The 59,278-nt window shown below is 35.3% G+C and overlaps 8 protein-coding genes across 8 annotated transcripts; 1 reads left to right on the top strand and 7 right to left on the bottom strand.

The window, feature by feature from the left end:
• Positions 1-1,828: 1,828 nt before the first annotated feature.
• Positions 1,829-5,484, bottom strand: LOC132276445 (uncharacterized). Its single transcript, XM_059777869.1, has 4 exons — positions 5,379-5,484; positions 4,772-4,890; positions 4,305-4,595; positions 1,829-2,540 (listed from the first exon to the last, which is right to left on the bottom strand). The coding sequence occupies exons 2-4, from the start codon at positions 4,877-4,879 to the stop codon at positions 1,950-1,952; spliced, it is 990 nt and encodes a 329-aa protein (XP_059633852.1). The 5' UTR covers positions 4,880-4,890; positions 5,379-5,484; the 3' UTR covers positions 1,829-1,949.
• Positions 5,215-6,992, bottom strand: LOC132278260 (non-specific lipid-transfer protein 1-like). The gene is made up of 3 exons (XM_059780062.1): positions 6,659-6,992; positions 5,840-5,853; positions 5,215-5,241 (listed from the first exon to the last, which is right to left on the bottom strand). The coding sequence occupies exons 1-3, from the start codon at positions 6,990-6,992 to the stop codon at positions 5,215-5,217; spliced, it is 375 nt and encodes a 124-aa protein (XP_059636045.1).
• A 2,350-nt stretch (positions 6,993-9,342) lies between these two features.
• LOC132278259 (non-specific lipid-transfer protein 1-like) lies at positions 9,343-11,243 on the bottom strand. Its single transcript, XM_059780061.1, has 2 exons — positions 11,234-11,243; positions 9,343-9,689 (listed from the first exon to the last, which is right to left on the bottom strand). Exons 1-2 carry the CDS (start codon positions 11,241-11,243, stop codon positions 9,343-9,345), a joined length of 357 nt encoding a protein of 118 aa, XP_059636044.1.
• Positions 11,244-12,574: 1,331 nt separating this feature from the next.
• LOC132278553 (non-specific lipid-transfer protein 1-like) lies at positions 12,575-12,995 on the bottom strand. Its single transcript, XM_059780367.1, has one exon. The coding sequence runs from the start codon at positions 12,993-12,995 to the stop codon at positions 12,654-12,656; it is 342 nt and encodes a 113-aa protein (XP_059636350.1). The 3' UTR covers positions 12,575-12,653.
• A 2,781-nt stretch (positions 12,996-15,776) lies between these two features.
• Positions 15,777-16,220, bottom strand: LOC132278258 (non-specific lipid-transfer protein 1-like). Its single transcript, XM_059780060.1, has 2 exons — positions 15,883-16,220; positions 15,777-15,786 (listed from the first exon to the last, which is right to left on the bottom strand). Exons 1-2 carry the CDS (start codon positions 16,218-16,220, stop codon positions 15,777-15,779), a joined length of 348 nt encoding a protein of 115 aa, XP_059636043.1.
• Positions 16,221-19,099: 2,879 nt separating this feature from the next.
• On the bottom strand, positions 19,100-19,441 carry LOC132278257 (non-specific lipid-transfer protein 1-like). Its single transcript, XM_059780059.1, has one exon. It carries the CDS (start codon positions 19,439-19,441, stop codon positions 19,100-19,102), a length of 342 nt encoding a protein of 113 aa, XP_059636042.1.
• Positions 19,442-28,117: 8,676 nt separating this feature from the next.
• LOC132278256 (non-specific lipid-transfer protein 1-like) lies at positions 28,118-34,393 on the bottom strand. Its single transcript, XM_059780057.1, has 2 exons — positions 34,080-34,393; positions 28,118-28,307 (listed from the first exon to the last, which is right to left on the bottom strand). Exons 1-2 carry the CDS (start codon positions 34,391-34,393, stop codon positions 28,118-28,120), a joined length of 504 nt encoding a protein of 167 aa, XP_059636040.1.
• Positions 34,394-42,996: 8,603 nt separating this feature from the next.
• On the top strand, positions 42,997-43,808 carry LOC132279500 (ethylene-responsive transcription factor 13-like). Its single transcript, XM_059781486.1, has one exon. It carries the CDS (start codon positions 43,044-43,046, stop codon positions 43,632-43,634), a length of 591 nt encoding a protein of 196 aa, XP_059637469.1. The 5' UTR covers positions 42,997-43,043; the 3' UTR covers positions 43,635-43,808.
• Positions 43,809-59,278: the final 15,470 nt, after the last annotated feature.

Here is a 59,278-nt window from a genome sequence, read left to right as displayed (position 1 = left end):
TGCGCAATCGAAATACATTGAGAAATATTTAAGAAATTCAAGTCTATGTTATTGTAGTAAATTAAGAATCGCTCTATCATTGTTATTTTATCCTTACAATCTACACAGCAAAATGATTTTTTCCCGCCTTAGTTGTGTTTTTTTGTAAGCATATTTATAGTTGTATTTTGAATCAAAATTCTCTTTAGAACACCTTCTATTTTTTTTTTTTTTTTTTTTTTTTAAGTATTTCGTAAAACTTGGTGAAATTTTATCATTATAAAATTCAAAATACAAAATAACAGACGCATTGCATTCGCACATCATAGTATACAGCGCTGGAAAATTTTTAAGTCTATGTTTAAAACCCTACTCTAATTTAAGTTCATATATATATATATATAGATATATATAGTGTTTTTAGGAAAAGAGTGCTTGTGAGAGACAGTGTGCCTTGATAGGTCATCTGTAAGCTTTTGAACATGCCGGCCAAATTGTTGACTTTGTACGGTTGTACCAACACTTTCCTCACATGCCTTTCCACATGTCTTCTACCAATTTGCTAGTATTTTGCACTGGTAGTCCTAGCTCCATTGATTAGTTGACTGAGATCAACTTAATTAAAGTCTGTTGGGGTTATTTTCTTTACTTTTTTTGTTTTTTTTAAATTTATTTTTATTTGCTTAACCAACCAAATGATGACCATTTGTACTTTCCAAATGGACTTTTTGTTAAAGAAAGTTTAAGACTTTGTTTAATTACATTGGAATATAAAATAAAACAATGTTAAGACCTTGTTCAATTAACATGAATATAAAATATTCAAAAAAATACAAGTCTACTGTTGTCTTCGTGCTAATAATCATTGGGCAGTCACACATTGAACCTAACCTGGGTACTGCTAAATGAATTTTAGCTGTTTTTTTTTTTTTTTATTTCCTTTTTTAATACACCATTTTCTTTCTTTTTTTTATTAGCTTAAATAACGATAATTAATAATCCTGTCATGGAATTAGTCAAACTGATTTATAAAATTAGCCTTCACATTAGTGGCCCTATTAATTAAAAAATAACTTAGCTGTTGCCTGTTGCTAAATGCTAAACAAGGAGTGTCTCGGAAAAATAAAACAAAACAATAAAATAAAGAATTTCCACCAAATTTTTACAAACATAAAATTAGGTACGAGTTGAGCCAAATGAAGTTAAAGCTTTGGATCTATTTTTTGTTCGCTTTGGAATTTATGATTAAATTGTCAAAGGCTACTCAAAATTTACAAAAGAATATCTATGGAATAACCCTTTGTTTCACAAATAATTAAATAAATTTTAAAAATTAAAAATTAAAAATTCTATCCATAATTTGTCTTTTCTGTTTATATTTGGTCCAAGTACAGAAGAATTTGAGTCCACCGTTAAGAATTTGGACATGTATACTTGATTTATATCTCATGACTGCCAAAAAAACAAAAATGGGAGATTCCAAATCCATAAAACCAATCAGAATGGTGTCAACATTCTAAATTTTATATAAATAAATAATAAAAAAAAATCAAGAAATCATTAATATTTTTATTCCAAATCCATTCTTGTTCCATTTTGTAAGCCATGATGATTTGTCTGTCTTAATCTACATTTTCATAAAGCTCAATACCATTATTAATTTTAGAAAGGACAGCTTAGTACGGCTTGCGAAGTACTAGCATTTTTTTTATGTGATTATTGTCAAAGCAGTTATCAAAGCATGTGTTTCTATGAATAATTGTTACCCAAATTTTTACAAGAAAATAGCAACAGCAATTTATATTGCCATTCTAAGGTTAAAGTAGATTTATGATTATGTAACAATTAATTAACAAAATTATTAACAATCCACAAAATTGAATAACTCATGTACACAACAATAGCTACAACTGTGAAAATATCACAGTGTTTTCCTTTTAATTCTCTTATTTACATCAGAATTAAAGCACTCAATGCACATTTAAATTTTCAATAATTTCGAAGTGCATTTGCAGACTAGGAGGCTTATCAGCAAAGTAGAATCTCTCACAAACGTGTAATTTCCCCCCACTCCTCTGAGCTCCCGATTCAAGCAGCTGAACCAGTTTGTCCTTCTCATTTCGAATCAAAACCCGCCTGCTGTCACACCATTGTCTAGGAGTCCCATGAAGGACAACACGTATTCCACCCTCTCCTTCCATGAGGCGCTTGGAGATCCTCTCAATCACATCACTGTCAGTGAGATATGCTCCAGTGGAGTTCAAGCCAACATCCACGTAATGGATCTCAGCTATGCTGTTTAAGAAGCCGTCAACTGAACTAGGTACTATTGGGTTCTCTTCCTGGCCATTAACAGGACCTCCACTGAATAGCTGTTCACTTGCATTAATTGGATTTTCAGTGGATTTGATTTCAGAAATGCTAAGCTCAGTCATTAGCTGGTTGAGTACAGTGCCACCCTTGCTAAATCCAAAAATGAACGTTTTGGGTGTACACAAACATGACGCAGACACTCCAGTTTGGTATTGTTCTTTCTGACTCCCTGAAATGATTTGTTTCACCTGCCATATTGACAAATATGGAAATCAAATACTATTGTGTGCAAAAAATGCATAAAATTGGCAGCTATTTGGGTTTATACAGCGCGAAAAAAAGAAAGAAAATGAGATTTGGATTCATACATGATTGTTCTAAGCTTTATGATCTATTTATTTGAAGCATTCTCTCTTACATGGAAATCCATATGATTTAATTATGTGAAGCATGTCCCTCTTGTGATAATTGAAACATCGAACAACCCATGACACGTTCAACAAGGAATCCAAATCTCAGCACATGACAACAAGAGAACCAATTTCAATTTATGGAAAATCTGGTAGAGGACTTGAAAGACTTGAAAGAGTAAAGCATGGAAAGTATGAAATAAAATAACACACAACATGGATGAAGAACATGAGAAGATTAAAATCCTAAAGTCCAAGTCCAGCCCTCTCTTCCTCTCACGGCCATAGCTTCTATCTCTTTTTCCTTTCGTCTGGCAGCATGCAACTAAGAAGACAACCCAACAAGTATATGGCTATGGCTTGGACAAACGTGTCTATAATTTTATGACAAACAAGGGAAATAACAGGTGTAAGGCTGGGCATTAAGATGTGTATATGTGGTTGCATGAAGAGGTATATGTGTCACTGAGGCTCCTCTTGTAATTGCCACATGGAATCCACTACAAGAACTTTGATAAAATTCTATTTCCCACCACCACTAACTAAGTATTGTCAAAATATCTCAAATAAAACTCCGACCATTTATATCAAATTCAATTTATAACCCATCTCCAAAATGAATAAAACTCATAAATTAATATAATATAGTCTCTATTAACACAAAACTAACAAATAATCATACTTAAAGCCTAAATAAAAATTCGGGTTATTACATTTAATTTCTCCAAGGAGCTGCAGTGATCCAAATGCTTTCAAATTTTTACCACAGCTTCCTTTATGCATCTAGTATTTCTCCATAAAATTTCTTAATTTTTAGATCAGCAGATATTTTTCTAAAAATTCGAGAGTACCTGCTGTCCATCTTTAAATCGCAGCTGGAAAACAGATTGTGCATGAATTATTTGACCAACTTCTTGAGACCGGATCTTTATCAAAATTTTTAGTTTTATACTTCCCTAAGTCTAGTTTCTAAAAACGAATTTATTGGAATTTTCTTACCTCCGGATATTTTTCAAATGAATGAAGTTTCCGAAGCACTTTATTTTCAGCTCATTCTTTTTTTTTTTTGATAAGTAAAATGTATTAAGAAGCGTTCAAAAGGGGAACGCATCCCAAGAGCTGGATTTTTTCCAAAAACTGATTTTATTGGCAAAGCTTAAGTTGTTGGGAATTGCAGTGTCACATTACCTTTTGAGTCTAGTTTTCAAATCATTTTCGATTTAAAATGAATTTTCTACGAATTTTTAACTAATGGCAGCACATATTTTGTTTTGTAGATGATTGTGATGTGTATAAGTTGATAATTATCGGAGTAGCGCAGCGGGATTTTGTTTGTGGTTATTTGGGTTGAAGTAGGATCAAGAATGGTTTGATAATTTATTTGGACGGTTTCCAAACCTTGTTTTGTCATAGCCCCTAATTTCGGGTCGTTACACAAAATCTTGTCAAAAGTAAACTAACTAGTATATAGGTACTCGGAAATCTAAGAAATAGCAGATACATAAAGTAAGTCAGAGTTCCAGTTCATTTACTTAAATCAATTGGTATAAAAACACAATCAATAGGGAGAAACTGAAAATCCAAACTGCTTGAGGGACATACCTCTTTAAAGCAATTCGACAAGAGTGAGATGGTTGATGTAGAAGCTGGGAATCCAGCTGGGTTGTACACTTTTGGCTCTCCCCAGTGGTTTACAGATGGGATAAAGTCCTTGTAAACAGCAAAAGGCCCATTAAAAGTGGAAGCCTCAATAACCCAAGCATTTATAGAACCACCAAGTTTCGAAACCAGAATTTCAGCAATTCTCTCCAGATTCGATAGCCTCTCAATCACCGGATTTCCAGTCCCTTCCACTCGATCTCCACTGAAGAAGATAGCATTCACTGAAGGTACCTGCTTCCCATATGTAATGTAAATCGTAAAACACAGTTAAATTGAGAAACAAAAGAGTACTAAATCATAAGTTTCGAGTGATGAGAAATTGTTTATTAAAATGAAAATTCAGATTTTGAAGCAAGCCCAATTGCACTGACTGTAAAATGATGCTTTCGGGGTTAAAGAGGACTTACAGTGACGGTTTTGGAAGAAGATGAGAGACAGAGAGATGCTGCAACTCTACAGTGAGGCGTGCTATTAGGGTACAGTGGAGCTTTCAAAATTCCACTCCAACGGTCCATGAAAGAATAGCCTGTCAACGAATGAATGAAGCCTGACTTGTAATTTTTTCAGAAGCAATTACTATCTCATTCACAAACATGCAATTGAGTAAGAAGACTCTAAGGGGACTTTAAGAACATGCCACAACAAGATTGATTGTTATATAGTTTGTGTAATTTTGACACAAATAGTATTATATGCTTTCAAAATACAAGCATTTATTTGTCTTAGTGTAGAAGAACTGCAAAACCGAAGATATATTCAGCTTGACATTTTAACAAACAATTGGTTCTCGTTCATATACAACGACAAATTTATAAAACAGCAAATTCACAAATGCTTCAAAGAGCCAACTTCAGATATTCAGACAGTATGTAATCACCTGCGCAACAAAATTAAACACACTAATGAATATAACCTGAAAATTTTGTGCAACTAAAGGAAAGCCAAAAGACAACAACTGTGACATCAAAATTTGAAACCCAACAAGGCAGCATAAAGAGAGAGATGTTGACTTACCTTAGCTGACGCCAATACGAGGTTTCTTTGTGCGCGAGAGATAAATTGATTGACCTTAGCTAGGGCCAATACGAGGTTTCTTTGCGCGCGCGCAGAGAGAGAGAGAGGAGAGGGGGGGGGGGGGGGGTGTTTAACATAGCGTAAAAATGGTATTTAAGTTGTTTCTCTTAATTTCAGTCATATAAATCAAGTTCTTTAGGATTAAATTACATTAACACCCCTGAGATTTGTAATATTGACAGTAATATATACCCTTGACAATTTTTTGAATAATGACATCATAAAGTTTACCTCACATGAGACTTATGAAAAATTGACCAACTTGTCCTTTGACTTTATAATTACATTTTTAACTTTACAACTCAATTAATTGTGCCAATGTATCTCGTACAACCAAACTGTTAGTTTTGCGCCAAAAATTATTGGAGATGAATTTGCTCTCTCTCTCTCTCTATACATACCTGTCTAACACAACCTGTGAAACACAAAAAAAATGATACAGAAATGGCAGAAGCTTTGTATCATTGCAGCCAATTGAAGCTTTGCACCCAATTTTTTTGTTTAAGTTACTCCCTACTCAGTTTGACAATTGTCTTTATTTTGCATCTTCAATTTCATTTTAAGCAGAATCAATATTTTTGTTTTCTAAATTTAGACCTTCTTCTAAAACAGATGCAATGGAAACATACTTTCCCTGTTTATTTCTATTTTGCACCCATTTGACAACAAAAACACAAAGCAAAACAACAAAGCCAAACAATGAAGCATCAGTTTTTGTTCTTTCAAAAATATACCATAGGTGGTGGGTTGTATTGGACTAAAACAGAAGAAATAATGCACCCAACCATGCTTTTCAGTGTGATTTGTTGCCATATTAGGCGTTTTGCAACAAAACATAATAATGCCAAGCAAAGCCTAATTTATTACTAAAAGTTGGTAGTAATTAATTTGCTCAATATATTTAACTCAATAAGTTGCACACACAACAACAAAAAGATGATAGAGCATTAGAGCTTAAATTTATTACAGAAGTTTTCTCAAAAGAACCATTATTTAACATCATTATGTATCAATCAAGCCATTAGCTGGCACAAAAATTCCCTCTGCTTTATTTCTTCTCCCTTTGCCATGCTCCATCTTAATTAATGCCGACAAGATCAGAAAACAAAATTTCGTAGTCAACAAAGGCACACATCACTAGAGAAAAATTAAATAATTACTACATTAGAAAAGCTAGAAATATTACTTTTATGTTTATATGCCAATAAACAAACACTTACATGTGACGGTGCTTCGAGAGATAGGAATGTCCATTTGAACATTGCACTTTGCAGGGTGGGCTTGGGCTGCATCATCCTTTAAGTTGGAATAGCGATTGGCAGCATCCTTAACGCAATTGCATGTTGTTCGCTTGGCCACAGGGGTTGTAGCCATCCCTTTTATGCTTTTCACTCCATTGCAGCATTCAGTTGTAGGAGTGCCACCATTAGTGAGGTAAGGTACACATGGTGCCAAAGATGCATCCACTTGACCACAAGAGATGGCCTCTCCCGGCTTCATCATGAACTGAACCATGGCTAGCACGAGCATCGCTGATATGACTACTCCTTTCATCTTCTCTTGACAGACACCTGAAACTTCGTTTTAGAATTTGTGATATATTGTGTTTCTATGAACTTTTCTTGGTGGATTTGAGGGAGGCTTTGAATGACAGGTATATAAACTACTTTGGTCATTGTTGATAAATGGATATGTGGGTCATGGCATAAATGGAAGCTGTTACGTTATTTTGGCTGTTTCTTTTGTTTTGGATGTCCCTTGGTTATCTAATATAACAATTAGGTTGTGCATTTTTGAACCACTTTTCTTCTTTTACAGTTCTTCACCATCTTGGTGACGATTATTTTTTCGTTTTCTTTCTGCTCAGTTACAAGTACCATAACTAGATCCAATACTGTTCCTCTTGCTTTTAGAAAGTCATCATATCACTCAAATTCATACCAATCAGGTAATCAGAGAGTATAAAACAGAATGAAGACAGAGAGCAGCATTCTTTTCATGGTTTAATTTATACCACTTCCACTGAATACTAGCTGATCATAAATATTATAATTATTTTAGCCACAATCAACTCTTTTTTTATAGACTTTAGAACTTACTATTGAATCGGGTCAAATGAAGAGTTTGTTGTTCAAAAACTAGATGGTTAGAACTCCAACTTAGATGGTTTCATTTGAAGTTTTCATTGGCTAAATGAAACCGGTTAGATTGTTCTTTGAGTGCTCCAACAGGGTTACGCATTGGGTGTTATGTTGAGCATGGTTCAAATCTAGAAACTGTCATTTGTCATGCTTTCGTTCCAAAAGTAGGAAGAAATGGAATGAAAGGATAAGAAAGTGAGTAATTTTATTTTATTTATTTATTTTTATTTTTATTTTTTTTTCTCTCATCATTCATTCGTAAACATAGAGAAGTGTTACTGCACATTTTCTTTATTTTCCCACCCTAATGAATAATGATCCAACCAAGAGGTAATCACAGTATGAATTTTCATTTCCTTTAGTGTTCCCTTGGATTCCTTCCTAATTAGCCAATCATAGTGTAAAAGTATAAGCTGATAGATAATGCAACATGTTGCATTAGGTAAATGACCAACTTAAAAACTTAAATCACACATTTCATGATTTATAAACAAGGGGGAGCACCAACTTTGTTGAGTTGTGGGGTTGCCAACACTTCAGACTGGATGCGGATTTAGCCAGATTTGGAACTGGATCTGATTTTTACAATTGAGATCAGAGTTTTGAATCTGAATCCATCGGATGTTAAACTGTACTCGAATATGAAGTTGATGGATAATAAATTTGTACTGTCCTAATTCAAACAGAATCAGAATAAATATGATATGTATAGACATTGTTTAATATAAATTAATTTAATAAATTATGTACGAATAAATGAAATGGAGGAAGAGAATATAAAAGGATGAGGGGAATCCAGAACAACTACTAGGCTGTAGGCTTTTAAAAGCAATGTAGTTTACCGAATTCAATCATTCTGTTATTAGTGATTTGGGGATGACATACAACATATATGGCAATTGCATCAATTACAAGATATGAATGCAATGAAACAATTATAACGCAACATTAGTAGTATTTTCAAAAAAATTCAGAATCATCAAGAGCTGATTCTATGGATTGCATTCATTGGATTGCCAACCTCTCTTAAACTCCACAGAAGGGAAAGTGATGAGTTTGCTCCATGTGAGCACTAGCTGAAAGAACATACCTAGAAGAGTCCTTTTTTTTTTTCTTTTTTTTCTTTTTTTTTTTTTTTGTTCCCTTGAATACTGAGCTAGTTTACTTGTGAATTATTATCAGTTCCTCTGGAGTCAAGATTGATCCTGAAAGATGCCTGGCCATTGGAAATGATGGGGTTTTCGTGAAGCTGTCAGCCAATTAATTTAGAGTGATTTGAGACATATTAAACTTGAAACTTGCTTAAGCTCACATAATACAACAGAACTGCACATTATTTATTGAAACCAAATATGTTACTCGCTAGCCATGTAGGTCATAGACTCATAATAGATTGGATAACAGATGAAAGAGAAGAAGGTGGGAAGTAGTACTCTAAATTTCAAGTAATTTTATAAATTTAACCCGATAATCTCACTTCGTACACATGTAACAAGTTTCAAAAGCTCGATAAAGCTTTCTGTATTACAAAGCTAGTCTCCATCAACAAAACCATTATTTTAACAACATAATGTAGTTTGATATAATAAGCTTGACTCTGGCAGCTGAAACCTCCCAATTTCTTTATTTCTTGTTTGATGCCTTCCATCTTAGTTGATGCTGTGAAAATAAGAAACAGAATTAGCATTAAGAAGCTACCTACTTAAGAAAAACAAAAATGTTAGAAAAGCATCTCAAGCACATATGCAAAACAGAAAAAAGCCTTACGCGTCACAGTTTGTGCTTCGAGAGATGGGGATATCCATTTGAACATTGCACTTTGCTGGGAGGGCTTGGGCTGCATCATCCTTTAAGTTGGAATAGCGATTAGCAGCATCCTTAACGCAATTGCATGTTGTTCGCCTGGCCACTGGGGTTGTAGACATTCCTTTTATGCTTTTCACTCCATTACAGCACTCAGTTGTAGGAGTGCCACCATTAGTGAGGTAAGGAACACACGGGGCCAAAGATGCATCCACTTGACCACAACTGATGGCCTCTCCTGGCTTCACCATAAACTGAACCATGGCGAGCACAACTATCACTGAAATGACTACTCCTTTCATCTTTCCTAGAAAGAGACACTAACTTTGTTTTAGAATTTGGGCTTGTATTTCTATGAACTTCTCTTGATGGGTTTGAGTGAGGCTTGGACAGGTATATATAGTACTTTGGTGACTGTTGATGAAGGGATATGTAGGTCATTGCATAAATGGTAGTTGTTACATTATTTTGGCTGCTTCTTTTCTTTTAGATGTCCATAACAAAAAGATAAGCATTTTGAACCATTTATCTTCTTTTATAGTGTTGGATGGTTTTCTGCTAACTTGGTGACGATTTTGTGCTTCCTTTCTGTTGAGCTCCCAGTGGCTTAACCGAATCCAACCCTATCCATATTGTTCTCAGAAAATCATCACATCAGATGAATTCATTCCAGTCACAGAACATGTATTAAACAGAATGAAGACAGACAACAGCATTCCTGTAAAGGCTGTAATGGTTTAAAGCTTAACTGACTACTAGTGGTTGAATGGTATAATAATTTTAACCACAATCAACGTTGTTTTCTGATTTCAGAACTTACAAAATTGTCTCAAACAAAGAGTTCATGTTAAAAAATAACTCCTGCTTAGATGGTTTTTCCTGAAGTTTTCACATTGTTCTTTGAACTGAGCTTGGTTCTGAACTTCTGATATAGAAAGTGAATTTGATTTTTTTTTTTTTTTTTAAGTCTAAGTTCCAGTCAAAGCCTAATCTGGCTTTCAAATCTGATAACTAATACTGTTTGATAACCCAGTGCATGTGGGAAAGAAATATTTGGAATTATATACTAGGGCCTCGCACAGAATATGCAATCCTTTCTTTTATATATCTATGCTTTTTCATTATTATTTCTTTTGTTTCCATTTTCTCCTAATCACCAACACTAAGAATCTAACCTAATTAAAGAAAGAAGTAAGTATTAACAATCTATATCTTGGATTCAGGTGTTTTTTTTTTTTTTTAGATATTTGGATTCAGGTGTTTGGTGGGATAGAAAATAGGGAAATGAAGGGAAAGCTTACATATTGGTTACTGATTAAGAAGTCAAGAGGAATTAGGGAGGGAATGAATAGACTTGTTCCTCAGAAATTTCCAAATTGAGAGGAAATGGAATGAAAGGACAAGAAAGACAATGATTAGCTTTCCTGTTTATATATATTTCTTATCATAAGTAAATTTCTTCTTTTCACTTCTACTCACATAAAATTCTTTTCATTTTTTTTCTCTCATCATTCTTTCCTGAACAAGAGGGGATTATCATATCATTTTCATTCTTTTTTTCTCTCTAATCATCCAAGCAAGAAGCAAGGTTATTGCCATATATACTTCCTTCTTTTTTTCTTCTTCTTCTTCTTCTTTCATAACTGATTAGAGCATTTCCTTACTCTTCCTTTCTAATTATCGAAGCATAATAAAATTTTAAGCCCATAGAAATTACAAGTTGCATTAGCCAGATGACCAAACTTAAAACCAAAGTTCACATCTCATGGTTCATAAACAATGGATAACATCAACTTTACTGACTTTCACAATTGTTCGCATGTCAGATTGGGTGCAGATTTAGCCAGAAACTGGCTGCCATATTAAATCTGAATCCAGCAGATCTTAAATAATTGTATTCGAGTTTGAAATCAATAGCAGATTAGACTCTCCTAATTCAAAGTAAAGGTGAAGCCATAAGGCAGACACTTAATTAAGAAAAAGGGTTTTTGCATCCATTATATATCATTAGTGATGACAGCAAGAGCACAATATTCAGCTTCCGCGCTAGACATGGAAACAAATATTGACACTAGATTAAGAGTAATGGTTTATCAAAGTAGACAGTAAGGAATTTATTAGAGTAGATGGTAAGCTATGTCTTCGATAATCATTTTGTGCAGCCCAACTGGCACCAGAGTAAGCAGTAAACAAGAATATGAGAGCAAGGATGAAAATGGAGGGCAAAGCTAAGTGTGCCCTTGGAAAACCAGAGTGCTTATTTAACAACTTGTTAATAACACTAATTGGAGACAGCAAGAATTGACAAATCACAAATGTGGTTCTGAATGGAGTCAAAACAGATTCATATTTTCTCATACACAGAAAATGATAAATTTGACCAAAGTTTTTATATCAGATTCAGCACATATTTTCTGAAAAAGGTTTGTGATGCCGGCCTATACTTTCTTTGTCTGTAATTATAATGTCATCTATGTAGACAAGAATATTTAGGAAACCAACAATTTGCAAATGAAGATAAATGAACTGGCACGGGTGGTGTTGAAGCATTGAAGTGATACAGCTGCACTAAAATAATTAAATCAAACTCTTAGAACTTGCTTAAGGCAATAAGTATTATATGTAAACAACAAATGAATTTGGCCAATATGGCTCAATCGGTTTGAGAAGCACGGAATGGGCATGCCAAGAATAAGAACATGTCTTTGCGCACTACTGATTCTAACCAAATATGAATCTCAATATCCATTTGGATCACATTAGACGGAATAACAATTGAGAGAAGAAGGTGCTAAGCAGTCTAACTAAATGCGAAGCTTGCTTAAGCTCACATGATACAATGGAATTGCACACTGTTTATTCTAACCTAATATGTTACTCTTTAGCCATTTAGGTCATAATAGATAGGATAACAGTTGGAAGAGAAGATGGTGGGAAGTAATAGAACTTTTAAGTAATTTTATAAATTTAATCCAATGATCTCACTTGGTACAATATAACAAGTTTCAAAAAGCTCGATGAAGCTTTCTGTATTACAAAGCTAGGCTCCATCAACAGAACCATTATTTTTACAACATAATGTAGTTTCATATAATAAGCTTGACTCTGCCACCTGAAACCTCCCATTTCTTTATTTCTAGTGGGATGCCATCCTCCTTAATTGATGCTGTGAAGATAAGAAACAGAATTAGCTTTAACAAAGCTACCTACTTAAGATAAACAACCATGTCAGAAAAGCATCACAAACACACATGGAAAAAAAAAAAAAGGCTTACGCGTCACAGTTGGTGCTTCGAGAGATGGGGATATCCATTTGAACATTGCACTTTGCAGGGAGGGCTTGGGCTGCATCGTCCTTCAAGTTGGAATAGCGATTAGCAGCACCCTTAACGCAATTGCATGTTGTTCTCTTGGCCACTGGGGTTGTAGCCATCCCTTTTATGCTTTTCACTCCATTACAGCATTCAGTTGTAGGAGTGCCGCCATTAGTGAGGTAAGGAACACATGGTGCCAAAGATGCATCCACTTGACCACAAGAGATGGCCTCTCCTGGCTTCACCATGAAGTGAACCATAGCTAGCACAACCATCACTGAAATGACTACTCCTTTCATCTTTCCTTGAAAGAGACACTAACTTTGTTTTTGAATTTAGGCTTGTATATCTATGAACTTTCTTGATGGGTTTGAGGGATGCTTAGACAGTTTTATATAGTCCTTTGGAGATTGTTGATGAAGGGATATGTAGATCATGGCATAAATGGTAGTTGTTACATTATTTTGGCTGCTTCTTTGCTTGTAGATGTTCATAACAATAAGATAAGCATTTTGAATCATTTCTCTTCTTTTACAGTGTTGGATGGTTTTCTGCTAGCTTGGTGACGATTTCACGCTTCCTTTCTGTTGAGTTCCTAGTGGGGTAGCTGAATCCAACCCTATCCATCTTCCTTTTGGAAAATCATCACATCACCTGAATTCATACCAATCACAGAACATGTATTAAACAGATTGAAGACAGGTAACAGCATTCCTGTAATGGTTTAAAGCTTCATTGACTACTAGTGGATGAATAATATAATAATTTTAACCACAATCAATATTTTTTTTCTGACTTTCAGAACTTACTAAATTGTCTCAAACAAAGAGCTTGTGTTAAAAAATAACTGCTGCTTAACAAAGAGTTTGTGTTAAAAAATAACTGCTGCTTAGATGGTTTTTCTTGAAGTTTTAATTGACTAAATGGGACCTATAAGATCCTGGTTCCAAACCCGCCGAGTCAAATTCCTTAAGTGCTCCACAAGGGTTCACATCGTTTTTTGGACTGATGTTGATTCTGATTTAGAAACTGAATTTGATTTTTTTAGCAAGTCTACGCACCTGTCAAAGCCTAAACTGGCTTTTAAATTTGATAACCCGGTGCGTGTGGGAAAGAAGTTTTTGGGATTATATACTAGGGGCCAGGGCCTTGCACAGAATATGCAATCCTTTCTTTTCCAGGGACAAAAATATTGCTACAATTATGTATCTAGGCATCAGATAGACCTTTTTTTTTTTTTTTTTTTTTTTTTCTGTTTTCTCTTTATTTTAAAATCCAACCCTTAAATATAAATTTAAAAAGAAGTATTAACAATCTATCTCTAAAAAGTATGCCTGGATTCAGGTGTTTGGTGGGAAATAAAAAAGGGAAATGAAATGAAAGCTTAAATATTAGATAGTGAAGAGGGAGATAGAGGGAATGAAGAAGCTTGTTCCTCAAAAATTTCCAAAATGAGATGAAATGTAGTGAAAGGATAAAAAAGTTAATGATTATCTTTTCTTTCTATATATTTTTCTTATAATAAGTAAATTTCTTCTTTTATCACTTCCAATCACAGAAAACAACTTTTATTTTTTTCACATCATTCGTTCTTGAACAAGAGAGGGTGTTATCATATCATTCCTTTCTTTTTTCTCTATAATATCATTCAAGCAAGAGGCCAGGTTATTTCCATATATACTTCCCTCTCCTTTCTCTATAATATCATTCAAGCAAGAGGCAGAGATGGAGCCTTTGTCTCTAGCCACTGGAAATTATGGGAAGGCAAGCTTTTCGTAAAGCTATCATTCGATTAAGAGTGACTTGAAACATATGGAACTTGAAGAGGCCCGCAGGCAGGACCTTCAAGCACAAAGTGATAGTCAACTTCGATATGTTAGATTGGATCTGTGAAAAAAAAAACACTAAGTGGTGTAGATATTAGGAATGTGAATGTGAAGCCATAAGGCAGACACTTTATTGTGCTCCTGCATAGACATATAGAAACAATATTGGCACCAGAGTAAAAGTAAAGTTATATCAAAGTAGACAGTAAGGAATTTATCAGAGTAGATGGTAAGGTATATCATTAAACATCTTTTTGTCCATCCTAATTGGCACCAGAGTAATAAGTAAATAAAAATATGGAGCAAAATGAAAATGGAGGCCAAAGCTAAGTGTGCCGTTGAGAACCAGAGTACTTGTTTAACAACTTGTAAATAAACACTGGTTGGAGACAGCAAGAGTTGACAAATCACAAATGTGGTTATGAATGGAGTCAAAACAGCTTTAGCTCCCATCATACTGTCCTTTGCCAATAGGTCGCTTCATACTTTCTCATTCACAGATAATGATAAATTTGACCAAAGATTGCATATCAGATTCAGCACATATTTGCTGAATAAGGTTTGTGATGCCTAATTATAATGTCATCTATGCAGACAAGAATATTTACAAAACAAACAATTGGCAAATGAAGAGAGATGAATTGGCATGGGTGTTGTTGAAGCATTGAAGTGATACAGCTGCACTAAAATAGTTAAATCGGGCTATTAGAGCTCGCTTAAGGCCATAAATATTTTAAGTAAACAACAAATGAATTTGGCCAAGATGTCTCAATCGGTTTGAGAAATATAGAATGGGCATCCCAAGAACAAGCACGTCTTTGCAAACCAAATATGAATCTCAATATCCATTTGGATCGCATTAGAGGGAATGCCAACTGAGAGAATAAGGTGTGAAGCAGTCTAACTAAATGAGTAGCTTGCTTAAGCTCACGTGATACAATGGAATTGCACACTGTTTATTCCAACCAAATATGTTACTCATTAGCCATGTAGGTCATAATAAATAGGAAAACAGTTGAAAGAGAAGATGGTGGAAATAATCTAACTTTCAAGTAATTTTATAAATTTAACTGGATAATCTCACTTGGTACACATAACAAGTCTCAAAAAGCTCGATAAGCTTTCTGTATTACAAAGCTAGGCTTCATCAACAGAACCATTATTTTAACAACATAATACATTTTGATATAATAAACTTGACTCTGACACCTGAAACTTTCCAATTTCTTTATTTCTTGTGTGATGCCTTCCACCTTAGTTGATGCTGTGAAGATAAGAAAAAGAATTAGCATTAACAAGCTACCTACTTAAGGTAAACAATAATGTTTAAAAGGAAAAAAACACAAACCAACAAACTTACAAGTCACAGTTGGTGGTTCGAGAGATGGGAATATCCATTTGAACATTGCACTTTGCAGGGAGGGCTTGGGCTGCATCATCCTTTAAGTTGGAATAGCGATTAGCAGCATCCTTGACGCAAATGCATGTTGTTTTCTTGGCCACTGGGGTTGTAGCCATTCCTTTTATACTTTTCACTCCATTACAGCATTCAGTTGTAGGAGTGCCACCATTGGTGAGGTAAGGAACACATGGGGCCAAAGATGCATCCACTTGACCACAAGAGATGGCCTCTCCTGGCTTCACCATGAAGTGAACCATAGCTAGCACAACCATCACTGAAATGACTACTCCTTTCATCTTTCCTTTAAAGAGAAACTAAATTTGTTTTAGAATTTGGACTTGTATTTCTATATATGAACTTCTCTTGATGGTTTTGAGGATGGCTTAGACAGGTATATATAGTACTTTGGTGACTGTTGATGAAGGGATATCTAGTTCATGGCAAAAATGGTAGTTGTTACATTATTTTGGCTGCTTCTTTGCTTTTAGATGCCCATAACAATAAGATGAGCATTCTGAATCATTTCTCTTCTTTTACAATGTTGGCTGGTTTTCTGCTAGCTTGATGACGATTTCGCGTTTCCTTTCTGTTGAGTTCCCAGTGGCATAACTGAATTAATCCAATCCTATCCATGTAGCTTGCTGAAAATCATCACATATTTTGAATTCGATCATACCAATCACAGAACAAGTATCAAACAGAATGAAAACAGATGACAGTATTCCTATAATGGTTTATAGCTTCATTGAATACTAGTGGATGAATAGTATAATAATTTTAACCACAATTAACTCTATTTTTTTTTTTTTTTTTTACTCTCAGAACTTAATAAATTGTCTCAAACAACGAGTTTGTGTTAAAAAATAACTCCTGCTTAGATAGTTTTTCCTAAAGTTTTGATTGCATAGATGGGACCTATACAATCTAGGTTCCAAAATCCAAAATCCAAAACCCAAGGAGTCAAATCCCCTTCAGTGCTCCATCAGGGGTGCACATTGTTCTTTGGATTGACCTTCTCATTTAGAAACTGAATTTAAAATTTTTTTGTTAGCCTAAGTACCTGTCAAAACCTAAACTGGCTCTCAAATCTGATAACTAATACTATTTTATAACCAAGTGAATGTGGAAAAGAAATATTTGGAATTATTTACTAGGGACTTGCACTGAATATGCCATTCTTTCTCTTTCCCAGGGACATAAATATTAATATAATTATGTACCTATGCATCAGACCTTTCTTATTTTTTTTTATTTTTTATTTTTTCCTTTTCTGTTTTCTCTTTATGGCCAACACTAAGAATCCAACCTCTAAATCTAAATAAATAAAGAAGTTAGTATTAACAATAAATCGCTTGGATTATTTTTTATGTATTTGGATTCAGGTGTGGGGGGAAAGAAAAAAGGGAAATGAAGGAAAAGCTTACATATAAATTACTGATTAGAAAGTGGAGAGGAAGAGGGAGGAAGTGAAGACGCTTGTTCCTCGGAAATTTCCAAAGTGAGAGGAAATGGAATGAAAGGATAAGAAAGTTAATGATATAAACCTTTCTGTCTCTATATTTTTCTTGTAATAAGTAAATTTCTTATTTTCACTTCTACTCACATAAAATTTATTTCATTTATTTTCTCTCATTATTGCCAAATATACATTTTTTTTCCCTTTCTTTTCTGTCTCACATAAAATTTATTTCATTTATTTTCTCTCATTATTGCCAAATATACATTTTTTTTCCCTTTCTTTTCTGTCATTCTGATTATAGCATTTCCTTACTCTTCCTTTCTAATTATTCAAGCATAATAAAATTTAAAGCCCATGGAAATTACAAGTTGCATTAGCCAGATGAAAACCAAACTTCACATCTCATGGTTCATGAACAATGGAGAACATCAACTTTTCTGACTTTCACAATTGTTAGAATGTCAGATTGGATGCAGATTTAGCCAGAATCTAGCTGCCAAACTAAATCTCAATCTGGTTGATAATATTGACTTATGAGTTTGAATCTGAATCCACTGGATCTTAAATAAATGTATTCTAGTTGACATTGATAACAAATTAGACTATCCTACTTCAAAATATTTCAAATCAAATCACAATAAAATATGATATGTATATAAACTTTTAAGTAGAATTTAATTTGATAGTGTGAATAAAGAGAACATTAGAACAAAATAGGAGAGAGTGATAGGCATACAGCACATCTGCTAGGCTGTTGGCTTTGCCGCTTTATACAAGCAATGCAGTTTGATGATCCCTTATGGCATGTCTGTTGGTTGCATCAATTACAGGATTTGGATGCAATATTAGTATGCAATGAACAGCTGAAGCTGATATAACATTACTTTTACTTTGGTGCCACTATTGTTTCTATATGTCTAGCGCGGTGGCTGAATATTCTGCTCTTGCTGTCAACAATTGGAAAATGAAGATAGATGAATTGACATGGGTGTTGTTGAAGCATTAAAGCTGCACGGCTGCACTAACATAATTAAAATGGGCACTTAGGGCTTGCTTAAGGCCATAAATATAATATGTAAACAACAAATAATTGGCTTGAGAAGCACAGAATGGGCACACCAAGAATAAGAGAATGTCTTTGCACACTATTGATTCTAACCAAATATGAATCTCAATATCCATTTGGATCACATTAGAGGGAATAACGACTGAGTGAAGAAGGTGCGAAGCAGTCTAACTAAATGCAAAGCTTGCTTAAGCACACATAATACAATGGAATTGAACACTGTTTATTCTAAATGAATATGTTAATCATTTGCCATGTAGGTCATAATAGATACGAAAACAGTTGAAAGAGAAGATGGTGGAAAGTAGTTTAACTTAAGTAGTTGACTTTCAAATAATTTTATAAATTTAACCCGATAGTCTCACTTATAACACATATAACTAGTTTCAAAAAGCTCGATAAAGCTTTCTGTATTACAAATCTAGGCTCCATGATCCAGAACCATTATTTTAACAACATAATGTAGTTTGATATTATAAACATGTCTCTGCCACTTGAAACCTTCCATTTCTTTATTCCTTGCGGGATGCCTTCCACCTTAATTGATGCTGTGAAGATAAGAAACAGAATTAGCATTAACAAAGCTACCTACTTAAGAAAAACAACCATGCCAGAAAAGCATCACAAACACATATGGAAAAAAAAAATCCTTACGCGTCACAGTTGGTGCTTCGAGAGATGGGGATATCCATTTGAACATTGCACTTTGCAGGGAGGGCTTGGGCTGCATCATTCTTTAAGTTGGAATAGCGATTAGCAGCATCCTTAACGCAATTGCATGTTGTTCGCTTGGCCACTGGGGTTGTAGACATCCCTTTTATGCTTTTCACTCCATTACAGCATTCAGTTGTAGGAGTGCCACCATTGGTGAGGTAAGGAACACACGGGGCCAAAAATGCATCCACTTGACCACAACTGATGGCCTCTCCTGGCTTCACCATGAACTGAACCATGGCGATCACAACTATCACTGAAATGACTACTCCTTTCATCTTTCCCAGAAAGAGACACTAACTTTGTTTTAGAATTTGGGCTTATATTTTTATGAACTTCTCTTGATGGGTTTTAAGGAGGCTTAGACAGGTATATATGGTACTTTGGTGACTGTTGATGGAGGGATATGTAGGTCATGCCATAAATGGTAGTTGTTACATTATTTTGGCTGCTTCTTTTCTTTTAGATGTCCATAACAAAAAGATAAGCATTTTGAACCATTTTTCTTATTCCAAGTGTTGGCTGGTTTTCTGCTAGCTTGGTGACGATTTTGCTTTCCCTTTCTGTTGATCAGTTCCTTTGGCACAACTGAATCCAACCCTATCTATCTTGCTCTTAGAAAATCATCACATCAGTTTAATTCAGAACTTACTAAATTGTGTCAAACAAATAGTTTGTGTTAAAAAAATAACTCCTGCTTAGATGGTTTTTCCTGAAGTTTTTATTGCATAGATGGGACCTATAAGATCCTGGTTTCAAAACCCATGGAGTCAAATCCCCTTAAGTGCTGCACCAGGGGTGCACATTGTTCTTTGGATTGAGCTTGGTTCTGATTTATAAACTGAATTTGATTTTTTTAGTTAGTCTAAGTACCTGTCAAAGCCTAACCTGGCATTCAAATATGATAACTAATATTATTTGATAACCCAGTGCATGTGTGAAATAAGTATTTGGAATTATATACTAGGGCCTTGCATAGAACATATTACATAAATAGAATATGCAATCCTTTCTTTTCCAGCAGGGACATAAATATTCCTACAATTATGTACCATGCATCAGGCCTCCTTTTGTGTGTGTGTGTGTGTTCTGTTCTTTTTTTTAACCAACACTAAGAATCCAAACCTTAAATCTAAATAAAGAAAGAAGTGTTAACAATCTATCGCTTGGATTCATGTTCTTTTTTTTTTTTCAAACTATTTGGATTCAGATGTTTGGTGGGAAAGAAAAAAGGGAAATGAAGGGAAATCTTATATATGGATTACTGATTAGAAAGTGAAGAGGCTTGTTCCTCAATAATATCAAAAGTGAGATGAAATGGAATGAAAGGATAAAGTAGTTAATGATTATCTTTGCTGTCTATGTACTTCTCTAATAATAAGTAAATTTCTTCTTTCATCACTTCCAATCACATAAAACTCTCTTCAATTATTTTGTATCATCATTCTTTCCTGAACAAGAGAAGGGGTTATCATATATCATTTCCTTTTCATTTCTCTCATCCAGCCAAGAGGCTAGCTTATTGCCAAATATACTTCCCTTTCCTTTCTTTTCTTTCATAACTGATTATAGCATTTTCCTTACTCTTTCGTTCTAATTATCCAAGCATAATAATATTTTAAGCTCATATATATTACAAGTTGCATTAGCCAGATGACCAACTTAGAAAATGAGTTCACGTCTCATGGTTCGTGAACAATTGATAACAATCATAACATCCACTGTGCTGACTTTCAGGATTGTTAGCATATATGTCATATTGGGTGCAAAATTAAATCTCAATCTGATTGATTATATTGAGTTATGAGTTTGAATCTGAATCCACCAATCTTAAATGATTGTATTCGAGTTTGAAATTGATAATATTTCAAAGTATTTCAAATCAAATCACATTAAAGTATGATATGTATATAAACTTTTAAGTATAATTTAATTTAATGGTGTGAATAAAGAGAACATAGGAAGAAATAGGGAGAGTGATAGGCATTCAGCACATCTACTAGGCTGTTGGCTCTATACAGGTAATGTAGTTTACAGAATCACAGATGTAATGCATCTGATGATCCCTTGTGGCATGTATGTCGGTTACATCAACTGCAGGATTTGGATGCAATATTATAACAGAAACTTGGCAGTATGCAATGAAGAGCTGATTCTATAGATTGCTTTCCTTGAATTGCCTTGTGCATCATCGGATACTCTTAACAGGTTCACAGTTCACTTAAACTCAGCAGATGGCAGAGATGGAGCCTTTGTCTCCAGCCACTGGAAATTATGGGAAGGCAAACTTTTCGTAAAGCTATCATTTGATTAAGAGTGACTTGAAACATATGGAACTTGAAGCAGCCCACAGGACCTTCAAGCCTGTAGATATTAGCAAAGTGAAGCCATAAAGCAGATACTTAATTATGAAAAGGGGTGTGTGCAACCATTATATATCATTACCAATGACAGCAAGAGCATGATATTCAGCTTTTGCGTAGACATATAGAAACAATATTGGAACCAGAGTAAAAAGTAATGTTGTATCAAAGTAGACACTAAGGAATTTATCAGAGTAGATGGTAAGGTATACTCACCAATCATCTTTTTGTCCATCTTAATTGGCACGAGAGTAAGCAGTAAATAAAAATGTGGAGTGAAACGAAAATGTAGGCCAAAGCTAAGTGTGGCAATGAGAACCAGAGTACTTATTTAACAACTTGTAAATAAACACTGGTTGGAGACAGCAAGAGTGACAAATCACAAATGTGGTTCTGAATGGAGTCAAAACAGGTTTAGCTCCCATCATACTGTTATTTTGATATCCTGTGCCAATATATCTGCTTCACACTTTCTCATGCACAGAAAATGATAAACTTGACCAAAGTTTCAATATCAGATTCAGCACATATTTGCTGGATAAGGTTTGTGATGCCCATACTTTCTTTATCTGTAATTATAATGTCATCTATGTAAACAATAATATTTACAAAACCAACAATTGGCAAATGAAGATAGATGAATTGGCATGGGTGTTGTTGAAGCATTGAAGTGATACATCTGCACTAAAATAATTAAATCAAGCTCTTAGAACTTGCTTAAGGCCATAAATAATACATGTAAACAACAAATGAATTTGGCCAAGATGGATCAATCGGTTTGAGAAGCACAGAATGGGCATGCCAAGAATAAGAATATGTCTATGCACACTATTGATTCTAATCAAATATCAATGTCAATATCCATTTGGATCGCATTAGAGGGAATAACAACTGAGAGAATAAAGTGTGACGCAGTCTAACTAAATGCAAAGATTGTGTTGGAAATCATATCCATAAGTTGACTTAATGATTGTGGCAGATTTATTGGGTCTTCAATATAGCATAATATTAAGGGATTTTATTTTTATTCTGATTTGATTTTATTCTCTTTCCATATTTGTAATTTTCCTCTTGTATATAATGATAGTCAGGCTCTCAAATTGAGTACGCCAATTTTACCAAGTTACTTTTTGGTATCAGAGCCTCAAACTTACGCCTCCCCTCTCTCTCTCTCTTTCACCGCCTCTTTTAATCTCTTTCTCTATCTTGTCACAGCCCCTTCCCTATTTTTTTTTTTTTTTCCTTTTCTTCACAGACCCTCTATCTTTTTTAGGCCGCTGTTGCTATAGTCCGAGGGAGAGCCAATCTCCTCTAGGTTCGACTCCTGTAGGGGTATTCCCTTAATCTTTTTCATGCACTAAGGGTCAGAAGACGTGTTTGTAATTTTTTGGGGCTGCCGGGATATTCGGCAGCATTTTCGGATCAGACCGCCGTGTCTCCGGCTTCTTGGTTTGATCAAAATCAGGTTTATTCCTCTTTTATTTGAAATTATTGGTAATCTGTTGAATTGTTATATTTAATATTATGGCTAAATCAAGTAATAATAAAGAAACTCTCTTTTCGGTGCAACACACATCGGCTCAACGAGCTACTAGTGTGTTGTTGAATGGCCGTAATTTTGCATCATGGGCTCGTTCCCTCTGCCTCTATGTTGGTGAAAAAGGCAAATCAGGGTGGATTTTGGTACTGAAAAGATGCCAGATATTAAAGATCCTAAATATACTTAGTGGGCTATGGACAATTGCACCATTTTAGAATGGATGTTTAATTCTATGGAGGAACGCATTTTTAATATATTCATGTTTTATGACCCTGTTAATGACTTGTGGACTGCTTTGAATCAAATGTATGCTCATTCTAGAAATGATGCTCGTATTTTTGAATTATACCAAGATATTGCTAAGGCCTCGCAGGAAGGCCTGAATTTGTTTGTAGCTGATTATTTTGGGTATTTGAGATCTCGCTGGGAGGAACTAGCTCAATATGAGCCTCTCAGTGAATTTCCTTCCGAGGCAGCCTCTCTTCTTGTCAAACGTCTTGATCGTCAGCATACCTATCAGTTTTTTATGGGATTACGCCCAGAATTTGAACCACTAAAGTCTCAGATCTTGAATGCATCACCAATGCCATCCCTGTTGGCAGCCTTTGCTACTGTTGATGGTGAAGCACGTAGGCACTGTTTAATTCAGCCCTCGCTTATTCCTCTACCGGTGTCTGAACCTTCTAAGGATAATATGGCTTTTACAGCCAACTTTGGATCACGAGCTTCTGGAGGTCAGATTATTTGTCACCATTGTGGAGGGGTTGGACATGTTAAGGCTCATTGCTTCAAACTTTATCCTGAACTGAAGCAAAAATTTTCTAGGAACCGTTTATCTGGAACTGGTTCTTCTCGTACTGCGGCTGTTGCAGAAACTCCTATTACTATTGGTGGATCTACTGTATTTCCTGGACTGAGCCAGCTTCAGTCTTAGATTGGGCAGATCCAGGACCTGGCTCCCTTGCTTCTAGAGTTGGAGCTCCTTCAGCTGCTCCCACTGCCACTATTGCTACAGGTACTCCTACTGCATTTCATGTTAAGGCCAAGCAACCCACTTGGGTTATGGATTCTAGGGCTAATGATCACATGACTGGTGAGTTATTAGTTTTTTCTTCTAATGTCATAACTGTTACCCAATCTGTTTATCTTGCAGATGGCTCTACATCTTACATTCACAGTAAGGGTGATGTTTGTCTATCTCCTAATATTACTCTTTCATCTATCCTTCATGTACCTAAACTTGCCTTTAACCTTTTATCTATTAGCCGACTTGTAAAAAACCTCCAATATGTAGTTATATTCTTACCAGATCACTGTTTGTTGCAGGACCTTTGTTCGAAGAGGATTTTTGGCAGGGGTTATGAGCGTGATGGGCTTTACTACTTTGGGGAACCACCAGGAACGAGTCTTCAAGCTTCTGTCCTACCTACTTCTAGTGTTTATGATGTTTCTTTTTGCACTTTTAGTCTGTGGCATGCACGTTTGGGGCAGATAAACTTTCAGTACCTATGTCTATTGTTTCCTTCTTTAAATAAACCATGTAAGGACCGTAAGTTTCAATGTGAAGTTTGTGAGCTTTCTAAACATACTAGAGCTAGCTATATTTCTCATATGAGTCGTGCTCCTAGTATGTTTGATCTTATTCATTTTGATGTCTGGGGCCCTTCCCCAATTACTGCTTTCTCTGGACATCGATATTATGTGACATTTATTGATGATTATTCTCGTTTTACTTGGGTTTATTTATTGAAAAAGAAATCTGATGTGTTTATTTTATTTACCCAGTTTCTTCAAATGATCAAAACCCAGTATAACACTGTTGTCCGTAATATTTTTTCTGATAATGGACGAGAATATGTTTCGAATGAGTTCTGGACTGAACTTAATAAAAAGGGGATTTTACATCAACTCACTTGCCCCTACACTCCTGAGCAAAATGGCTTGGCTGAACGTAAAAATCGTCATCTTATGTCTGTGGTCCGATGTCTTCTGAGTAGTATGCATGTGCCTAAATTCTATTGGCACATGGCTGTTCTTACAGCTGCTTTTCTGATTAATTGTACTCTCAGTCGAGTTTTGGGTGGTAAGGCCCCATTTCAGATTCTCCAGCCTGATTATACATTGTTTCACCTTCTACCTCGTGTTTTCGGTTGTACTTGTTTTATTCATAACCGTAGTCCTTCTCGTCATAAACTTGATGATAAATCTATTAGGTGTATTTTCTTGGGGTATTCTGCTATGTCAAAGGGCTATCGTTGTTATGATCCTATGACCAAACATATGTATCATTCTCTTGATGTGACATTTCATGAAACTGTTCCTTTTTATAGTACTAATTCTGTGGTACAGGATTCTCTCTCTTTTGATTTGGAGAAGGAGATTTCTCCTATTGCCAGTCCTGTTCCTCTTTTTGAAAATTATACTGTCCTGGAATCTCCTTCTCCATCCATGCAGGGTTCCCCTCCACCTTTGCAGGTCTACTCTCGTCGCCATCGCACTCAACCTCCCCTGCCAGAATCATCTTCAAAACCAGGTCCAGGTAACTCTCCTTCTCCTATGACTCCTACCATTCCTGAGCATACCTCCCGTTATCCTACCCGTAATCATCACCCTCCTAATTGGAATGGTTTTTCCAGTATGTCTCCTATGACGGTCTTTCAGGTGCATATAAATCATTCCTGAGCAAGATTGGGACTGTTTCTATTCCTCGATCCGTGTCAGAGGCCCTCCAAGATCCCAATTGGGTGTCTGCCATGACAACAGAAATGGATGTTTTACAACATAATAATAGATATGAACTTGTTACTTTACCTACTAGGGAGAAAACGGTTAGCTGCAAATGGGTCTTTAATGTGAAGTACTTAGCCGATGGTTCTATTGATCGGTATAAGGCTTGGTTGGTGGCAAAAGGCTTTACTCAGATTCCGAGCAAAGACTTTAGTGCTACCTTTGCTCCTGTGGCAAAGTTGACGTCTATACGATTGCTTATCTCCTTGTCTGATACCCATTCTTAGCCTCTGCATCAGTTAGATGTTAAGAATGTATTTCTTAATGGAGACTTACTTGAGACTATATATATGGATCCACCTCCTGGATTTTGGGCTGAGGGGGAGTATGCTGGGAAATTTTGTAGGCTGCGGAAGTCTCTTTATGGTCTGAAACAATCTCCTAGAGCTTGGTTTAGTCGTTTCAGCGATGTTGTTCTATCCATGGGCTTTGTGCGCTGCCACTCAGACCATATTTGCTTTATTCGATGTCGCTCTAATGGTAGTTGCATTATGTTATTGGTATATGTGGATGATATCATTATCACAGGTGATGATGCTTTAGGGATTGCTCAGGCGAAACTTCATCTTCAAAAGTTCTTTGATGTGAAAAACTTAGGTCTTCTTCGATATTTTCTTGGAATTGAGGTTGCTAGATCCCGTCGTGGAATTTCTTTATCTTAAAGGAAATATGTTTTGGATCTTCTTCAAGATACTGGCATGCTTGGGTGTCGACCCGCTTCCACTCCTATGGACCCCAATCCCAAACTCTCTGTTGAGTCAGGGGAATTACTTTCAGATCCATCCGTGTATCAACGTTTAGTAGGTCGTCTTATCTACTTGACTAACACAAGGCCCGATTTGACATTTGCTGTTAGTGTGGTTAGTCAATTCATGCATGCCCCTCGCTCAACCCATATGGATGCAGTCTACCATATTTTGAGGTATCTTAAGTCGTGCCCTGGTCTTGGTCTGTTCTACGCCGCAGGAAATCAGTCTGGATTCTCATGCTTTACTGATGCAGACTATGCTGGATGTAAGACAGATAGACGTTCTACCTCTGGCTTCTGTACTTTCTATGGTAATCATCTCATATCATGGAAGAGTAAGAAGCAAGCTGTTGTATCTAGATCCTCTGCTGAAGCTGAATACGGAGCTATGGCTCAAGGTGCTTGTGAGCTCCTTTGGCTTCAATCAATTTTGGGAGAGTTGGGTCTTGCAGAGAAAGGTTCTTCAAGGCTGTTTTGTGACAATAAATCAACCATTATGCTTGCTTCCGATTCTGTTTTACATGAAAGGTCAAAACATATTGAGGTAGACATTCACTTTATTCGAGAGAAGGTTCGATCAGTTATCATTAATCCTATTTTTGTTCCCTCTTCAGAACAGACTACAGATGTGTTCACAAAATCTGTTGGGCCTTCTCTTCTCCAGTCTTCCATAATCAAGCTGGGCTTGGTCAACATATTTGCTCCAGCTTAAGGGGGAGTGTTGGAAATCATATCCATAAGTTGATTCAATGATTGTGACAGATTTATTGAGTCTTCAATATAGGATAATATTTAGGGATTTTATTTTTATTCTGATTTGATTTTATTCTCTTTATTCTGATTTGATTTTATTCTCTTTCCATATTTGTAATTTTCCTCTTGTATATAATGATAGTCAGGCTATCAAATTGAGTACGCCAATTTTACCAAGTTACTTTTGATTGCTTAAGCTCACATAATATAATGGAATTGCACACTGTTTATTCTAACCAAATATGTTATTCATTAGCCATGTAGGTCATAATAGATAGATCACAGTTGAAAGACAAAATGGTGGGAAGTAGTTTAACTTTCGAGTAATTTTATAAATTTAACCCAATAATCTCACTTAGTATACATATAACAAGTTTCGAAAAGCTCGATAAAGCTTTATGTATTACAAAGCTAGGCTCCATCAACAAAACTACTATTTTAACAATATAATGTAGTTTGATATAGTAAACTTGACTCTGACACCTAAAACCTCCCAATTTCTTTATTTCTTGTGTGATGCCTTCCACCTTAATTGATGCTGTGAAAAAAAAAAAAAAAAAAGGAAAAAAAAAAAAAGAAAGAAAAAACAGAATTAGCATGGACAACCTACCCACCTACTTAAGATAAACAACAATGTTAAAAAAGCATCACAAACACATATGAAAAAAAAAAAAAAACCTTACGCGTCACAGTTGGTGCTTCGAGAGATGGGGATATCCATTTGAACATTGCACTTTGCAGGGAGGGCTTGGGCTGCATCGTCCTACAAGTTGGAATAGCGATTAGTAGCATCTTTAACGCAATTGCATGTTGTTCTCTTGGCCATTGGGGTTGTAGCCATCCCTTTTATGCTTTTGACTCCATTACAGCAGTCAGTTGTAGGACTGCCACCATTAGTGAGGTAAGGAACACATGGGGCCAAAGATCCACTTGACCACAAGAGATGGCCTCTCCTGGATTCACCATGCAGTGAACCATAGCTAGCACAACCATCACTGAAATGACTACTCCTTTCATCTTTCCTTAAAAGAGACACTTTGTTTTAGAATTTGGGCTTGTATTTCTATGAACTTCTCTTGATGGGTTTGAGGGGTGATTGGACAGGTATATATAGTACTTCGGAGATTGTTGATGAAGGCATACGTAGGTCATGACATAAATGGTAGCTGCTACATTATTTTGTCTGCTTCTTTGCTTTTAGATGTCCATTACAAGGGCGGATCCAGGAATTGTAAGTAGAGTGGGCTAAAATTAAACATAAATTTAATAACACAATTTCTTAAGTAAATTTTTTTATAACATAATCTAGATAAATATTTGAATTCAAATATTACAAAATATTTATCTAAGTTGTGCTCGACGAGTTTTTAAAGACTCAAATTCGTCGATAATAGACTCCAAGTAAAATTTTCAAACAAGGTCCTGTACGATTATGCAATCAGCAAGAAATTCATCTCCCATCGTGTTATGTTTTAACACGTTTCATACTTGATTTTTTTGATTTTAAAGATTGAATTATTGTAATTTTTGTTTGTGGTTTTATTTTATAAATCAATTTGAAATTCTAACACTTACCTATCTATATTTGTTTTATTTAAATCTGTAGTAAGTTAGTAACATTTGATTTGTGAATTAGATGTTTTCTTTTATACTAATACTCTTTGTCTACTAGAGTTCAAAATCATCAAATTTTTGTAATTTATAATGCCATAGATATTTTTGTGTGTTTGTTAAAAACTTTCTAAATAAACACAGAAGCTCTGTTTATTTTTCATGATGATTTGAAGGTGTTGAAATTATGAATTTATTCTATATATATATAATTTCAGAACTTCCTCAACAACAATTTTATCTCAAAATATGTTTTACTTCATATCTTAATACTCATCATTAATAGGGCTTGTTAGGTTTGGGCCTTTATTTTAGTATTGTGGCTTAGTTGAGTTGGGCTTATTTGGGTGGGCATAATAAATTTTTTTTTTGGGCTGGGCTAAAAATACCCATAGTAATAAATAAAAAATAAAAAAAAAAATTTTGGGGTGGGCTGGAGCCCAGCCCAGCCCTACGCTGGATCCGCCAGTGTGTCCATAACAATAAGCATTTTGAACCATCTCTCTTCTTGTAAGTGTTGGCTGGGTTTCTGCTAGTTTGGTGACGATTTGGCGCTTCCTTTCTGTTGAGTTCCCAGTGGCACAACTGAATCCAGTCCTATCCATCTTGCTCTCGGAAAACATCACATCAGTTGATCGAATTCATTCCAATCACAGAACAAGTAATTAAACAGAATGAAGACAGATAGCAGCATTCCGGTAATGGTTTAAAGTTTCATTGACTACTAGTGGATGAATGGTATAATAATTTTAACCACAATCAACATTGTTTTCTGATGTTCAGAACTTACTAAATTGTGTCAAACAAAGAGTTCGTGATAAAAACTAACTCCTGCTTAGATGGTTTTTCCTGAATTTTTCATTGCCTAGATGGGACCTATAAGATCCTGGTTCCAAAACCCACCGACTCAAATACCCTAAAGTGCTCCACCAGTGGTGCACATTGTCCTTTGGATTAAGCTTGGTTCTGATTTAGAAACTGAATTTGAATTCTTTTAATTAGGCTAAGTACCTGTCAAAGCCTAAACTGGAATTCAAATCTAATAACTAATACTATTTGATAATTCCGTTTGTGATTGGTCTGAACCACGTGGTCCCGGACCATCTAATAATTTCTCATATACAAGGCCTTGCAAAGAATATGCCATCCATTCTTTCTTTTCTTTTTTTTTTTTTTTTTTTTTTTTTTATATATATATTTTTTTATCTTTATCTAAGAATCCAACCCTTAAATCTAAATTAGAAAGAATGAATTATTAACAATCTATCACTAAGAAGTATGCTTGGATTCAGGTGTTTGGTGGGAAAGAAAAAAAGGGAAATGAAGGGAAACTTACGCATTGATTACTGATTAGAAAGTCAAGAGGAAGAGGGAGGGAGTGAAGAGGCTTATTCCTCAGAAATTTCCAAAGTGAGAGGAAATTGAATGAAAGGATATTAAAGTTAATGATTTATCTTTTCTGTCTCTATATTTATCTTAAGTAAATTTCTTCTTTACATTTCTACTCACATAAATTTATTTCCATTTATTTTCTCATCATTCTTTCCTGAACAAGAGAGGGGATTATCATATCACTTCTTTTCTTTTTTCACTCTAATCATCCAACAAGAGGCAAGGTTATTTCCATATATACTTCCCTTTCCTTCTTCTTCTTCTTCTTCTTTATATATATATATATATATATTTTTTTTTTTCACAGCAGATTAAATCATTTCCTTACTCTTCCTTTCTAATTATCCAGGCATAATAAAATTTTAAGCCCATAGATATTACAAGTTGCATTAGCCAGATGACCAACTTAGAACATAAGTTCGCGTCTCATAGTTCATGAACAATTGATAACATCAACTTTGCCGACTTTCAGGATTGTTAGAATGTCAGATTGGGTGCAGATTTAGCCAGAATATGGCTGCCAAATTAAATCTCAATCTGATTGATAATAATTAAATCTCAAACCACAGTAAAGTATGACATGTAAACACACTCTTAAGTAGAACTTAATTTAATAGTGTAAATAAAGAAAACATAGGAGGAATATAGGGAAAAAGTTGTAGGCATTCAGCACATTTCCTAGGCTTTTGGATTTATAAAGTAAACATTTTTACATGATCACAGATGTAATATCTCGGATGATCCCTTATGGCACGTATGCCGGTTACATCAATTACAAGATTTGGATGCAATAATATTATAACAGAAACTTAGCCATATGCAATGAAGAGCTGATTCTACAGATTGCATTCCTTGAACTCAGCAGAGGATGGAGATGGAGCCTTTTCCTCCAGCCACTGGAAATTATGGGAAGACAAGCTTTTCAAAAAGCTATCATTCAGTTAAGAGTGATTTGAAACATATGGAACTTGAAGAGGCCCACAGGCAGGACCTTCAAGCACAAAGTGATAGGCAACTTCAATGTGTTAAATTGGATCTACAAAAACAACAAGTGCGGATATTAAGTAGCAAATAAAAGGTAAGCCATAAGGCAGACACTCAAGAGAAGGGGTGCTTGCAACCATTATATATCATCAGTAATGACAGCAAGAGCACGTTATTCAGCTTCCGCACTAGACATATAGAAACAATATTGGCACCAGAGTAGAAGGTAATGTTTGTATCAAAGTAGACAAAGGAATTTATCTGAGTAGGTGGTAAGGTACATAATCGATACTGGTCTACCTTTGTTCTACTGGCTTTGGGTCTTAAATCCTAAATCCTAGGTCAAAGTTTTGAGACCAGCGGAGAGAAAAGAAAGGGAAAAAAAGGTATATCATCGATCATCTTTTTGTCCAGCCTAATTGGTACCAGAGTTAACGAAAATACAAGAGCAAAGATGAAAATGGAGGCCAAAGCTAAGTGTGACATTGAGAACTGAGTACTTGTTTAACAACTTGTAAACAAATCGCAAATGTGGTTCTGAATGGAGTCAAAACAGTTTTAGCTCCCATCATACTGTCATGTGCCAATAGATCAGTTTCATACATTCTCATGCACATAAAATGATGAATTTGACCAAAGTTTTCATACCAGATTCAGCACATAATTCACTGAATAAGGTTTGTGATGCCTATACTTTCTTTATCTGTAATTATAATGTCATCTATGTAAACAAGAATATTTAAGAAACCAGCAATAGGCAAATGAAGATAAATGAATTGGCATGGGTGTCGTTGAAGCATTGAAGTGATACAGTAGCACTAAAATAATTAAATCGAGCTCTTAGAACTTGCTTAAGGCCAGAAATATAATACGTAAACAACAAATGAATTTGGCCAATATGGCTCAATCGGTTTGAGAAGCACAGAATGGGCATGCCAAGAATAAGAACATGTCTTTGAAGCAGTCTAACTAAACGCGAAACTTGCTAGCTTAATGTCACGAAGTGATTCCTAAGACGCTTGGAGGATGGAAGACACGCATGCTGGTTGGCAAAGAGCAGAGTTTGACTGGGAATGGTTCCAGGGAAGGGGCGTGCAGGAGCACAGGATGGTACCTCTTCAGAGTTCAGGCAGGTCGACTCGGTTCAGTTCGAGGTGCTTGTCACTGGTCGTGGACTTGACTATGAAGAAGGGAGTTGGCCATCCCTGCACAAACTGGTCGGGAGCTGGAGCCATTCCCCTGACGAGACCATGGCAGGCCGAAACCAGTCAGCATGTATCCTTGGGAGGGCAGGTCGTGGTGGCTGACCAGGGCGCTTGCGCGAGCTGAAGCAACGCCTTGGTGCCGCACGGGCTGTGCCGCTGCGCCAAATCTCTAGGCCCGTGACAAATGGTATCAGAGCAGGACTTGGGGTAAAGCACGGTGGGGTGCCCCCTTGTCGGTCCGGGAGGGGTCAGAAAATGAAGACGGTGCATTGAAGTTGCGTCGATAAGGAGGAATCAATGCAGTTGGGGGGGAGAGCCTCCATCTCCCCAGGAAGAGGCGTCCGTTGAAGTTGCGCATTGAAGGGCCGGAGGGCCGCGCGCACCAAAGTTCGTGCTTAGTCCTTGGGTGATGCAAACCATGGTGAAGGACGAGCATCAAGTCGGCAGGAGGCCATTGCTTGCTCGGGATGTCGCGGAGGCGGCATGACGGAGAAGAGTCACGTCCTTGAGGAGTGGACGTCCCCTTGGTCCGAGGCCTATCATTGGGCGAGTGCAGTGCAAGGAGCTGCACAAGGAAGCGATGGTGGGAAGGCGAGCATACCGCATGGAGGCAGACTTTGGAAGGGAGTGGACGCAGTAGTGAAGCGCCGCACTGCGACGAGGACGTCGCAGGATTTGGGTGGGGGAGAATGTCACGAAGTGATTTCTAAGACGCTTGGAGGATGGAAGACACGCATGCTGGTTGGCAAAGAGCAGAGTTTGACTGGGAATGGTTCCAGGGAAGGGGCGTGCAGGAGCACAGGATGGTACCTCTTCAGAGTTCAGGCAGGTCGACTCGGTTCAGTTCGAGGTGCTTGTCGCTGGTCGTGGACTTGACTATGAAGAAGGGAGTTGGCCATCCCTGCACAAACTGGTCGGGAGCTGGAGTCGTTCCCCTGACGAGGCCATGGCAGGCCGAAACCAGTCAGCATGTATCCTTGGGAGGGCAGGTCGTGGTGGCTGACCAGGGCGCTTGCGCGAGCTGAAGCAACGCCTTGGTGCCGCACGGGCCGTGCCGCTGCGCCAAATCTCTAGGCCCGTGACATTAAGCTCACCTCACATGATACAATGGAATTGCACACTGTTTATTCTGACCATAAATGTTACTCATTAGCCATATAGGTCATAATAGATAGTAGGATAACAGTTGAAAGACAAGATGGTGGGAAGTAGTTTAACTTTCAAGTAATTTTATAAATTTAACGTGGCCGATAATCCCACTTAGTACACATACAAGAAGTTTCAAGAGGCTCGATAAAGCTTTCCGCATTACAAAGCTAGCTAGGCTCCATCCAGAACCATTATTTTAACAGCATAATGTAGTTTGATATAATAAACTTGTCTCTGGCACCTGAAACCTCCCACTTTCTTTATTCTGTATGATGCCATCCACCTTAGTTGATGCTGTGAAGATGAGAAAAATAACTAGCATTAACAAGCTACTGCTTGAGGTAAACAATAATGTTAAAAACTAAAAAAGAAAAACAAACTTACGCGTCACAGTTGGTGCTTCGAGAGATGGGGATATCCATTTGAACATTGCACTTTGCAGGAAGGGCTTGGGCTGCATCATCCTTTAAGTTGGAATAGCGATTAGAAGCATCCTTAACGCAATTGCATGTTGTTCGCTTGGCCACTGGGGTTGTAGACGTCCCTTTTATGCTTTTCACTCCATTACAGCATTCAGTTGTAGGAGTGCCACCATTGGTGAGGTAAGGAACACATGGGGCCAAAGATGCATCCACTTGACCACAACTGATGGCCTCTCCTGGCTTCGCCATGAACTGAACCATGGCTAGCACAACCATCACTGAAATGACTACTCCTTTCATCTCTCCTTGTTCTTGATTATTAATCTTGATTGATTTCAAGGTTTGAGTGATTTTGCCAATGGGGAGGCTAAGGAGTATATATACTGCTACTTTGTGGGTCATGCATGGCGTGAACAGCATCTGTTACACTATTCTGGCTTCTTCTCTGCTTTCAAATGTCACTTAAACATTTGTTCTCCTATATATATATATATATATATATGTATAAGCAGTTTTAGCTGGCCCCATCAATTCATTTAGTTACACTGACGACTATTGCGTGTTCATTTATGTTGCTAATTTCTTGTTATTGTAACTGAATCTACAATCCTATCTCTCCTAAGGCCCTTCCAAAAACAAATAAAAAATAAAAAATAAAAAATAAAAATAAAATTTAGAATCATGGCAATAATAAAGGGTATATTTTAAAAAATAAATAAAATTGAAGATAAATTCTGTCAATTAGTGTAATTTTATTTTTTATTTTTTATTGACAAACGAAACACACACATCTTCTTTGGAAACTCAAATTCCTCTACCATTTATTTTGAGAATGCCCTCAATTGTCAATTCGTATTTAGAATTGCATTTCTAATAACAAGTCCGTCTTTTTGTGGCAAGCTGTAATATGAGCCAAAGTTCTAGTAGTGTACACCCATTACCTCGAAAGTCGAACCCACTAGGATTCGTTACTCTGGATTATCTTTTCCTTTTCTCTTTTTTGTGCTTATTCTACATAGACTCTGATATGTATATTGAATGTGAGTAGTTATTTCAGAAATAATTTAATTCCACAATTTTTTTTAAAAATATTTATATTATTTAATATTTTAATTTATTTTTTAGAATAATGTCTCTTTTTTTTTTTTTTTTTTTGTAGCATAGCGTTATTTAATATTCTATTTTATTTTTTTGAGAGTAACATGTCTTTTATATAACATAGTGTTCAACATAAATATTTTATTCACTTTGAAGTGATAATATAATTAATTTTAATTATAAGAATATGATTTTTAAATACATATTCAGCCAAAAGTGTTGAACACATCTCTATCACGCTTATTGTGTATCAAACATTGGTACTCTCTCTTTTTTTCAATTAGATAAGTGCTCAAGTATTCGTACACATTTTTGTCCACGCCACCCCGGAACCCCTCCTCTTCGCTTTGAAGATGTAAAGATTATACCATTGGGGTAAAAACTATTTGAACAACACAGATACTTCAGCTACTTTGAACAGTCCATGTAAAATTAGTTTTAGTTGATAGATGGGTTGGAAGGGGCTTGTTTGTACTTCGTTTTCTATTCATTTTCTTTTTGGCCCAATGGCTACTTTCAGCTCTAGCTGAAGCCCAGTGTAACTATATTCCATCTATATCTATATATATATATATATAATTTGCGCTTAATATGTATGGTGTGAAGGGTTTTTTTTTTTTTTTTTTTTTTTTTTTTTTTTTTTTTTTTTCTCTAAAAAAGATTCACTTGTTTGATGGCTTTCCTAGCATTCACACTAATATACTCTTGATATTGACAAGCATGTAATTTGGGACAAAAACAGTTACTCCATACATTGGTCATGAATCTCCTTGATGAAATTTCTTTTTCACATTGTAATTGTCTACAAATAGATAAATTTAACAAACTCGATTCACTTTTATTATAATTTTCGTTCTACAATTTTTAGTTTCTCGAAATTTTATGAAGAGTGAATCCCTCACCCCAATTATTTCTTTTCAATTTGACTCAGGAACAATGTAGAATTTTTTATTGTGGTGCACAATTAATCAACCTTTGTGCAACAAAATATGAAATAATGTTTTTTTATTAATTATTTATTATTATTATTATTGTTTTTTGCGTTGGTTTAGGCATCACTTACATCTCATAGGTTTGAATTACTCAGTAAAAATGTACATATAATACATTCAAAAATTTTGTAGGTAAATAAATATTTTTATGAACACAAATAATAACATAAAATAAATGTAAAGAATTAAATGACATGAGTAATATAATTTTAATAGAGAAAAATATTTGACTTCAAAATTCAATAAAAATATTTGATAATACGTGAAAAACTCTAATTCTTGATAACAAAAATATTTGATAACAATTATATATATATATATATATATATATATATATATATATATATATATGATAAAACAACCGTTGTATTGTCGTATAACAACTTCATTTTCACAGTTTAGGTTGCTCCATTTCGCATGCCACTAGTACGGGAATTGCTATCTATGTAGCACCCACGATCAATAGCCATTTAAATGTATTGAGATTCAATTTTTATTGGGCTCACAAAACAAAGTTTGAAAGAGAATATGGTGGACAAATGCCGAGTGGTTGGGTTGTTCTTCGTGTTCGAACCTTACACCCTCCCTTCTCCTTTAATCACTAACCTTTTGCCATGCAAAAAAAAAAAAATATTGGTGAAACCTAAATATCATTAGAACATTTCATTCCAGAAAGATGCTTATTTTTTATTTATTTATTTTTTATACAGCTTTCCTAACCATTACTTTATTATACTGTTCATATTAACAAGCGTGTAATTTGTGACAAAAACGGTTGCTACATTTATGTATTGATCATGCATCTCCTGCATGAAATTTATTTCTCACTCTCTTAAATCTACAAATAGATGGATTTACAAACTCAATTCACCTTTAGTATGATATATATATTCTTTCTAAGAATTTTGCCTCGCCTAACTTAAGAAGAGTCAATGATGTCAATCCCTCACCTCAATCATTTTTTTCAATTTGATTCACGAACATTTGCCGGATTTATTCAAAAATATTAATATTGGAGGAAAAAATGTATAATTTAATTGGGATACTTAATGTCAACGGATGGTTTGCAATTATTGATGAATGTGAATGGAGTACATAAATCCTAAATCTTTATAGATCTTTTAAGTCCTCTTTCTTATTAAATATTGCAATTTGTGTGATTAATTAACAATTAAGTTAAAACAATGATGTATATAAACAGATGCTCTTAATTATTCTCCTTTTCATATTAAAATATAGAAGTTTTCATATTAAAATATAGCCATCTGTATTGCACGTATAATTTTTAATGTGATTAGATTACCAATGAAGCTCAGTCATTGATGAATTAATGTTTATCTAATTACCTATTTTGACAAGGAGGTGTGATTGATGCAGAGTTTCCGACAAAACTAACTAGTCATTTACAGCTGTGGTGAGTCCCACTATTGCTGGACTTCACAGCAACTGTGATTTTGTAAATAGTCAACTATATTGAGTACAGGATATTTTAGAATTTTTCAACAGAGAATATTTGGAGCATATTAGATTCTCAAAATCATCAATATTTATTTTTTTATTTTGCAAAAATGACTTTCAAAGAAAGGATATGCGAGAAAAGATGTTTAAAAGTCCTTTTTACCACAAGTCAAAAATAAATAAATAAAATAATAATAATAATAATAATAATAAGTTTGTGACACTTTTGTTCTGTTTGGTAACAAAGGTAAAAAATTTGAATAGAAGGGAAAGAAAAAGAATGGATAAGACATTTTTAGGAAAGAGATTGTGTAATTTTTTCTTTTTGTTCCATGGGATAGAAGAATAAACTCATAATTTACTATGTTTGTTAGAAAATAAAGAAAAAGAAAGTTTTAATTCTTTTTACAATCGTATCCAATAATATTTATAATATTATAATTTACAAAGGATAGTACGGTAATTTAAAACTTGTATAATTTAGAATAGTATTTAATATAAAAAGTTCACTTGTCATCTCTTCTTTGATGAAAATTTGTAAAGGTCATAATTCATATTTTCCTTTATTTCCTTATGTTTTCCAAAATTTATCCATTCTTTCTTATTTTTTCTCCACAATTCTTCCTTTTTTTTTCCTACAAAACAACATTTATGTAAGTTGTGAGAGAAATTAAGAGGCTAGAAATGTGAAAGAGTTGACAAATCACAAATATTAATTGTAAAAGAATTATTTAGATTGACAAATGACAGGACTTTTAATAATTTGAAAATTGTTAATAATTTTAACCAAACAAGGTCAAATTTGTACTTAAAATTTTTCATTCACTTTATCGCTATCTTGACTTGGGACAAAGTTGATCTTGAAAGCAAGTTCTATGCTTTTCTTGAATATTATATTTCTAACTGTGAATGTCCATTATCTCTGCTCACCAATTGCCTTGACTTTTATAAAATACTTTTTAAAGTTTAGAAATACTTTTGTAGGACGCAAGTCACACTACCTTTTCCTTTGTGGTGATTAAAAAAGTCACAATTTATATACACTTGATATCAATTTAAGTACATCAACTTCTGTTTGTTTTATTTAATTTTCATATGATACAAAGTATATCAGTTCTTCAAAATCTTTTCAAATGGTACATGGTTTACCAATAAACAAAGTTACGTTGCGAATTAAGATTACACTAAAGTGCAAATGTCATGTTATTTGAGTCGTTGGATTATTATTCATGTATAAGAGATCGTATTCAAAAAAAATAAAATAAATAAATAATTTACAGTCGAATAAATGTTATGATATGCTTTATTTCAATGATTTTATTTAGTTTTCTTGTGGCATTTCAAGTGCGTGAAAACAGATTGGCTTTCTACTTAATATTCCCAATTGGATTATTGTATTTGAAGTAAGTAAGCAACTTTTATTTGTTAATTGACATGTGCGAAAATGATCTGCAAATAGTTAAAATAAAGGAATAACCATTAACTTACTCTAAGAGAGGATCTGGAGGGTACCCAACAGTGGATCCGGGCGTTATTAAAAGAATGTGACTTAAAAAGTTGTCCATGTGAAGCCTCTCAACTTGTAATATTTCTAAGTCAATCTCATTTCATGCACTTAAATAAATAAATAATTCATGTTAAAATAGAAATAAAAAAGAAAACATATAGTCCATTTGTGAATCTAATCCGGAGTACACAATGCGACTAAAGTGCTCATTGCGTACATTTCCCTTCAAAGTTTTAGGAAAAAAAAAAAAAAAAGAAAAGAAAAAAAAAAAACACACACACACACACTAAAAAGAAGAAAAGCGCTACACTTGCAATCTTCATTCATCTACTTAGGCCGCCACTAGGAACACGTGGAGACGGTGGGAAGTCGAAGGGTTTCATTTCATGCTTCTACAGTGCGCAGGTCATACCTCAATGCTTCATAGTTTTCAACTCAGCGCTTTTTGGTCGGCGGTTCTTTATTCAAGATTGTACTTTGGATTTGACGTGACGATAACTACTCCTCCTCCCAAAAATATATATATACTTATTTTTATTTTTTTATATATATTTTATATATTTTTATATATATTTTTAAAATTTAAATATTCAAAATTTAAAAGGATAAATCATTAATTTTTTAGGAGACAATAAGAATGACTCACATGTTCACTTGAAAATTTATACTCTCCAAAATAGATATTTTTTTTAAAAATAAAAGGATTAATATATATATATATATATATATATATATATATACTCTATTTTGATACGTAGTATATAATTACACTTTATTAATATGTATTTATGTTTTTTATTTTAATTAGGAGACAATAAAAATGGATCACATGTCCACTTGAAAATTTCTACTCTTTAAAATAGACATATTTTTTAAAATAGAGGGATTAAAATATATATATATATATATATATATATATATATATACACACTCTATTTTGATACGTAATATATAATTACACTTTATTAATATGTATTTATGTTTTTTATTTTAAGAAACTAAAGAAATTGAAAATTGAATAAAAATGTAAGAATGAATCGTGAAATTGGATTTCTCTCTATCTCTAATTTGTTTTCTCAACGACTATATCTAATGGTCCCGTTACAAACTCAGCTTTTGCTTTTCTTATCTAACAAAACTACTATTTTACTTATTTAAAAATTCTCTAAGCTACTTTTCTCCTTATTTAATATAATCTAAACTAATATTACAAAATAACTATATAGTCTCCATGATTTTCTAGAACCCATCTAGGCGATGTGCAAGGTAGAAAGTTCATGATGCAGAACTCGTTTGGTTCATCTTATTGGCACGGCTCACCAAAATAAATATCTTCGAAATTTGAGAATCTCAATAAATTCGTAATTTTATTATTTTCTACTTTATTTTTGTTAACCCATCCTTAATACAAATGTGTTACAAGTGAAAGTTGACCCACGTCAATGTGTATAAATAGATGGGTATTACATAATGAGACTTCAATTACTCTATTTGATCCCTCTGATTAGATGGTTAATTAAGATATGTTCGGCATACACTTGCATGTTGCCTATGTTTCAACTTGATGACTTGATTTATTTTATTTTATTTTTCTTTATCGCAAAAATGGTTACAATTTTCACCACTTGTAGGGAATACTGAGATCATGTTTGGTTTTTACCAAATAAAAAATCATGTTTGGTTCAATTTATTTTAGAAACAGTTTTCTAATTTTTTTTTTTACTAAAATCAGTCATTTTTTAACTCATTTAAAATTAAAATATATTTTTAAAAAAGCTCTCGACTAATAAATGAATTATCAAGCATTGACAACTAAACCAAGCAGTGTCCATCATTACCAAAATGTGATAATTAAGTTTTAAACTATATATAAGCAACACTTAATAATTTATTAATTTTCTAAAATATAAGCATAACATAATTCAATTAAAGCTGGCATGAGAATAAATTTCAATTATAGGAGAGTGAAACTCACATTACCAAAATGTGATACCACTACTAGCCCATTGCAACATATATATTAATTAGATTCTTTTTGGGTGATTTCTCTACATATATATATATATATATATATATATATATATATTGTGACCCCTGGCCTCCTGCATCCTTTCTTTAATCCAAGCCGTGATACACATGGGGAGGGAACAACAACAGCATCAGCACAGACGACGACAACGACCGCATACCGTGCATGTTATATATATAAAATATTTATATCATCAAACATTAAAATGGCATTATATGTGACTCGTCCGAGAAATTTCGGTATCTGTACTTTTAAAAATGTGAAAAATTGTAAGTCCCAAAAGAGTAAAAAAGAGAATATATGAAAGCGAGTTTTATCGTATGAGACAATATATATATATATATATATATAATACTGTAAGTGATACAAAAGTAGTTGAGAATAATAATAATAATAATAATTATTATTATTATTATTTCAAGTAAATAAGTGGTGGAGCACATTTGATAGTGTCAGAAAAAGGTGAAAATATAAGAACTTTTATACTAACTAACTAGTGCTAGGAAATTAGTGTTTGGTGTTTTTTAGTTGAGTCCAAGAATATGATCATATTTCATTGTTTACTCTTAATTAAGAATGAATTTTACACTCTCACTATTGACCCACAACAATAATCTTTGTTCTTTACAAGTTAATTAATTTACTAAATATTGTCACGATTTGCATGGAATTGAGTTAGTTAAAATCATGCTGTGTATATCTATCTATGTTTAACCAAATACATATTCAAGTGATATTTGCAAACTCATTCCACTCAACATCCATTTTGTCTTTGTCTTTTCCTTTTATCCATGATCGAGCTACTCTCTTATGATTAGTTTTTGTGAGATATAAAATTTATAACTGGTTTAGGGAGGAAAAAATAGCTTTCACTTATACATATACAAGGTTTTCTAATTGGTTTCCTCCCTAAAATCCTCAAGCTACTGTCCCGTTCCACTCACAATTTTTTTCATTTAAAAAATTTCTGCACATTTTTCCTTCGCAATTAATTTAATTTCTCCCATGAAAAAAATCCTAAGATACAACGAATATATATATTATATTTTTACATTAGAAAATTGAGTTGTGCTAAGCACACTTGTGATTATCGCGGCTTTGCAAGCACAGCCCTTGGATGTGGTTGATTCTTCATTGAGATCCCCGAATTCAAGGACCCTGATTGACCTTCCGGATTTCACTTAGGGCTAGTTTGGTGTGGAGGAATGAAATAAAAGAAAGTGGAATTGACTGAATTTTTTTCCATTCTTGTGGTTGGAACCAATTTTAAAGTTAGAATCATCATTCTTCACTATTTTTGAAAAATAGTCATTCCATTAAAATCATTCCACATTTCAACAAAATGAATGACCATTCCATTCCTTACTCATTCCATTCTCACCTTCATTCTCATTTCATTCCAAATCATTCCACCACACTAAACTAGCCCTTAAGTATTTCTCTAGAAAAATAATGGTTAATTGTTACCCACAGGCAGGACGTACACATTAAAATGTCAATGAACAACTTGCCAAAAAAAAAAAAAAAAAGGGAAATCTCAATCAACACGTGGAGATTTGTCCTAGTTTGAATACTGTATTAGTTAAAGAAATGGAATAACACGTGATTTAAATCATTCAACTTGCATGCATGGATGAATTGGATATTTCGTGTAAACAATGTAAGAAGTACGAAAACCAGAATAAAAAGTAGTAATAGTAATGCTCACATAGGAGTTAATGAAGCTCAGCTTCTCTCATGCCTATATATATAAACCATTTTCCATAAACCAATACATAAAACAACCATCAAAACAAAACCCTCTGATATATACATATATATTCATACATATTCGTTGCAAAAATGTTTGGAGAAACTATCACAGATTCTGACTTCGCCGTTCTCGAATCAATCCGGCAGCATCTTCTTGATGATTCCGACATTTCTACAATTTTTCCGACTATAAGTAGTTCTTGCAATGCATCCAGTTACTCCCCAAATTTGAGTTGCTTTTTGCCGGAAAATATGGGAGAGATGGTGTTTAGTATTGATTATTTTCAAGATAGCTTGATTAATTCGGAAGGCAAGAATCCAGTGGTGGTGGAACCTGTGGTGGCGCGTGGAGGTCACGCGCCGCAGCAGCGCAGGCGATTTAGGGGGGTGAGGCGGCGGCCGTGGGGGAAGTTCGCGGCGGAGATAAGGGACCCGGCTAAGAAAGGCAAGAGGGTGTGGCTTGGGACTTATGAGACGCCTGAGGATGCAGCTAAAGCTTATGACCTAGCTGCTTTCAAATTGCGCGGCTCACGCGCTTTGCTCAATTTTCCACACCTCGCCGGCTCAAATAACTTGGAGCCTGTTAGGGTGACTTTGAAACGGCGGTCACCAGAGCCGTCATCGTCGTCTTCATCCTTGGAAAATGGCCTTCAAAGTGGGGGTTCCATCGATACAAGATGACCAATTTTCAGAGAAGTTTCTGATTTTTTTTTTTCCTGAATGGAGAAGTTTCTGATTTAGCTCTACTGGTTCAACTGGAACGAAGATTTATTATTTTTAGCTTCTGTTTTTTTTTCCTGGGGTAAAAGAAATATTATCTCAAGTTGCCATGAAATCCATCCTTTTAACTCTCAATAATTTGAAAATAAAATTGAAAAACAAAGGATTTTTTTTTTATAAAAATATATGTTGTCCCCATAAAATTCTCTTTTTCAATGAAGGCGTTGATTCTAAGACACTGACATGCGGACTTTCAACAGCTATAGCTTTCTTTGAAGTTTTGGGAATTTAAACACAATAAATAAAGGTTGAATTTAAACATCTTATGCAAAATGATGTCAAAAATAAGCAAAACTAAGTAATGCGCTTCTCTCTCTGTCAGAGATACATAAATATATTAATGTGGTGCAATTTAATTTTTTTTTTTTTTATAGATCTGGCCAAAACTAATTCGTTTTATTAACTTTTTGGATTCACAATTTAACAAAACATGAAATAAGGTCAAATCACATAATAAGAAATGCTTTAATTGCACTTGACACAATAAGAAACGCTTTAAACTTACAAATGGAAAAAAATTTACATGGACTTAATCCCCTCTCTCCCAATTACGCTGACAAGATTACATGGACTAATCTCCTACAGGGAAATTCAACCTTAAGCACTCTTATGATGCCCTCCTCCCTCCTGCTCCATTGGGTAGATGGCAACACATGCATCATATATATGGTTCTCAAACCACATACCTCCGCACTCCTTTCATTGTATGCCTTGCTTAGTTGCTTTATACTATAGACTCCAAACCAAAGACAAACTTTTCTCTGCTTAATTCAAACAATGCAGGTAACTGTCCTTTGTGTTTGGGGACCCTGAATCGCATGAGCATATATATATATATATTCTTCAAATGCCCATTCTCCTATAGGGTTTGGGATTTTTATTCAACGTAGGTACTGTTTTTTGAGTTTGGGCTTGTTGCTTTCGGGCCTGATGTTTTGTTAGGCCTTGTGCCTTTTGTTCTTTTGTAATCTTTCTCCTCCTGTGCTAACAACAAATACTTTGGATGGGACTATTTAGAGGGGTAGAAAAAAAAAAAAAATAAGGCTTAATTGTTTTTGGACGGTTTCAAATGAGATAAAAGAAAGGATAGGGAGAGATATGGATCCCTCATTTCCTTTTTCTTAAAAAATGAGAAGATAGGGAGATAAATGATAATGTTTAAGTAATATTTTCATAATTTCAAAAGTGCGCGCCCTCAACAATTAGAAAGAAAAAATTATTATTTCACTCACATCCCTTCTATTTAAAAGGACATGATAATAATTTGGTTGTTATCATTTCTCTTTTTTTCTCTCCTCTATTATATCCAAACAAGAATACTAATATTTCTTTTCTTGTCTTTTTTCTTCTATCCAAACATAAATAGAAATTATTATTATTATTTTTTTCTTTTTTTTAACTCTCATAACTAATACTATAATTTTTTTTTTTTTTTTTTTTTTTTTTTTTTCCTATGTATCCAAATAAAGCCAAGTTTGATAAAAATTTAAAAGCCACTAACACATCCGCTAAGAATTATTTAGGGCCCGTGTGGCAAAGTGGTGGTTTCCATTTTTTGTTGTGCTTTTATTTATGTGCAAATGACAAGTTTTAAAAAGTTGTGCTATCATTTTTGTCAACACCAAAACAGTTTGGTACATTTGTTGTTTAATTTTTGAAAATAGAAACGCGAAAATATGTTTGGTAATTTTTTTTTTTTACTTTTTTATTTACTATTATAGTATAATTGAAAAATAATAAAATAATATTTTAAATTTTACTATTTGAATATAATTATTTTTTCTTTTTTTCTTAGTTAGCACTCACACACACATGCTTCCATGATGTGCCTCCATGAAAGTTTGAACACTTGATTCCCCTTTGGGAAATAAGGGCCTAATACCGTTAGGACACTGACAATTGGTATAAAATAACATTTTTAATTTTACTATTCTAGTATAATAAATTATTTTTATTTATTTTATTTACTATTATAATATAACCTAATGTATAGTCTAGCATTTATGCGGAACCGATCTCGTACGGGAGCGCAAATCTAAACCAAATGGATCTTTTAGTCATCGGTTTTGTTTATTGTGGATCTGAAAAAAAAATTGTGACTTGGCTAGTGATCCAATGGTGATAGTCTCGTGTTTTCAGAAAATCATCTTTCATTGTTCTATGAAAGCAATTTTCTATTTACTAAGTTCTCAGAGAATCTTATTTTTTTTTTTCCTTCAAAAAGTTGAACCAAACAAAGCTTTTCCATTAATCATCAAAAACAGAAATTCTGTAACACGATTGTTATTTTTCAAAGTAGTCTTGAGTTTTTATTTGTCATAATTATTGTGCACTTTTTTAAAAAAATAAAAAAATCTAGATTACATGTAACTTTATATATGGTCTAGCAGTTATGAGGTTCATATGAATCTTGTATGAGAGCATAGACCTAAACCAAATGGATGACTGCAACATCCATTCTGTTGATTATGGATCTGAAAAAGATCGTGACTTGGCTCGTGATCTGTTGCTGACTAACATTTATAAGCTTCAGTTGTAAAGATTAACTTCTTTTGACGTGGTTGTTTCCTGTGCTGTATTAATCATTTATAATTTTGAGTGGGTCTTTTGTAGGTTTATTCCTGACACTTCGAAAATGAAGCCCATTCCGAAAGGCAGTGATTCTGTTCGGCTTGACGTAGACTTGGGTAAATGTCACTTGTTTTACATACGTTGTCCCCTTTAATCATGCATATAATGTTGCCAAGGTTTTTATTGAATATAGAAGGGAATTTGAAGGGCGACAAGGAATTAATCTTTTGGCTAGAAACTTAAATTCAATTTTCCTGTTGGCCTTTTTTTACAAATGTTACTTTAACATTCTGTAATTTTGACAAATTTAAACAGCTTGGCCTTTTAATATTATAAATATTCAAATCATTTTAATTGAATTAAATGCAGAAAACACCCCTGTATTATAAATATTGCGAATATAGCACCCCTGCTGTACCAATTTAGTATATAACTCCAATAGATTTGGCCAGTTGTTGCGTCTTACTACCTTTTGTTAGGGTACCGTTACGTTTTAATTGAATATAGAGAGGGACGATACATATGTGGGGTATGGCCAAGGGCTTTTCTGGGCTGGCAACATCGGGAACTGAGTGGCCATTGTGAAAGTGAGAGTGAAAATAGGGAGCATTTGTGGAGGCAAGGCCTCCATTCTTCCACTTAATTGCAGTACCTCTCGGTGATGCGATGAACACAGACATGGAAGATGTAGGCAGTTGAAATATAGAGAATGTTGATGATGCAGACGCCATGGATGAAAAGAACAAGAGATATTGGGCGAAAAAGAAGGCCAGAAAAGAGAGGTAATGTTGTTATTTACTCGTGTTCATTATAAGTAGTTATCTTCAGTTTTACCACAAGATTGAACACGTTCTACTCAGGGAAAGTAAAACTAGTGCTGCTGAACAAAGACTACTTGAGCATGGTCCACCAAGGTCTGCTGATGAATTTGAGAAACTGGTTAGAAGATCCCCAAATAGCAGCAAAGACTGGGAAGGGTACATAAAAAATTTATGGTCTCTTTGGGTGATGTTGAAATGGCCCGCTCAATTGCTGGAAGGTATTCATTTCATTTTAATATTAATTCTTATTTATGGTAGGAACATAATCGGCTGGGAGTTGTCTGTCAAGGTCCAAGCCTGAGAAGGCGGGCATCCTGGGTCTGACACTCCGGCTTGAAGCCAGCCTCACAAGATTCTTCCAGGATTAAAATTGGCTCATGAAACCTGAGGCATACCACCCCATGTATGTCGGAGGCCATTACTTCAATCTGAAAGGCGGGGGATTCATCTGCAACCGTGTCTCCCATTTGTTGATTTGGTGTTTTCAATGCTATACTTCACTTTATTTTACGATTTTGCTAAAGTTTCTCATCTCATATGCCCTCCGAACCCCCATGGATGCAGTGGAATACAAGCAAAATACTTTACTCTATATACAGACAACAGTCCACCCCATTATTATTAATTTATCAAGATACCTTTGCTTGAACAATATAACATACCATTATTATTAACAGCCAGTTTTAAAAACTGCCTCTCACTTTTTGAACTGCATCATTTACAGCTCTAATTTTACTGCTTTTATTTAATTTGAAGGGCTTTGAGAACAATTAACTTCCGAGACGAAGATGGGAAGCTGAAAATTTGGGTTTCTTATTTAAAATTAGAGAATGAATATGGAAATCCTCCTGAGGTAGTTTTTTATTTTTCATTTTTCCTTGTTAGATATTTTCTACGTGTAATTATTTTTATGTCTTCTCTTTAGGAGGCTGTTGTGAGGGTATTTCAAAGAGCTTTGCGGTATTGTGATCCCAAAAAGTTGCATCTGCGTCTGTTGGGAGTGTACGAAAGGACCAAGCAGCACAAGTTATCTGATGAACTTCTTGAGAAAATGGTCAAGAAGTTCAGGCTTTCACGCAAGGTATTGTATGATAACCATTCTTTGTTCTTTTCTTTTCTTTCTTTTTTGGGTTCAAATGGAGATATCAAGCTATATGTTCTTTAAAATTATAGGTGTGGTTGAGGCGGTATAAGAGTGTCGTGGAGCATAACCCAGATCGAGTTGAGCTTGTTAGAAATCGTGCTGTTCTAAGCCTTCCCCACCGTAAGCATGTTAAGTTCATTTTGCATTCAGCTATCATCGACTTCAAGAATGGGGTTCCTGAAAGAGGCCGATCCATGTTTGAGGGAATGCTTCGGGAACACCCAAAAAGAAGTGAGCTGTGGAAAGTTTATCTTGCTCAAGTAAATTTCCTTTTTGCTGTTTAACATGTAATACGCTATTTAACAACATATACCATATGCCTTACAATTTTTCTTAAATATAACAGGAAAAACTACTTGGTGATGTGGGTGTGATTTGTGCATTACTCGAGAGGGTCTTAACTATAAGCTTTCCTCCTAAAATCATGAAGGTGCGTGTGTACACTTCGTTGATCTTTCTGCTATTTCCTTGCTGTTAGGCCTTTATACACGTGCTTTGTTTTCTTAATCTGCAGCACTTCTTCAAAAGGTATCTCGACCATGAGAAGTCTGTTGGTGATGAAGAACGGATTGATTATGTGAAGAGGAAGGCAATGGAGTATGTTTTGACTGGATTTGGATGTTTGCCATGGTAAGTCTTTAGCTCAATTGACAGAATCCTAGCATAATCTAAGAGGTCAAGCTTATATATATTTCAATAGGTTTTATTGGGTAAATAACCAACATCAAACCTTAGTTCACACTCATAATTCATGAACAAATGGATGCACCAACTTTGTTGATTGTTATTATTGAGATTGAGTTTGACATCGAATCTGTCATGTATCAGTTACAAATTGGACAAACCTACTAAAATCAAACCAGAATAAATTACTTATGTAAATTCATTTTAAGTCAAAAATATTTATATGTATTATGCAAGCCCGTTGACTTTTACATAGCAATGAAAGGAATATAGAGTCAACACATCACTCTGCAAATCACTAACCAAGTACATTGCTCTGTAAAAGTCAGTGGGCTTGCTGAATTCCTTTCATTCTTGCTTGAAAGGAATTCAGCAAGCCCGTTGACTTTTAGAGAGCAATGTAGTTTATAAGCTCAATGACTTAGTTAGTGATTTGCATAATGATGAATTACAACATACATGCAGTCAAGGGCAGATCCGGCCTTTCTAAATGGGGTGGATTACTGGGCTAACTTTAGACTGGACTACCATTATTATTATTATTATTATTATTATTATTATTTTGTGGCTGGACTTAAAGTAGTATGGTAAATTTTTTTTTTTTTTTCCGGTGGGATGAAGCCCAGCTTCGCCCACCCTTGGATCCGCCCTTGCATGCAGTTACATATATGGAACCATTTGTCTAATTATGAAAGAAAAAATTAACACCCTTGGACCCTCGGGTAATTTGTTTAATTTATATGGGTCATCAAACCTTGTTTATTAATTTTAGTATAATAAATAAAATACAATGAAAAAATTGAGATAATAAAAAACAAAATTTATGAAAATGAGAATAATTTGCAGTGCATTAAAAAAATTAAAAAAAGGCCAAATACAATATACATATTGAATTAATATTGAAATAAACAAAATGTCCATAGTAATTGGGCTAAAAGACGCTACTAGTTAATCGAGTTGACCTAACACAATTAATTAAACGTGCTTGATCAAATTAAATGGGTGAACTCCAAAATACGAACACGACACGATTAATTAAACGGATTGACACAAACACGATTACTAAAAACCCAAACTCGCTAACATCTAGTCGTGTTGACAAAGTCGGTCAAATTTTGCCACCCATACTCAGCAGAGGGCAGAGACTGAGTTTGTAACCGGCCACTAGAAATGATGGTTAGGCAAGCTTTTTGTGAAATCTATTGGCCAGTTTAGAGTGACTTAAGACAACTTTTTGTGAAATCTATTGGCCAGTTTAGAGTGACTTAAGACATCGAACACCAAGAGAGCCGCGGAGACTCATTCATGCAAAACTTGATAAGTTGTATCAAATGTTTTGACTAAGATGAAAAAGCCTTTAGACCCAACTGATACCAGGGTGAGAGAGTAAGGATTATACTGGATGAAACAAAGGCCAAAGCAAAAGTGTATTTTTATGATACCAAAGCATCCAATAACTACTTCCAAATAAAAAATACTAATAACCACTAAATCATACTCATGTTGCATGTTGTAAAACACCAACAATAATTCTTGATTTAAAAGTAAATTGATATGAATATACCATTTTTGGTAGGTAACTTCGTTAAGTAGATTGAGATGATCAACTGCTACTTTACCAGTATCAACTGGATCAATTTTTGGAGAATCATGAGATTCAACATTAGTTTGATCCTTTATAAGCTGGAGTTCTAAATCCATATTTGATTGGTGGATTTTTAATTGTCCAAGCTCAGCTTTTAAGGTATTAACTTCCATTCAGAGTTCTGGAAGATTGGTAGGTCTAGAATTCTGACATTCATGTTCTAGCCTGTGTAAAACATCTTTCATGCTATAATGATTAACAGACATCATAGGTATTATCATTTTCAGATTGAGTTGTTGCATAACAGATTTAAAAAAATTTCAATTTAATCTGAGGATCTTGAACCAAGTTCTAATAAGGATTGTTGATGACTAGTCAGAACATTAAGACTAAGCCCATTCATTTCGACAATAGCCTTATAATAATCTTGAGCAGGATGACAAGAACAATCTTTCAAATCTTCTTCTTCATAAGAGGAAGATTGTAATTCAAAATTTTCATCTTCAGAATTATCCGGTGATTCCTCATGCTCCGATGAGCTAGTATTAAGTAATAATTTACTTAATTGGAGTTTTAAATCTTCATCTTTTTGAAGATTACTTATTTTCTCCTTGGTCTTACATTTATTGGCATAATGACCAATACGACCACATTTAAAACGTTTAGCCTCATATTTATGCTTGCTCTTCTTTTTCGAAGAAGATCCTTTTCTTCTCTTAGTATACTGTTTAAAATCATTATATTTATGATTTTTTTTCCTAGTATACTTTTTCTTGTAAGGTTTGTCTGTCCTATGTTTTTTCTTAAATGTAGGATAAGACCAAGGAGTTTGGTATGCAAATTGATCACAAAATTCACCTACTTCTTTTATACCAGTGAGCTTTTAACTGGGATTGTAATTTCAAATCATTACAGAGAGCTAAACCTTTTTGGATTACTATATTAATTAATCCACCATAGGTATAGGTATTGTATGGAATAGATATTCCATTATTGATGTCTCTCAATTTTTTCCTTACTCTTTCTGCAAAGAAAGTAGGGAGTCCATCAATAAACTTAGCTTTCAAATGCTCGTTATTAGCATCTCTAAGTTGGAGAACTTTAGCTAAGAAAACATCTTTGTAACGAAAATGGGTCAAAGATGGACATAGCAAATTTTGCAATAATTCTCTACTTCTTTCACTGGTCACAACTAACCAACAAAGTGCTGAATAATAGTAATAATGAGAGTATAGACATCAGCCTGTGGGGGCTTCTTGCTGAGTATGCTCATCCTTGACAATTTTAGTTGCCGAGAGGATTTCCTGTTTTTGTGAATCGGTAAGAACATTATCCCACCATCCTTTAAGGATTCCTGTAAAATCACAAACAATAAACTTAGCCACTTGGGGGTCAATATTATGATTTTGTTTACAAACAATGTTATACATCAATATTTGATGTATGACCTCGTAAATTTGATAATCTACCATCTATGTTCCATTCATAAATAGTTTTGCCATGAAAAGATTTCTGTGTGTGATAAAAATCTTCTTCAAATAAGATTTAAATGAAGGGGTTGGTTTAGGATAATAATATCTACTCGGAAGGGGAGCACCATTCAAGCGGATAATTTAATAATAGCTTACCTTATTGAGTTGAGGCACATGTGACAAAGAATTTTGAAACTCATTAATTTGAGACAAAGAAAATTCATCATTATCTCAAACGAGTTCAGATTCATCATGAGGTAAAACATTAATTTTTAATCCTTGAATTTTCTGAGTAAGAAGAGTTAAAAATTCTTCATTCTGAGGAACATAACCCATATTCGATTGACTGCGAGATACATCATCAGCACAAACTCCAACTGAACCACGAACATGATTGCCCCCAATTCCAAAACCAGTTGCTACGAACTAATTTTGAGTATGCATGGCTACCCAAAAGGCCTTCACTCTGCGTTCATGTCCCTATAAAAACCTACTACTTTTATTCTCAAACTTACACATCCGGCCTCAACCCTAGCAATAATATTACGTCTGCTAGAGACTCAAATTTCTCCCCAAGTAAGCTATCTTCTCTCCTTTCTTCTTCATCCTCAATCGTGGCAAACCTTGATTGATAAATGTGTTCGTTTATGTCTTACTTAGAAGATTAATTTCATTTATGTGCCAACTATTTTTTTTTCTTTCATCTTTCTTATGTTTTCTCCAACAACGGAACTGGGATGAACAACCATCCCATATTCAAGTTATTTTACTTACTGATTTTTTTTTTGGTGATTGTGTAATTGGGTTTTCAGTTTGAAGTTGATTTTGACTATAGAATCCTCTCGTCCATATATATATATATATATATATATATATATATATATGTATATATTTATGAAATAAGTGTAGAAAACACCCCTGAAGTATATTCGGAGTAGCATTTTTATCCCCTATTTGAAAAAGTGTGCAATAAACACCCTCAATCTTTTAAAATTGTGCAAAATTACCCATCTGTCAGAAATCTGACATAAATTATTGTTGTAATACCCATTTTGCCCTTTTAGTCTTCCTAAAATACCCATCATTCTCTCTGTACTCTCTGTAAAACTCAATCCACACAGAAAAAAGAAGATCAAATTTTTTTCAAGCTGCCATTCCAAATAACAAGGCAATTAATTAAGTCTAAATTAGATCTAAACACCTTTGTAGTTAATATAGTAAGTTCAAACGATTCAAATCAAGCATTGAGATCTCACACACTCAAGATCTGTCAGATCTGTAAACACTAACCAAATAAAATTCAAAGTAAAACTGATACATACTATAAATGGGACATGTGCAAAAAACGCCCCGATGGTATGCTTACAGTGCATATTGCACACCTCCCATGCAAAAAATACCCCTAAACTATGACATTTGTGCAAATAGGTCCTATTTATAAAAATTAGACTAAAATGCCCTCAGCAACTCATTTTATATAATATATATTTAAAAAAAAATTGTAAAATGACTAAAAGGGACCGGCAAGAAATTGGAATGTTCTCACTGGCGAAACTTTCGACAACGAAGAAGGGGAACGGACGGCGGCGTCCAAGACGCGTCGAGGTCGGTGAAGAACTTGGGTCACCCACCGGCGACGAGAACAGGGACGTGGATCCTCCTTTTCCAGCGAGGAAGTGGTGGTGAGGATCGACAATAGAGAGCTCGGCCGTGAGCTTGCATGTGATGTTTCCAGTTCTTAGCATTTTTTATTTTTTTGGAATTTCGTCGCCTTGAGGGCATTTAAGTCTTTTCACATTTCGCGTACGGGTATTTTAGTTAAGTCACTTGCATTTCATACATTTTATTTTATGAAATTTATGTGGCATTTACTTGGTGGTGTATTACATATGTGTGTGATATGGAATTAAAGTGAAAGAGAAAGGGAAAAGTCAAAGGTTGGTGGTGGAACCCACCACCATTTCTTAATGTGGTCTCATTCTCTCTCTCCCGTAATCCCCTCCTTCTCTCATTCTTCTTCTTTTCTTTTTCCTCTTGATTTGCAAGCTTCAAATCTTGATTGCAACTTTAATACTTGGAATTTTAGAGTGTCGTTTGAGGCAAAACGGAGAGCAAGACGAGCTCTATGCGTGAATACCATCAATTTCAGCTTTGAGCCTCCCTAGGGATTTCAAATTTCTTGACCCATTTTGAGGGTTTTGCACAAATTTGAGGTAGGAGTTCTTAATTCATGTTATCTTGCTCTTTGGTGAATTATATCTACTAAAATGTTACAAGCATGTTTAAAATTGAATGTTAACTATTTTAAAGATCTTCTAAGTGTTGTTTAGAGAATACATGATTATGTATATGAGTTGTTTGGTGTGAAAAACATGCTTAAATGTCGTTTGGTTATGTGTAATGTGTTGATAAATTACTTGAAATAATGAAAATGGAATATGCTTAATTGTGTAGTGTAATTTCTCTAAAATTCCATGATATTGAAAACATAGGACATATACATGTACTTATCATCGGATTCTCATGAAGGAAATTGTTTGAAAAGGATAATGGGAAATTTTGGGAAAAATGTTTTGATGAATTGGTTTTGTAAAAACCCGGTCGCCGCAGGGGTACCAAAGGGCCAGAGGGTTAATATAGCCTAGAGGTAATTAGGGAGATTGCCCTAACGTGGTTAAGCTAGCTGGGCCCAAAATGACGCCGTGGGGGTACCAAGGTTCAGGACACTAGCCAATCCTTCTCTCGTGTCGCTGTGGGGTCACCAAAGGACGGGTTATATTAACCGTTTGAAAGTGATGGTTTTGAAATAAAAATGGGGAGCGACATTGGCATGCATTGGATTTCATTGCAATTGCATTGGTTATATTGAGATTCGTTATTATGTTGTGTATTGTCCCGACATTGTATGACCCTCATCTTCTATTACTCTATTCTTTGTATGGATTCACAGGGACACAAGGCGTGTCTTAAGTGCTACCTACTGAGCGGTTCGCTCACCCCATTATATTTTACATTTTTTTAGGTTACGGCAAAGAATTGGCGGATGAAAATCCACCACAGGCTTGAAAGTTGTTAGAAGACCATTTTGCTATTTTGTACTTAGGCCATTCTTTTCTATATAAATTCGTTATTCTGGAAATGTAACAAATTTTATTACTCATGGCCTTGTAACTTAAGTATGAGACTTAGTATTTGTTTAATGTGAATGGGACTAATGTTAGTATTATAACTAATGTCATATAATCATAATAAATGATCTTATAGGATGAACGTGTGGTAGTGCTCGTGTTCATGACCCTGGGAATGTTTCATTTTGATTGTTTAGCTCATGTTCAAATCATTCTAAAGCTTTCTACAATTATTTCAGTTCATTTTAACACATAGCAGGTCAGCTTCAGGATGCAGGGCTCGAAAAAACCATTTCGGTCGACCGAAATGGTGCATCGGTCGACCGAACCCCTCTTTTGACTCTCGGGATCTCCACTTCGGTCGACCGAAATAGGGTTCGGTCGACCAAACCATTCTCATGCTCTCAGGACCTTTGCTTCGGTCGACCGAGAGGGGTTTTGGTCGACCGATTTGGAGGGAGCTTGCTTCGGCCGACCGAAGCACCACTTCGATCGACCAAAGTTAGTCTGTTTGGCCACTTTGCTCTTCTCGTCAACGTAACCGTCTCTCAAACCTTAGAACTTTATTAGGAACATCGTGGAAGCTAGTAACGACCTAGGGATGATCCTAAGGGTGGTATTGTAGCACTTGAAATGTTAAGATTGACGTAGACGACCTCGGGTTCGGGCAAGGACCCGGTAACGGTTCGGACCTCTGGGTTCGGGTCGTTACAGGAATGGTTATCAGAGCGATGGTTCGAAAACCTATAGGACGACGGGTAGAGGCCTACATAGGATTGCATGGGATGTTAGTTGTATTGTTTATTTGACTAATTGCTACTTGTTTATTACCTGAAGAAGCATGCTTAACTGCTTATGTGCTTACGTGCTTAAATGTTTACGTTAAAATGTTTCACGTATAGTTGTGCATACTAAGTGTGGTTACGATATCATTTCGTGTTGAGTCATTCAAAGGGACCTTAGTGTCATGTTTTTGAACTGTTTTCTCGTTTTATAGTACGATGTCATGGCGTAAAGAAACCAGGGAAGTTAGCCCTAGGCCAACTAGGGGTGATGTTGTTGAAAGCTCCAGCTCCAATCTGGAGGGGCTAAATGATGAGGACACACTTCTTAGGGACTTGATTCCCCCAAGAGTTGTCCCCACGAGGAAGGATAATATTGAAACACTCGTAGAAGTGGGTGAAGGTTCTGTGACACTGGAGTTGAATCATTTGTTACAAAGTGCCGTGAGGGCAACGATTGCTGCTCAGTCACAGTCAGCCCCATAACCTATAGTTCAAGTTGAGGAGATACCAGCTCAGAAGCGTCTCAAGATCGTTAAGGGGTTTTTTTAGTTGATGCCGGTTATGTTTGAGGGCGGTACGGATCCAATGGTAGCAGACGACTACATGGATCAAGTTGAAACTCAGTTGATCTCAATGGATGTGACAGAGGATCACTTGAAGATCATCCTAGCTACTTACAAGTTTGCTAAGGACGCTAAGCTTTGGTGGAAGACAGCTACGGATCGGTATAAGGTGGAAGATATGAGTTGGGATAAGTTCACGGAGCTATTCTATGAAAAGTATTTTCCGATTTCTAAAAGATGGGAGTTAAAAGACCAATTTCTTGGCCTTATCCAATGCAATATGTCAGTGGTGGAGTATGAGAACAAATTCAGTTACTTTCTCGCTTTGCTCCGGAAATGGTAAGAGATGAAGTTGATAAGACTCAGAAATTTGTTTCCGGTCTTAATGATAGATGAGGCCATTGATAATGGCATAGTTTATCAAAGTTTATTCTGAAGCAGTAGAGAGAGCCTTGATGCTTGAGGTTGATATTGAAGATAAGGATGCAAGAAGGGAGCAGTAGAAGCAAAAAAGAGGTGTAGGGCTATCTTCAGAAGGATCTTCTTAAAAGAAGAATAAGGGTGGTTCGTCTCAATTTCAGGGGCAACAGTCTGTACGATCCACTCCTACCACTCCTATGCCAGCGAGGTCTGACAAGAGTGGAGTCGTATGTTTCTAGTGTCAACAGCCAGGGCATTACAAGTCCAGTTGTCCCATGAGATCGTCTTCAGTTTTATCAGCTCCAAAGGCTTGTTATGGGTGTGGCCAGCAGGGTCACTTGATTCGAGACTATCTTAGTCAGGGAGCAGGTACTAGTAGTGGCAGAGGGTCACGACAGAGGCCGTCACAGTCGGCTACAGTTCAGTCAGGTTTTAGACCACCACCACAACCTGCTATGTCTTCTCAGGGTTCATGATCCGTTCGGAGGGATGCTCCTACTGTGCCAGCGCAGCAGTCCGGTATTCAGGGTGGCAATTTTCAAGCACAGGCACCGTAGGGACGTGTCTTTGCACTTGCACCGACTGATGCATCTCCTGGACCGTCAGTTCTTCGAGGTATCTTTCCAATGTTTGGCTCTTGGGCCTGTATTTTGTTTGACTCTGGTGCATCTTATTCTTTCATTTCATCAACATTTGCACTTGCATCAGGGTTAGCGGTCAGTTTCATGGATCAGGCGTGGTGTGTTAATATGTCAATTGGGGTTTCAGTGTCTTTAAACAGAGTTGTGAGAGATTGTTCCGTCATGATAGCCGGGCGGACTTTTGTGTTTGACCTTATCCTCCTTGAGATGACTAGCTTTGATGTCATTCTCAGGATAGATTGGTTAGCTTTCTTTCATGCCACGATTGATTGTTTCAGAGGTAGAGTTGCAGTTTGCACTCCTGAGGGAGAATGTTTATTTTTCATGGGAGATCGGAGTGATTCCTAGCCTTCATCATTGTATGGAATTCGAGAACGAAGTCATGGAGACTATTTCTTGGCTAGTCTTCTAGCCAAAGAAGATGATGTTGTGGGAGAAGACTATCCGGAGGTAGTTCATGATTTTCTCGATGTGTTTTCAGAGAATTTGACAGAGTTGCCTCCACACCGAGAAGTGGAGTTTACTATTGATTTGATGTCCAGTACCGCGTCGATTTCTATGGCATCGTATCGTTGGAAGAGTTGAAAAAGTAGTTTGATGATTTGAGGATGAAAGGTTTCATCCGACCGAGTGTGTCGCCGTGGGACGCACCGGTCTTGTTCGCTAAGAAGAAAGATGGTTCCTTGAGGTTGTGCATTAATTACCGGAAGTTAAATCATGCCACCATCAAGAACAAATATCCTTTGCCAATGATCGACGATTTGTTTGACTAGTTAAGGGGAGCCAGTTGTTTTTCGAAGATTGACTTGAGGTCTGGCTATTATCAGTTGCGGGTTAGGGATGAGGATATCTCAAAGACAGCGTTCCGTACACGGTATGGACATTTGGTTTGACGAATGCGCCAGCGGCATTCATGGATTTGATGAACCGCATCTTTCACAATTACTTGGACCAGTTTGTGGTAGTTTTCGTGGACGACATTCTTGTGTACTCACGTTCTCGGGAAGAGCACGAGATTTATTTGAGTACTGTTCTACAGATTTTACGAGAACACCGATTGTATGCCAAATATGAGAAGTGTAAGTTTTGGCTTCAAGAGATGAAGTTTTTGGAACATGTTGTTTTGAAAGGTGGAGTGTCAGTTGATCCTTCAAAGATTGAAGTTGTTCTGAATTGGAAGCAACCCAAGAATGTTTTTGAGATTCGGAGTTTTCTTGGCCTAGTGGGTTACTATCGAATATTTGTGAAAGATTTCTCCTGTTTAGCAGCATTTATGACCCGTTTGACCCGGAAAGGGATTAAGTTTGTATGGAATGAAGCCTGTGAGTCATCTTTTCAGGAATTAAAGACAAGGTTGACTACGGCTCCAGTGTTGGTGATACCTGAGGGTGGCTTAGGTTATGTGATCTATTGTGATGCTTCACGTGATGGGTTGGGATATGTGTTGATGCAGGATGGTAGAGTAGTGGTTTATGGGTCTCGACAGTTAAAGACTCATGAGTACAACGACCCTACTCATGATCTGGAGTTAGCGGCAGTCGTGTTTACACTGAAGTGTTGGAGACACTACTTGTATGGTGAGAGATTTGAGGTATTCTCGGATCACAAAAGTCTCAAGTACCTTTTCTCCCAAAAGGACCTGAATAACAGACAGAGAAGATGGGTTGAATTCTTGGAAGATTACAATTTTGATTTACAGTATCATCCGGGCAAGGCAAACGTGGTAGCAGA

This window comes from Cornus florida, unplaced genomic scaffold (genome assembly GCF_030987335.1).
Source record: "Cornus florida cultivar Cherokee Brave unplaced genomic scaffold, ASM3098733v1 CherokeeBrave_3.0.0_Hap2_Chr10, whole genome shotgun sequence".
NCBI classification, from domain to species: Eukaryota; Viridiplantae; Streptophyta; class Magnoliopsida; order Cornales; family Cornaceae; genus Cornus; species Cornus florida.
Note: the sequence above shows the minus strand (reverse complement) of the source record. Positions and strands in the feature narration are given on the sequence as shown.

Excerpts from the sequence above, each read along its gene's own strand:
- LOC132278260 (XM_059780062.1), bottom strand. The coding sequence starts at position 6,992 with ATGAAAGGAGTAGTCATATCAGCGATGCTCGTGCTAGCCATGGTTCAG.
- LOC132279500 (XM_059781486.1), top strand. The coding sequence starts at position 43,044 with ATGTTTGGAGAAACTATCACAGATTCTGACTTCGCCGTTCTCGAATCA.
- LOC132278257 (XM_059780059.1), bottom strand. The coding sequence starts at position 19,441 with ATGAAAGGAGTAGTCATTTCAGTGATAGTTGTGATCGCCATGGTTCAG.
- LOC132278258 (XM_059780060.1), bottom strand. The coding sequence starts at position 16,220 with ATGAAAGGAGTAGTCATTTCAGTGATGGTTGTGCTAGCTATGGTTCAC.
- LOC132276445 (XM_059777869.1), bottom strand. The coding sequence starts at position 4,879 with ATGGACCGTTGGAGTGGAATTTTGAAAGCTCCACTGTACCCTAATAGC. Across the intron at positions 4,596-4,771 it reads CTTCTTCCAAAACCGTCACT|GTACCTTCAGTGAATGCTAT; the intron begins GTAAGTCCTCTT and ends TATGGGAAGCAG. Across the intron at positions 2,541-4,304 it reads TGTCGAATTGCTTTAAAGAG|GTGAAACAAATCATTTCAGG; the intron begins GTATGTCCCTCA and ends TCAATATGGCAG.
- LOC132278256 (XM_059780057.1), bottom strand. The coding sequence starts at position 34,393 with ATGGTTGTGCTAGCCATGGTTCAGTTCATGGCGAAGCCAGGAGAGGCC. Across the intron at positions 28,308-34,079 it reads CGAAGCACCAACTGTGACGC|GAGAGGCCATCTCTTGTGGT; the intron begins GTAAGTTTGTTT and ends TGGTGAATCCAG.
- LOC132278553 (XM_059780367.1), bottom strand. The coding sequence starts at position 12,995 with ATGAAAGGAGTAGTCATTTCAGTGATGGTTGTGCTAGCTATGGTTCAC.